The following is a 69,431-nucleotide window of genomic DNA, read 5'->3' as shown; positions in this document are numbered from 1 at the left end:
CATTCAAAACATCATTCTTTCACATCCTTGACATCAACTCTCACGACCTTACTACACTCCAGCAGTTCACTCTGATGCTCTTACCCCAGGCTTTATCAGCAACAACTATTCAAAGATTTAAATTGCAAACTCCCACAATCCAGTTAATTGAGCAGTTTCACGCCCTCACTGTCATTGTGACAGTTTTTCAAACACCATGAAGTCCTTGTGAGTCCTGTGTTTTCCCCTTGTTTATCAGCATCTTAAGATCTTATTCACTTTCTTATTCAGCAGGGACACTCCAGTTAATCAATCACTTAAACCACTCTTCCCCCAGCACCTTCAAGTTCCTCATCTCCTCTTTGATCATCTGCCTGAAGAGACAGCCAGTAAGTGGTACAGCTGAAACTCAATTTAGATTTTTCTCTAAACCTCCTGCCCTTTCCAGTCTTTGATAATGCCTCCTCCTATTCTTGTTAATAAGACTGGAAAAGGAAGCTGGATGGGGAGTAAAAATGTAAGTTTGCCTCTTAAATGGAAGGTGAATTATCTCAAAAATTACATAGTAAATCTGGACTTTATCCTACAATAATTGGTGAGCTATCAGCTGCTTTAGTGTTGTTTGTTTACACTGCAGAAATAGTCTAGATTATGGATAAATCTGAAAAATAGGTTCTATAATAATCTTTTAAAAAGAAGCAAAGAGGGATAAATTTGAGGGAACTTCAAAGGGAACACGGAAATTTCTCCAGGACATACAGAGGTGAGAGAAAGCGAGGCATAGGACACAACACTCTCAACTTACAGAAATCACCGCATATGGGTCTACCTTTTTCTTCTACTTTACTGTAACAAAAAACGGGCTCTCTTTTCTTTTCTATAGCTTATCCCTTCACCTGTAATCTGAATCTCAGCAGCAACTATTCCTTAAGGGATTTAATCCATTAATGTTCTCTCTTCTTTATCTTCAACTTCTCCATCAAGTCCTTCTCATTAGCATTTAAACATACCCAAATCTAATTTAGTCTTTTACACATGTCTCTTTTAATCCACATCCCCTTCATCTTCATAATCAAACTTCTTCAGAGTCTTCTAGATTTCATCTCCTATTATACCTCCTATAATCTAACTTTTGCCACCACAAGTCCACTGAGATAACTCATACCAATTATTATCCTGTTGCAAAACCCAAGAGACATTTGGGGATTCAATTTTCATATCTGTAATTAGGAATAGCAAGTTTACCTACCTCTGCAAGGATTAAAGAAGCTAATGTATGCACCTAACTTATAAGGTGTCATATGTATAATAATGCTATTACATCTTGATATTCTCTCTCTCCTTGGCTCTCATAATCCCACACTTTCTTCATTTTCCTCCTCCCCTTCTGGGCATGCCTTTGAGCCAAGATCTATATCGGTCTGAATCCAATATGGTTTCTACTACATGATATCTACAATTATAATAGAGTACAGCATACTATAGCCTCTTTCCCAAAGGTTTTATGCTGTTCTTGAAGGAATTTGTTTTGTTTTGTTTCCTGGCTGCCTTTTTACATTTTTAGAAAGAGGAAAACAGATGATATGTGCTTCTCTTATGTGAAGGCATTCATTCATTCCAAAATGTCCTGAACTAAAATGGAAACCTATGGTCTAAGGGGATTTCAATTTGCAAATTTATTGATGTGAATTTTTGCCTATAATTAATGCATATTTGCTCAATATAAATTAACCATTCAGCTCATATTAATAATGACTATATTTGTTGAGGACCTACTGTGTATAGGTTCTTGATGAAAATTTTCTCCATTCTTTAAAATAGTCCTGAAAGTTAGGTTTTACTCATATTTTACAGATATAGGGACTCAGAAATTAAGAAATTTGCCTAGATTACAGAGTTGACAAATGGCCTATCAAACCACAAAGCTCATTCTCTTTCTACTATGTGGCACTGACTTTTAATTTCACTTCATTTTCCTAGGAATTGGGAATTCAGAATTATATGAAATCTGTGGGGCCATGCTCTGTGATACCAGACCCTGTGCTCAACAGCAGGCTAGAAGAACAAGACCCCTAAATATACAGCTACTGTAGCTCCCGTATGAGCTACTGTAGTTTTAAGAGGACAAAAGGAAAGGAGGGATTCTTTACTACAGAGCTGTGGTCCCCAACCCTCAGGCCGCGGACCAGTACCAGTCTGTGGCCTGTTAGAAACTGCGCCACACAGCGGGAGGTGAGCAGCAAGTGAGCAAGCCAGCAAAGCTTCATCTGTATTTAGAGCCACTCCCCATCACTCCCATCACTGCCTGAGCTCCACCTCCTGTCAGATCAGCGGTGGCATTAGATTCTCATAGGAGCATGAACCCTACTGTAAATTGCACATCCAAGGGATCTAGGTTGCATTCTCCTTATGAGAATCTAATGCCTGATGATCTGAGGTGGAGCTGAAGTAGTGATGCTAGCACTGGAGAGTGGCTGCAAATACAGATTATCATAAGCAAGGAGGTTTGGCTGCACAAAGACCATAATAAATCAGTTGCTTGAAGGTTCATATCAAAACCCTATCAGTGAGTGGCAAATGACAATTAAGCTGCATCTGGTGGCAGGCTTTATAGTGGCAAGTGAGTTGAGGTACTTCAGTTGTACACTGCATCTGGTGGCAGGCTTTAAGTCAGAATCTAACACTTATATTAGTGTATGCATGGCCCGTACATTATTTTATTTACCACTTTCATCCGTGCCTCTTTCCTGCACTGCACACTTGTCTCAGTAACAGTTTTGGTAAATCCACAGGCTAACCCTAGCAAAAAAAAAAAAAAAAAGCTAACACAAACATCACTGCAAGGCTTCTCTGGAAAGGGGTAAACACCGAATTATGAGACAGCAGAAGACACTAAGATTGCCAACAAAATGCAAGCTGCATTTAAAAGAAAATACCAAGTGTCCTACTTAAATTATGGGTTCATTGCAACAGGTGATTCACATTCCCCAAACCCACTTTGTATAATATGTGGCAACTGGCTATCCAACGAAGCCATGAAACCTTCAAAACTGCTTCACCACATGGAGACCAAGCGCCTTGCATTAAAAGACAAGCCTTTGGAGTTTCTCAAAAGAAAAAACTTGAACACGAAGAACAGAAGCAATTATTGAAGGCCGCCACTTCATCAAATGTGTCTGCACTGAGAGCATCATTCTTAGTGGCTAACTGCGTTGCTAAAGCTAAGAAGCCCTTTACTATTGGTGTAGAATTGATCCTGTCTGCTGCTAAGAACAGTGCCATAATTAAGGTTAATATCATCAGTCATAGGTCATTGCTGATAGTATGTACCATTAAGATGATGTTATGGGAATGTCATCACTGTGATATTCTGCCCCCAAACCCATAATTCTAATCTAACCATAAGGAAAATATCAAAAAACCCAAATTGAGGCACATGCAAAATACTCGACAAGTGCTGTCATCAAAAACAAGGAAAAACTGAGAAATTTTCATGGACCAGAGGAGACTGGGAAGACAAAATGACTAAATGTAAAATGGTATACTGGACAGGATCTAAGAACAGAAAAAGAACACTAAGGAAAAACTAGAGAAATCCAAATTAAGTACAACTTAATTGTCTCAATTGTCTTAGTTGACAAATATACCATAGTAATGCAAGATGTTAAAAACAGGGGAAATTAGGCCAGAGGCATATAAGAACTTTTTGTAATTCTAAAAAACTATTCCAAAATAAAATGCTTATTTTTTTTAAATTGGAGATACGCATACCGTATAACCTAGCAATTACAGTCTTTAGAAAAATGTGTGTATAGGTACACCAGGAGACATGCAAGAACAACTACAGCAGCATTGCTTGTAAAAATAATTCCTAATCTGCAGTAGAACCAATAAATTGTGGTAAATTCATACAATAAAATCCTATACAGTAATGAAAGTATATGATCTGTGGCCACATGGCACTAGGCAAAATCTCACAATCAATCAGTGAAAGAAGCCAAACCCATACAAGATCATGTACTGTATGGCTTCATTTTTAAAAGACCAAAACAGAGAAACCTACACTATACTGTTTATAGATGCATGCCTATTTTCAAATGGGCTATGGGTAAGGAAGTAACTACCATAAAAGTCGGTTTGCTGTTACCTTTGGTGGGGGTTACCCATGAGGCTCTTAAGTGCTGGCAATGAATGTTGTATTCCTTGACCTGGTGATAATTTACATGGGTGATCACTTAGTAATCATCCACTAAGCTGCACATTTATGTTTAATGTGCTCTTCTATAAGATTTATAGTTCACACTAAAATATGGTTTTAAAAAGGTTCTTCTCACCATAAAGGCATGATGCAAATAGATCAAATAGCACTAAAGCAAATTTATTGTGAGTAACCTATTCATAGAGGAAAAATAAAAGCAGATGGCTAACAAGTATTTCAGAAAATGTTCCAACTTAAGCAGATACAAAAACTAATACAAATCAAGAGATATTCCTTCTCAATTATCAAAATGGAAAAAATAAGCTTTAAAAAACAATACCATATGATGATAAGAATGGAGTGAAGCAGATATTTTTAGTATAAATGTTAATTGCTAAAAAATTGAAAAGCTACATGTCCACAACGACTTAGACCTGTAAAATCATGCATGACTTCTCAAGCAGTACCTTCTTCTCTGGGAAATTTTCCAATGAAAAGAATCCCCAATACACAAGGCTTTGTGCATAAGGGCGTTTATTCAGAATAGTAAATAAATGCCAACAAATCAATAATCCAATTGTGATTAAAATAAATGCATCAAAATATAGAACACGTTTGATTTCTCAGTCATTAAAATGACCTCATCATATAGCAGTATGCAATATGTGCAGGATTACAAACAGCAGTAATGTGAGGGCTACAACTAAGAAATTAAAACCTCTACATAAAAAATAAAGAAAATATACCTATATATTAACCACAGTTCTATTTTGAGTTTAGGACAATTTGTGACATTTTTTCAAGGGATATTATGGGGGTACAAACATTTTGGCTACATGTTATGACTTTGCCACACCCAAACCATGATTTGAGGCATGCCCTTTCCCCCCTACAATGCTCACTGCGTCCATTAGTTGTGATTTTACCAACCCCCAACCCCCCAAAAATATTACTACTGTGTGAGCACCTTAGTGTTGATCAGTCAGTGCCAATTTGATGGCGAGTACATGTGGTGCCTATTCTTCCATTCTTGTGATACCTCACTTCGGAGGATGGGCTCGAGCTTAATCAAACACAATCCTTAAATAAGTAGAAAAACAAAAAGGTAAAAAGGCAAATATACATTTGTCAAATTCCAAAGAGATAAAGAAATGAATGCCTGCCAGCTGTACTTGAATTTGGCAAATTATCAATCATTAATAACCTCCATAGAGAGAGAGCAATTTTAGCAGCAATTTTGCTGGAATAGAGGCAGCAAGAGTGATAAAGCCACACTACCTACCACAGGCAGAGGATGTCCGATGCAGGGAGCAAGCATGTGCTATTATTTTTGGAACTTTGCTAGGAAGAGGTGGAGAAACATACACTGGTAGTGTGGAGCACAGGAACTGTAAAGTTTCAGGCGGTTTGTTTCGTTTTCAATCGCGAAAGGGCCTCGGAGGAGGCCCAGGGTGGAGGAAGAGCGGCAGAGCCCAGGTGGCAGGAAAAGACCGACGGAAGGACGAACACCTGCTCCCGGGCAGAGACGAGAGGGGCGTGCCAGAATGCATCAGAATCAAAGTGAGGCTACTCCTACCACCTTAACTCTGGAGAGTTAAGAAGCGAGCACTGCACGGGAGTTGGAAGCCACACTAGTTCTCCACCCGCAGGCTATTCCTTACTTACACACGAGCGAACTCGGGTTCTGGCCTCCGACCCCACCCCCAGGTGACCACACACAAGCGAACTCGGGTTCTGGCCTCCGACCCCACCCCCAGGTGACCACACACTCGCGCTCGGAAAGTCGCCTCTCCTCGCCGGTGCCACGCCCGAAAGTCCGCGGCATTCCCCACCCTGGGGGGCCCGGCAGCTTCTGCTCTTGGGCCTCGTTGGAGGCCAGCATCCCTTTCCTTGGCTGCCACACAGAACGTGGGCACTGGCAGGACTCCCCCAGAATCCAACTTCCTATTTTGTAGCGAGCAAAACACATCTAGAGAAGTGGAGGGTCATGCCATACCTTGGGCCTCGGAGGGCGTGGGAAGTCCCGGCGCTGAAAGGCAGGAGTCAAAGAGGGAAAGGGAAATGTGAAAAGAAAGGATTAACGAGCACTTGCTGTTTGATGAGAAAGGGGGACTCAGGCTTTGGCCCTTAACGCCTCATCTCCCTCCTCCCCTGCTGGCAGAGCAAATCTGCGGGGAGGGCTGCGTGGGCAGCGCTGGTGTGGTTGGACGCCCCCGTCCGGGCCGGCGAGTCTCTCTTCCCATTGGCTGGCAGGGCACGAGGGTGCTGCTCCCACTCTCCTCCCTGTCTACGCCTCAGACTCTCTCTACCACGCATTTCCCCCAGGAGAAGATACATTGTTCAATATAGGATCAGCACACCTGCTGGCATACAGCCTGCCTCCTTCCTTTCCTGATGAACAGTAACATGGGGGCAAGAGAGGGTCGGGGACTTGGAACCTAGCTTCGGATGACCTTTCCCAGACCGGGTGACTCCCAATAAATAGTGTCCCTATATTCATTTATCCAATAATCAGTGCAATTATTGAGCACTTGCTTCATGCCTGACAGTTTTCTGGGCGTTCTCTAGAGTGAAAATACCTAGTTGTGCACCCCCACCCCTACCCCATGAAGCTTGGATTCTATTGAAGGAGCACAGATAATGAATTATAGTGTATCAGGTGTTGATCATTGCTGTGGAGAAAAACAGTAGGGTAAAGGACATGGTGCTGGGGGTGGGAAGTAGGGGAAGGGTCCTATTTCTCTTTGAGTGGAAAAGGAAGAAAGACACTGCTAAGGTGACATTTGCAGAAAGTGAGCATATGAGCCATGCAGGCATCTGGAAGATGGAACATTCCAGGAGGAAGAAATAGCATGCGCAGAGGCCCTCAGGCAAGAGCCTGCTTGACATATTTGAGGAACATTTGAGTCAAATCAACCATTATGGTCACTTTGATGATTTATGGACAGTGCAATTTTATCCAATTCCCATATTACTAGAATTGCTCTTAGGTGAATTCATGGCCTTGGCCCCTGAAGATAGACTTAGAACTTAATAGATTCAGCAGCTTTAGGGATTAGAATTATCTAATTCTCAGATGAGAGATCTCTGGATCAAATGGGTACTCTGTTAGGATGGCTTCCTGTTTTTAAGGATAACCCAATTTGTAAAACCTTTTCTTATTCCCATAGCAACAAGATTTGGGAGATTCTAGAGTTGATCATCACCTCATTGAAGGTAGCATTTCTCAAGCTGGAATCTTCACGGAGAGCTTTAAACTTTACTGGCAAATTAGGAACCAGTATTCATCGGCATTAAGCAAAACTACACTCTAGGCAGCTAACACTAAAGGGTTCAGGGATGTTAGTAAGCAAGATGGATCCAACAACTTCAATCAGTCAGAAATCAGAGGCCTAAATTATAAAGATTTATATATAATTAAAACTACCTCAAAAGAATAACCAAGAGTGTGGAGTAAGGGAAAAGGTAAAATGCTGTCTTTTTAGGCCTTCTTTTTCTTATTTAATAAAATTATAAATAATAAAAATTAAAATGTAATCTTCTTAATGGACAACTACTAACAAAAAGGCATATAAGAAAAATTTTAAAGATATCTCCTTATGCTGGAAGGAGAAACATCATTTTTCTTGATAAAACTAATATAAGGTGCAAGTTGAAAACTGTAACAAAATCTCCTCTTGCTTTGCTGTCCCATAAAGGATATCTGTAAAAATATTCACACTGCTATGATCTTTTTCCATTTTCTGTTTACATAAATTTGTACTTGGAAGTGTTATTTGTTCAGAGGGCTCTTAGAAGATATCTGGACTGTTGAAATTATAGCAGTGCCTTGTGAAAGTGATCTTTAACATCTAAAAGGTCTACAATTCTGAGTGATTGTAATACTTTTTCATTTGTGGCCCTGATAATATTTTAAATGACATTTGTGTTCCTAAAAGGCAAAACTGCTTGGAGGATTTCTTTGTCAAATTGAAAGAACTTAATGCTTCTCTCATCTCCCACAAGCATATAGATAAAATAAAAGTGGTAGAATTCCTTTTTTCCTAAGAGTTTGAGAGACTGGCTTATGGACCTCCAATTTCTTCCTATCTGTACTCACATCAGTCCTTCCCAATGAAAAAAAAAATTCACATCAAACACATCAACTTCTGATATGTATCCTTTCACGTTTTTTTTCCCTCCATGCTGTGTAATTAAACTCACAATCACATATACAGATACACACATTGAGGTATAAAATTTGAATTATATTATTCCATTTTTTGCATCTTTACTTTCTCATCCAATAAATAATTTTACTTGTTTATTGACTATTGACTATTGATGTTCTCTCCATACCCCACTCTATAATCCCATCAAGATGATGGCTCCATAGTAGATAAAATTTCTTATTTATTTAATTCATTTGTTTTATCTCCAGCACCTAGAACAGTAAATGAATAAATCAGTAGCACCCCATGAATATAAGAAGGGATAGAAGTGTAAACAAGCATGACAAGGTGAAGAAAGAACAATTAAGCCAGAATGTCTAATATGGGATGAGGGAGTAGAATAATGGAATATGGAGTTAGAGAAATAGAGGAGAAAATGAGAAATGGAAGGAGAAAGTGATCTTATAGAGCCATGTAGGTCACTGTAAGCAAGTTAGGGAGCCAACTGAGGATTTTGAGCAAAGGAAATAATCACAATTATGTTTTAAGAAAATTATCCTGGATCCTGATGAGATATCCTGGAGTAGGGCAATGGCAGAAGCAAGGAGATCAGTTAAGAGGCTATTATAATAATCCACACAAGAGAAACTGATGGTTAGGGCTAGGCTGGTAGTAGTGGTGGTTGTGAAATTGGTTCTATTCTGGATATTAAAGATAGAACTGCAAGGATTTGCTGACAGAACAGATATGGGATGTAAGAAAAAAGAAAGGAGTCCCGGATATTGGCTTGGAAAACTGGAAGAATGAGATAGAGAAGTAACTTTGGAAGAGTCTCATGAGCACATTTTTAGACATGTTAAATTTGGGATGTCTATTAGACATTAAAGTAGAGATGCCAAGGAAGGATTCTAGAATTAAAATTCAAAGTCTCAGCAGGAGATATAAACTTGGGAGTCACGAGCATATAGATGGAATTTAAAAGCCATGGGAGATCCTTAGGGGAGTGAGAGTAAATAAATAGAAACAACAACTCTCAAAGATTGATCCCTGGGTCACTCTACTGTTTAGAAGTCAGAAAGAGGGAGCGGGGCTGGGAGGGGGGCAGTAAAAGTGTTTTCAAAAGAGCCTGAAAAAGAACATCTAGAGAGGAAAACCTGCAGAGTATGGTATCTAAAAATTCAAGTAAAGAAAGTGTTTCAAGGCAAAAAGAGAGATTAATTGTGCCAAATGCTTGAGATCAATTGGGTCAAATTCAGCTCATAGGACAAGATGAGACTGAAAACTGACCATTTAGCAAGATGAACATTATTAGTAATTTTGAGAAAAGCCGTTTCTGTGGAAGGGTGGGGTGAAAACCTAATTGAAGTAAGTTTAAGAAAGACTGGATGGAGAAAAAAATTGAAGACAATAAATGACTTTTTCAAAAAGTTTGGCTACAAAGGAAGGAGGGAAGTGAGGCAGTAGCTGATGGGGTAGTGGGCCTGATATGGACTGAATGTTTGTGTTCCCCTAAAATTCATATATTGAAACCTAATCCCCAGTGTGATGACATTAGGAGGTAGAGCCTTTGGAAAGTGATTAGGTCATGAGGGCAAAGCTCCCCTGAGTAGGCCCTTATAAATGAGGCCCCAAAACTCCCTGGCCCCTTCTGCCATGTGAGGACTCAGCAAGAAGATGGCCACCTATGAACCAGGAAACAGGTCCTCACCAGACACCAAATCTTGTTGGTGCCTTGATATTAGACTTCCAACCTCCAAAACTGTAAGCAATATATGTCTGTTGTTTATAAGTCACCCAGTTTATGGTATTTTGTTACAGAAGCCCAAACTAAGACAGAGCTCTAGAAAGCCTAGAAAGTTTTGTGTTGTTTCACTATTTTTTTTTTTAAGAAATGACAGCATACTTGATTGTTGATGGGAAAGATCTAAAGAGGGAAAACTTGATATTGTAGGAGAAGGGAGTTGCTGGAGCTAGGTCCCCATGTGGGCAAGAATGGATGGAATCCAGTGACTAAATGGATAGGTTTCTTAGCCAGGAGCACAGACTTTTTATCCGTAGTAAGGGATAGAACAAATCAGCACTGATGCAGGTAAGGTGTGTGAATGCATGGGGGGGGGCTGTAGGGGTGAGGAGGGGAGTGGAAATTCTCTGATTGCTTGTTTTCTCAGGACAATTAAAAACATTCATCACCTGGGGATGAAGATGGCAAAGCTCATAATCAGTTTTTGTAAATGTTCAGTGGACACAAAAAATACATTCTCTATTATAGGGATATAAGGTTTCTATATATACCTCTTAAATCAAGATTATTAATTATACTATTTAATTTCTATATTGCCTTATTGTCTACTAGATCTAATTTTGAGACAAACGTATTGATTTTTTCCATAGAACTGTATTTTTGTGAAGTTCTCAAATTTGTACATTTTTGCTCTATGTATTTAGCACATTTGATACCATTATACTTCTTCATAAATTGTGCTTTTTATCAATGTATAAGGTCAATCTTTTTATTTGGTACTTAAATTAACCTTCAATTAGTTGTTCTTTCTGTTTGCCTGGTATCTTTCTAACCAACTTCCCTGGTGTTTCTTATAAATAGCATATGGCTGAATTTTGTTACTCCACCCAGTCTGACAGTTTCTGCCTTTATCTAGGAAAATTTAGTCCACTGAATTTGCATAAATGACTGATGATTTATTGTATCCTTTATATGTTACTTTAGATTTATTATTTATATGATGACTTTGTTTCATTTTCATAATTTTTTGTGGGGTATCTCTGTTTTTGGTTTATTTGTTGTTTGGAATCTTTTCTTAAATTGTTTCCTCAGATGGGGGAGACCTGAGTGATACAGACTCTGAATTCTTGCAAATCCTCAAATACTTCTTTTGCCAGGATATATTTTGGCTGATGGATTGCAGCCCCCTTATCTTACTAGTCTATACCACTATTGAACAGTTTTCTAGCTTCCAACATTAAAAATGAGAAATCTAGTGTCATTTTTCCTTTCAGATAATTTTCCCTTTTTGCCTGAAAGCTTATGAGTTTTCTCTTTACCCTTATAGTATAGGAATTATACCTTTATATGTCTAGTGAGAGTCTTTACTCATTAATACAGACTGAAATGTAGTGAGTTCTTTAGATCTGCAGATTCAAGCCTTCTTTAAAAATTTCAACCCAGAGCAATTTTCTATTATTTTGTTATTTATTTCTTTCTCCAATTTCATAAACTCTTTATTCTTCTTCTGGAACTTTTGTGTCCTCATGTTAAGTCTCATAGTTCTATCCTTTAATCATATTATCTTTTTTTTCATGATTTCCATCTCTATTTTTGTTACCATCTGTGCTTTCAGGGATTTCTTTACTAAACCACATCAGCTACATTTTGACTCAAAAGTGACCATGTTTTTCCTCTAATTCAATTGCTAGAATGCTTAATTAGGAAGCTATATAGAACTAATTTAATTCAAAAATATCTTTTGTATGCCATACTTCATGCTCTTTGTTATTCATATTGTCCTCTATACTTCAGCAGGAATATTTCTTCAGATGCACATTTTATTTGTTTTTCTCGCAAGAGGACCTTGTTAGCTTTTTTTTTTTTTTTTTTAATTTTCGTCAGTTCATTGAGGTTCAGGTCTAGTTAACAGATATTTTAAGTGGCAGCAGTCCCATACATGGGGGACAACAAAGAGGTCTCTACCTCTGTTGGCCATTGAATAGAAGCATGATGCCTGCCATTTTGCCTTCAGGGGCCCCTGGATAAAATCTTTTTGCTCTCTAGTCTCCTTATAATCTCCCAGACTCAGCACAGGGACAGTCAGTTTACAGTGTCATCTTCTTCTTGGCCTCTTGGGAGTCAAGGAACGCCGGTAAATTTATACAGGTCTCCTAGGAGGTCCACACATCTGAGGTCCAGACTCTTTTCAAGAAATGCCACATTTAAGTTCTCATGCCTGGGCTCTAATGCTGTTCTCCACATTCTTATCCAGACCATATTCCATATTGTCTCTGACTGTTCAAGCCAGGGAGAGGTCCAGGCACAATAAGTTTCAAAATGTTGTCTCCACAGTTGTAAGAAATGTAGGTGCTCATTGTGTGATGGGCCCAGGCAGATAGGGTCTAGGCCACCCACCCCTGCTAAACATTGAACCTTAAGTATATAGTTAACATTTAGAGTGCTTCCTATGTGTCAAAACCCGGTTTAAGCATTTCAACTACAGTAACTCATTTAAGTCTAACAAGCCCGTGAAATAGTCACTATTATTATACTGTTAATATTATTTCTATTAAGCTGACACTAAAAGGTTAAGTAAGTCAAAGTTACATCATTAATAAGTGCTATTGCCGGATTAGAATCCAAGGAGTCCCTTGCTTTTAACAACTACCCTATCAAAGTTTCCTTGCCTAATAAAATGTTTGAATATTACTGATCCGGCCCATGTTTGCGAGAGAGGGCTTAAGGAAGTGAAAGCATTTCCCTAATATAACACACTCAACTCAATAATAGGAAAGCAGGCGTGTGGAACTCTTTCTGCGATCCCAGGACACGAGGAGGGGCTCCTTCCCACGATTTCATCTTATTCCCACTTTGCCTTTCCCTTCTCTGCTTGGAGTCTCTGGAAGAGCCGCCCTAGGACTTGGCAGGAAGGCAGGAGGGAGGAAAGCCTGACTGAACTAGAAACGAAGCGGATCTCGAGCCACAAGAAGTAATTTGAAAAGCCCTCTCCGTGGCTGGACTACTCCAGCTTCGAGTTTAGGGTGATGCTGGCCTGGGCCAGGGCGCTGTACAGCGGGCGCAACCACGCCTCGGCTACCAAAGGCAACCTGACAGCAAGTGTTTCCTCGGGTTCCCGTTTGGGAGTTTGGTCCTGGCAGGCTGTGACGGTCCCAGAGTTCTCCGAAACTGGTCGTTCAGCTCCTCTGAAACCGCAGCCACGCCCCCTTTCGCAGGGCCCTAAAAGCACCTGGAGGAACCTTCCTCCTTTAACCTCGGGGCCTCCACTCCCCATCCTAGGCTCAGAAGCGCCAGAGCGCACAGCCCTCCCGCGCGAGAATGCCAAGAGCTAAAGGCCGTCACGCGACTTGATTCTTCTGGCCAATCAGGAGTCACGTTCTCCTGCGCTCTCGCTTCCCGCCCCGCCCCTCCCGTATCCATGGAAACACAGCGAGTGTCTACTCTGAGGCCTGGAACTTCCGTTTCGTTCTAGCCGGGCTGCGGCCATTGTTTGTGTGGACCGAGTGTTTCGGCTGGTCCCGTCCTTCCTCGGAAGCTGCGTAAGTGGTGTGACTTCTCGGGAGGACCGAGCCAGCGGTGGATAAGGACAGGAAGAGCTGTGGCTGAAGGAACAGTGGCAGAAAAGCTAGGGTCAGGGGCTGAGAAGCGATTCCCGGCTTAGAAATCCAAGACACCCTTGCAGGTGGGTCCTTCACGGATTCCCTTCCACGTTAAGACTGACTAGGGGAAGGGGAGGGGAGGGGAGGGTAGAGGCAGCTTGGGGCGTGGGGTCTGGGTGTCGGCGTTGAGAGATGCTGGCGCGGAGCTCGGGCATCTGGATCAGCCACGGAGGCCGCGCGCGGCTTCGCTGCAAGAAGGAGCGTCCGCGCGTAGATAAGAAGCCTGGAGACTGGGAGATCCCGCTCCCTGGGAACCTTTTCGGTTTGTGTTTCTCAGGTGCTTACCCTCAGGCAGCCCGTGGCGCTCTGAGAGAGCCCCTATCTGTCCCGCTTTGGGGGTACACATGAATGAGTCGTTTTTCTCTCTAGAGAAAGAGGGCTCTTGACTAATTGCTTATAATTTTTTCCCAGGGACCTACCTGTGATCAGCAAGGAAGGACCAGGGTGGCAAAGGCTCATGCCCCCATTTTACAGGTGAGGAAACCGAGGCCCTAGGAGGTCCAGTTTTGTCCTCTCTAAAGCTCAACAAGTGGTTGATGGCAGAGTTGAGACTATGATCAAGACCTGGGAGCCAGCCTTTGATCTGGGATACTTCTGCAAGATTTCAGGTACCTCTTTGATAGTGAATCCAGTATGTCTATTGTAACAAGTAGCGGAGACCGATGGAATTATTTTCTACTTACGTTGATTGAAAAAAATAAGAAAAATACTTTAAGAATAGAAACGATTTATGTGTGCGGCCATTATTTCTATTATTTTTATTATTGTTATTAATGAACTATATAATAAATGTAATTAATAAAATAAAGCCTTGAGGCTCAGAGAGATTGATTACATAGAGAGCGTGTGCATCTCTGGAGGGACTAAACTGTGAAATGAAATTCTGTGTTTTCAAGTCCAAACTAGAGTTGTATCCTCTGAAGTTTCTAGAGGGTGAGAAGTAAGTTCCAAGGTACCAATGTTCATAGCTGTCCTTTTTGATAATTGAAAGGGAATGGGAAGTGTTCTTTTTGACCTCTTTCTAAGAGATTTGGGGGTCATACCCGGTTAGTATATAGAGATTTTAGTGAGTTTGGGAATTTGAAGTCATGCCCAGTTTTTCATTCTTTTCTTCTCCCTTAGCTCAGCCATCTCCGCACTCTACCCTTCCCTAGAAGAAAAGCACAAAGGAGGAAGGAATGTTTGCTGTTTTCCTCATAGTCTGATCCCAGGTTAGTATCATTGTCTTCTCTCATTTATAAAATGTCCCTGAATTCTCCATGGGTAGTGGTGGTGTAAGTAGCAATGAGGATGAACGGTTCAGACTGCATAGAAAATGTTCCTTGTTTACCTGAGAAGCTTCCAAGCCTCCTATGCAGTGTGCCCCTGCCCTCACCTAATTTTTTTTTCCCTACATTTACTTAGTCAGTCAGTCACTCACTCAAGTCTACTATGTAATTCCTACTGTTCTTGGTGCTTTGAGATAAAGAAGTATAAGAATGTCTTAACATTAGGGAATAAACCATATGAGATTAATAATTTCTGAAGTTAGTCACATTAAACAGTGCCAGAATGAGTGGCACTTAACACACAGCAGTAGGAACTTAGATTTGAACAATCATTATGAATACGAAGATACCATTCTAGATAGGAAAATCATCATTTAGTCTAAGGTAGAATTTGAGGGGACAAATAAGGAAACTGGGCTACTTACAGGGAAAAATATAAGTATGAATGTATAAAGTGAAACCACATTATGGAGGGCTATTAATGTTTAATTTGTTATTTATTCTTGTGTACCACTCAGATTGTACCACTCAGAGTCTCCTTCATACAACCAGAGGGAGTCATTATTGATATTTGGGTATATTTATTTATAGTCTTTTATCTAATAATTAAGGTACATACATACTAATCCATATAAACACTAATATGTATGTGTACGTGTACATACACGTGTACAAAATACACATATAGGTGTATGTGTTATGTATATATTTGTACACGTGTATAGAGAGATTAGTATATACATAAAAATTTGAGTCATGACAGATAGGCTCCATGAGGGCAGGGAGTGTTCACAGTATATAGAACCGTACTTTGCATATAGCAACCATTCAGTAAATATTTGTTGAATGTATGAATGGCTGTTTTTGGTATAATTTTTTTATTTAACATATAAATGAGCATTTTTTCAAGCATTTTGTAGGTAGCATAAGTTTTGATGACTATATAGTGTTCCATTCTAGGTATATACCATACTTTATTTACATTTCTTTTATTGGGGAAAATTTAAGTAGTCCATTTAGTAGACAATGAAGAGGAATGTAACGTTTCTTTTTCACTTAATGAGGATAAAGAAAAGGAAATAGGATAACTCACATATTGAGAATATTCCACAGAATAATATTATAATGATTTACATTTTGAAAAAAAGTAAAAGTTATGTAGGCATTAAGTATGTAAGTAACCTTCTGGTATGTTTTCTCATTATAGCATATTGGTCAAAATACAGGCTCTGGACATACTACCTAAGTTTGTGTCATGTCTCTACCACTTCTTAATACTGTGAACTAGATTGAGTTACTTAATCAGTTTCTCATTTTTAAAGTGGGGAAAGAAAACTTACTATGTAGGGCTGTTAAGAAGGTTAAATAAGGTCATACATGTAAAAAAAATGTCACAGTGCTTGACATATAGAAAAAACTCACTAACAGTTGATTGCTGTTATGTTATTATTTAAACTGTAATGCATATCTGATATAACTCTTTTTAGTCACTAAGACATAAGAATTGAGGCAACGAATCAAACTTAAAATTTTTTTTTCCAAATGTCTAGTCAGTTGTCCCAGCATCATTAATTAATAAGCCATCTTTTCCCTACAAATTTGATGGTCACCTTTATTATGTGTAAAATTCACTGTCATACTGGGTCCCTTTCTGAATTCCTAGTCTTTTCCATTGATCTTCTCTATTCCTGTGTCAAATTCATATTATTATAATTACAGGGGCCTTATTAAAGTTTTAATAAGTACATTGGATTAGTCTCATTATTCCTCTTTGAAAATTGCCTTTTTCTCTCAAAAGAATTTGAAAACCAGTTTGTCAGATCTCTCCTAGCACCACATCAAAATCTTGTTAGTATCTTGATTGGATCCTATTGAAAATAGAGATAAATTTAGTTAGAATAAAATTATATTAATTTCTTCTACCTAAGATTGAGCAAGGTCTTCCTATCTTTTCAACCCTATTTTTATCCTTTAGAATTCTAAAACTATATAGTATTTTTGGTAAATTTATTTTTAGGAATTCATATTTTTATGCTATCATAACTGTTATTTTAAAATAATTTGTAATATTATTTATATGTCAAGCTCTTTTTCTATATTATTTAGATTTTATGTAATTAGAACATTTATTACATATGAGTGAATATTTGAAAACTTGTACAATTTAAAATACAACAGCAACATGAACACCTACCATCTAGACCAGCAAATACTTTAGAAAGCCCCATGATGACCCCGCAATTTCATTCCCACCCCTTTCTAGAGGGGCAACCACTATCTTAAATGTTGTGTTTATTGTTCCTTAGCTTTTTTCCCCCCTGTGGTTTTAACTATATACATTTGCAACTCTGAACAAAGTTGTTTAATTTTGCATATTTTTGAACATATATAAATAGAATCAGTATGTATATTCTTCTGTGAATAGCTTCTTTTAGAATGTTAAATTTTTACAATGAATCCATGGTGATTCATGTAGTTCATTTTCACTGCTGTGTACTATTTCATAGTATGAATAATTATGCATTCTACTGTTGTTAGACCTTTTGTATTTTTTCTGTTTTTTTGCTGTTACAGACATTATTATACTCTAAAAGTTCCTATACATATATTCTGGTATATATGTGTAATCTTCTCTAGAGTACAACCCTAGTAGTAGAATTTCTGGGATATGGAATTCCCATATAATTGCTAATAGTTTTCAGCTGATTTTCTTGGATTTCCCAGATCTGCAGTCCTATTTTCTGCAGATAATTTTGTTTAATTGCATTGAAATGTGCTTTCACATCAGTGATTTGAAAATAGTGGATTTAGGCCAGGCGTGGTGGCTCACGTCTGTAATCCTAGCACTCTGGGAGGCCGAGGTGGGCGGATTGTTTGAGCTCAGGAGTTCAAGACCAGCCTGAGCAAGAGCAAGACCTCATCTCTACTAAAAAAAAATAGAAAGAAATTAGCTGGACAACTAAAAATATATAGAAAAAATTAGCTGGGCATGGTGGCGCATGCCTGCAGTCCCAGCTACTCGGGAGGATGAGGCAGTAGGGTTGCTTGAGCCCAGGAGTTTGAGGTTGCTGTGAGCTGGGCTGATGCCACAGCACTCTAGCCCGGGCAACAGAGTAAGACTCTGTCTCAGGAAAAAAAAAAAGAAAATAGTGGATTTGCACTATCCTTGTTAAGTTTCCAGTTTTAATGGGAATGCTTTTAATATCGTGTCATTACTTTTGTTTGCTAAACTGCCTTGTCTGTAGTTATAAATGCAGAATGCATGTTAAATTTTAAGTGTACTTTTTATCATCCATTAAAATAATTGTATGTCTTATTTGATGTTATTATGAAGGCTTAAAGTTAATACCTTTCCTAATTTGAACCTTCCTTTACCTTCTGCAATAAACTACCACTTTACCGTGCTATAATATGCTTTGGTATTATAGCAGATTGAATTTTCCAAAGATGCCTATGCCTACAATTTATTATACTTTTCATGTTCTTCTTAAAATGTGACTGACACTCTTCCCACTGAAAGGGGAGTCTGTTTTCTCTTCTCTCAAATTTGGCTGGAGCTTATGATTGCCTTGGCCAATGGAGTACTATAGAAGTGATACAATGTGACTTTCAAGGTTAAGTCATAAAAAGAATGAAGCTTTTGCTTGCCTTTCTATTTTTTGGAAAATTTGCCATCATGTTGAGAGGTAGCCCAGGTCGTGTAAAAGGACCAAATGAAGAGAAACTGAGATCTCCCATCAAGAGTCAGCACCAACCTGCCAGCCATGTGAGTGAGCCACCGTGGAAGTGAATCCTCCATCCCAGTCAAGCCTTTTGATGACTGCAGATCTAGCCAACAACTCACAGCAATCTCATGAGAGATCCAAACTAGAACTACCTAGCCAAGCTACTCCTGAATTTATGACCCAGAGAAAACATGAGAGATAATAAATAAATATTGTTATTTTAAGCCACTAAATTTTGGAGTAATTGTTTATGTGGTAGTAGATTATGAATACAAGTGTTGCAGAATTTTACTGGCCTTATATTTATTATATTTGTAATGCCTTGAATGATTTTTCAAATTTCTGATGCTTTGAACAGTTTCTGATGCCTTGGAACAATTTAATGGCATCAAATTATCAAATAATCTGTTCTTTGAAAATTTGAAAGAATCCATTTGAGAAAATTTTTGTTCTAGTTATTTTTAAAGGTCACAGTTCTTTGATAACTTGATCATTCTTTTATAATATCTGTTCAATTTTTTTCTCTGAGGGCCATATTTAATGATCTACTAGGAAAATATATGTATTTCCCATTCAGATTTTCAAATTAATTTTTAAGGAGTTGTGGAAAGTGCTCAGCTAACATTCAGTTAAAGTTTTATCTGTTGCCATTTCTCCAATCTCATTTTAATATTTTCTACATGTACTCCTTTTTTCCCCTTTGATTAGGTAGCTGATGATTTATCTATTTTTATTTATTTTTCAAACAGAGTCTTGCTCTGTCACCCTGGGTAGAGTGTGGCAGTGTCATCATAGATCATTGCAGCCTCAAACTCCTGGGCTCAAGCAATCCTCCTGCCTCAGCCTCCTGAGTAGTTGGGACTACAGTTGCACACCATGACACCCAGCTAATTTTTCTATTTTTAGTAGAGATGGGGGTCTAACTCTTGCTCAGGCTGGTTTTGAATTCCTAAGCTCAAGTGATCCTCCCACCTTGGCCTCCCAGAGTGCTAGGATTACAGGTGTGAACCACCATGCCTGGCCTGATTTATCTATTTTATTGTTAATATTTTTCCTCTCAAAGAATTGACTCTTAGATTCATTTGACAATGGTAAACATTTTCAAATTCCAGCATTTTCTTAAGTAACTTTATAGCTTTCCCTTTAACATTTAAGTGTTTAATCCATCTAGCATCCCCATTGCATATGGTATTAAGTTGGAGTCCAGTTTTATTTTTTTCATATAGTTAATCAGTTTTCATAATACCGTTATTAAATAATCCATACTTTTCTCTTTGATTTTGAATGCCTCCTGTATTGTTAATATGTTTTACATAGATAAAGAAGTACATTGGTTAGTCTCTGAGTCCTCTATTCTGTTCTGATATGTCTGTTTTGATTTTACTGTTGTAGTTCGGTGGTATGTCAGTATCTGGTAAACTTCCTGTTTGGTCTACTTGTCTTCAATGGACTTCTTTTTCTCGTCAGTTTTAAGGAAAAATAGTATATTGTGTTCCTCAACAAATTAAGCTGGGAATTGGATTGGGATGTACTGAATTTAAGTTGTCTCATCCAAGAGCATGGAAACATGCTTCTCTTTTTATTCAGATAATCCTTCTGTATTGGAATCTGAAAGTTGTCTTCAAAGAGTTGTTTGTATTCTTGGTTAAGATAGTTTTTTGCTGTTGTGAATGGTATCTTACTTTCTAGTAGTTGATTGCTGGTACAGTTAAACTGGTACTTTATCATATCTGGTAATTTTGCTCAAGTTTCTTAGTTTATGGTTTATCTGTATACTCTTGGTTTTCCTAGGTAGATGACCATAGCTATGCATTTTAAATTTTGCTTCTAATCCTTATGCCTCTTGTTTTTTTTCTTTTCTTGTAGTATTTCCCAGAACCTTAAGTACTACGTTGAAAGCAGCAATGATGATGGTCATTGTTATCTTGTTACCATGATAGAGGGAATAAATATAAAGTTTCTCCATTAAGCTTAAGGTTCTTAATATTTAACTTTTACTGACTTAGTGAGTTTCTTTTTTAGATAGTTTGCTAAAAGTGTTTTTATAAACATATATAGGTGTTAAACTTCCTGAACTTTTTATCACATGATTTTTCTACATCAATTGGGATAATTATGGTTTTCTTCTTTAGTGTATTGATATAGTGAATTATGTTGATAGATTTTTCTCTTGTTGAAACTATCCTTGCATTCCTATAATAAACTATGCCCGATCATGATACATATTTTTATTATATTGCTGAATTGAATTAGCTAGTGGAACAATTTAATAGCATCAAATAATCTATTCTTTGAAAATTTGAAAGAATTCATTTGAGAATTGTTCCAGTTATTTTTAAAGGTCATAGTTCTTTGATAACTCAACCAATTTTTTTAATATCTAATCTGTTCAGTTTTTTTCCTCTTAGGGCCATATTGAATGGTTTTCTAGGAAAATATATATTTCCCATTAGCTAATATTTTATTTAGGATTTTTACATATTATAAAATTAATAAATTTGTATTGTCCTTCTCTGGTCTTGGGATCAGGATTACACTAGCTACATGAAATGAGATGGCAATATTCACTCTCTACTTTTGAAAGCAACTTGATGGTATTAGTAATCAACTCTTAATTGAATGCTTGCTGGAACTCCACTATAAAACTCTATGGGCCTTGGGATTTGGGGGAGAGAGGAAGAACTTTGGCTACCATTTCAGTTTAATACTTACTAGTCTACATTATTTTCTATTAGTATTTGATCTGTTTTGGCATTTTATATTGGTATTTTGTACTTTGCTAGGAATTTGTCCCTTTGTGTAGGTATTTAGGAATATTTGCAAATAGTTCATAACATCCTTGTATTATTTTAAAATCTTATGTCTATAGTTATTTTCCCCTTTTGTCACTCTATTTTGTTTATAAACACTTTTTTTTAATCAAACTTACAGAGGTCTGACATTAAACTTTTAAGAACATCTTTTGGCTGTATGCATTTTCTCAATGATTTTTTTTCTTCTATCTTGGACTTTCAGCTTTATCCTTCTTTTTTGAAGTTTGCTCTGTTTTTTTTAACAAAAGAGTTTCTCTTTTCAAAGTTTCTGGGTTGAATGCTTAATAGTTTATTTTTAGCCTTTTTTGTTTCCTTAGGTACTTCATCTGGATCTCACAAATTTTGTCTTTATTGTAAATTATTTTTATTATTATAATGTTTAAATGTTATATTGTGGCTAAAGGATGTATTCTGTATTATATTGATCCTTTGGAATTTATTGAGATTTCTTTTATGGACTAATGTCTGTTTTGTAACAGTGCTATGTATTCATGAAAATAACACATCCTTTGTGTTTTGGTGTAACAGAGTTCAACACAGAAAAAATATCACATGCTTATTATTTGTAATGTTCAGTCTTTATATTGTTGGTTTTTTGGTTTGCTTGATCTATAATTTTCAAAGATGGGTATATTAATATCTATAAATGATGGTGTATATATTTCTCCTTGTGTTTGTGACAGCAGTTATTTGATATATTTTGAAACTTTATTTCTGGATATAATTTATTTGGATTTTTTTGTATTACTGTTCATATAGAAAATGTACTTTTTTGTCCCTTATGACATATTTGCCATAAATTTTACTCCACTAAAATTAAATTTGGTATTCCAGCTTTCTTTTGGTTCGTATTTGTATGGTATATCTTTTTCTATCCTTTTATTTCTATATGCTTTTCTTTTTAGTGTGTCTCTTCTAAACCACATGTTGATTCTTATTTTTTAATCTAGGAGTCTGTGTCTTTTAATCTGTGAGATTAAATCATTTACATTTATTATAATGTTATATTATTTTTATCTTATTCTTTTTTTCTCTCATTTTCTGTTTTCCTTTGGAGCAGGTTGTCTTCTGTTTTTGTTATTTTGGTTTTTGTAGATTTCATTTTGTTTCTTGTGGTTATGCTTAACTTGAAATCTGCATTAACTTTTAACTTTTATTTATCCCTGTTGACTTCCTAAACTTATTAGTATCTAGGTCATATTTCTAATAAGACATGTACTTTAGCACACTCCCATGTCCTTTTTTCTCTATCCTCCCTCATCATGTTTTATTGTCAGGAGTAGTAGCTCAGATATGTAGGCATAGATATGCTTTCTCTTTTTCCTTTGTTCCTATGTTTTTTTGTTTTATGATAAAAATAAACTTTTCCAAGGTACTTGATCACCTTTCCTTATCATATCTCATGCAACCTTTCCTGGATTTGTTTCTCTTGTTAATTGACTTGTTAGAAAATAGAGAGGTAAGTGTGTATGTCTAAAATATATTAAGGTTAAATATTAAAAGAATAGAAACTATGTATGAAATTGAAATCATAGGTAAAAATGTAGAGATAGGCGGTAATTAAAGCATAAAATTCTGTCAGTCAATCTAAGGACTCAGGAAAGGATGGAAACAGAATTTTTAAAAAAGAAAAAATATTTTATAAATAAGTCTAAATATATCAGTAATCATAATAAATGAACATAGATAAAGCTTACCTTACCTGGAAAAAGACTGGATAAAAAAACAGAATCCTGCTCTATGCTATTATGAGAAACCTCCCTAAGGTAATAGCACACAAAAAGTAAATAATGATTACATAACGATAAAAATCCGTGAAGGAGATAGATTAATCATGAACTGATATGTAGTTAAGAATGTATTTCAAATTGCATATAGCAAAATATGACAGTATTACAAGAAGGATTTAAAGCTCCAAATTCATAGAGAATTATTTTAACTTACCTTTCTTCGAAAGGACCTTTCAGAAAACTTTAATACTTAGAGAGATAACCGTGTTCGTGGATGGGAAGACAAAAGAGATAACAAGTTTATATAATATTTTGGGGGAGCTATTTATATACCAGAAAAGGAGTGGAAAATTATCAAACTCCTTGGAGAAATGATAAATCCTGGTTGGTACAGGAAATGTAACAAGAATGAACCTGAGACATTTGTTGTGCCAGAAAGTGGGTTCTCAAACGCTAAAAAGGATCAAGTCACAAACCCAGCAGCCAACCTTAAGGGAAGAGATTTGGATACTTAAAAGAAAAATTGCTGCAATGTGATTGAAACCCCTCAAATATATAAAAATCAATGAATTTATAAAAATGCTGAAAAGCAAAACAATATAGATCTTATTGGTCATAGCTGGTAGTTGCATTACCACATCTCATAACTCTGAAAATTGATTTTTAAAAAGGTTGGGGAATAACCAAGCATTTATCCTACCTTTTTTGTTTGGACTGCATTTCAGTATAATCAGAAAATTTGTGATGGCAAGTTCTTCATTATAGAAGAATTACAGCTTATATTTGAACAAGGAATGATAGAATTAGAAAACCAATTTGCAATGCTTAATGAAGTAACAGAGGTGTGGTGACTCACACCCCAGGAGGCCAAGGTGGGAGGATTGCTTGAGGCCAGGATTTTGAGACCAGTCTGAGCAACATAGTGAGATCCTAGCTCTACAAAAAATTTAAAAAATAGTCGGGCATAGTACCATGTGCCTGTAGTCCAAGCTACTCAGGAGGCTGAGGCAGGAGGATTGCTTGAGCCCAGGAGTTTGAGGCTGCAGTGAGCTATGATGATGCCATTGCACTCTAGCTGGGGCAACAGAGCGAGACTCTGTCATTCATTCATTCATTCATTCCTAAATAAATAAATAAATTATTATCATTTACTGCTGAAACTTTTAGTGAAAAATTTAAGGAAATATTACAATGGAAGGTTCTTGTCAGAAAAAAAAGAAACTTAGTCTAATCAGGTCTCTGAAGCAATAGAATCAGTTAACAGCAAGGGAGAAAAGAACAACTCAAACACCACAAGGAAGCAATTTAGCCAAATCATTTTTAATCTTTCAAAGTTCATTTTACAAGCAGTGTGCCACTATATTTTAAAATTCAATTTTAGTATCCTTTGTCTACTCAATAGGCTTACTTGTTATTTTTATTCCTTATGTAATTTTTATTGACTTTTTTTCTGTATAGATATATTGTGCTTATTTGTACTTGAATATAGGTGTCCTGCTTTTCTTTTTAACATTTATATTTGTAATATTTTAAAAAGTATTTTCAAGAGAAGTTTTATAGTATTTTTTTACTATACTGAAATTCACATACCTGGCAATTTAACTTCTGGAAATTTATCTTATAGAAATAGTATTACAAGTTGAGAGGTTATGATATATTTAAGAGAATTCTTCACTGCTATATTGTCACAACCAAGAAACTGGAAACAATGTCCATTTGTATAGGAAGTGTTAAATCTTGGATATGAATAAAGTGAAATGCTGTGTAAATTTTACAAAAAAATTAACATATTAGTTATCTATTGCTGCATAAGTTATTCCAATACTTAGCTTAAAACAAAAAACATTATCTCACCCAGTTTCTAGGGGTCAGGAATCTGGGAGCTGTCTAGCTGTCTCAGGGTCTCTCAGGTTGCAGTCAAGCTGTCAGCAGGGACTGCAGTCACCTATCTACAGGCTACACTGGCGTTGGAGGATACGTTTCTAAGATGGTTTATGCACATGGCTCTTGGCAAGAGGCCTGATTTCCCGATGAGGGTGGAAGACCCCAGTTCCTCACCACGGGGCTGCCTAAGTGTTCTCATGACATGGCAGATAGCTTCTCCCAGAGTTAGTGACCCAGGGCGAGAGAGCGAACAAGAGCGTGAGAGAGTAGGGAGAAAGCTGCAGTGCCTTTTACGAACTAGTCTCCAAAGTTACACACCACTACTTCCTTTTCCATTTTTTTTTTCCGTATTATCAAAAATGACTCACGAAGTCTAGCCCACATTTGAAGGATGGGCAATTAGGCGCCACCTCCTGAATGGAATGTTATCAAATAATTTATGGACATATTTTAAAACTACCAGAAATAAGATAGGTCTAATATTACTGAAGTGGGAAGTACACTATACATTAAATGACAAAAAGCAAATTGCAGAATTATGTCTTTGTTAAGAAAAAATATCAGTGATGTATGTATGTGTGTATGCATGGAAGAAGGTCAGAAAGAACAGTGAAAACTGTGGTCGCTATTTCTCAAGTTATTTCAGGAAGTGAAGGCTTTTAATTTTTACTTATAGTACTTCAGTATTTAAAAAATTTATGAACTTATTTTCAGTAACAGAAATTAGACTCTTAATTGCTGGTATGTTTTTCAAAGAAATTCTTAAATCTTTTTAAAAAATAACAATCAAAGCCAAAAGCCACAGGCTGAGGTTTTTTTTTTTTTTTTACTGTACTTTTTACAAAATGAGAAATCATTGATTTCAATTGTTTTCCAGATACATACCAACTTTCTTTCACCATTTTCAATCCTTTAGGCTTCTGAGCATCTCAAATTTCTTTTCTTATTTTATGTATACATTCAAAATAGACATAACATAGTTATTAAAATAAATATTAAATTTGTTTTAAGCATTTAAAAATAAGCCACTACATATTTAAATATACAGCACTGAATGTTCTCATTCTTAAATTCTTAATTGTAAATAATGTCTCATTGTTTAGGTATGCATTTTCATATAGTTTATTTGGAAAATAATATTACACTTTGGTGGTATATTTTGAACCCTTGAATATTTCAGTACATCTTCCCTACATTGGGGCATTCTACATTAACACACTGTGACGCTATATGGAAATCTCAATTTACAACCCTTAGCCAAGTGTTTTTAACTTCTCTCACTTTCACTTAGTAGGTAGGCCTGGATTTAAAAACCTTTACTGAGTAACTGCGTGACCTTGTGCAAGTTACTTAGTCTTCCTGAATGTTAGTTTACTCATTCCTTTAGTGTAGATAATAATACCTTATGGGATTGTTGTGAGAGTAAATGAGACAGCATAGCCAGCCCTGTTCACATAATAAATATTCAGTGATATTTAGCTGCTGGTACGGTGGTGCTGCTGCCACTAACATTTTAGTTTCCTTCCATCTTATCATAAATCCATTAAAATATCTGTTTCCCTTATTCTTAGTTTTCACTCAATATTTTAAATTGAGATTTAGAACTGAGAATGTTATCAAAGAAATAAAATGATGTCACATAACTAATTTATGATCTGTTTTTTCTACTAAAAAATATTTTTAGGCAGTTTGAATACATGTATATATCTCTTCTCCTTTCTAAACTGCATGACAGTAGTAAAAAACTAAAAAGTTATTAACTTGCAAATGGTTACTTGAAGAGCTATCAGCAAATGAGAAATTTCAACAAAAATCTGGAAGACAACAGGAAGAATAGTGTTAAGAGCCACTTAGGGCTAAAGATATTACATCCTAGGATACTCACGCAGGGGAATACAGGCAAGAAAGGAACTGATGAGCCCCATGAACTTCAGAGAGGCTGAGGTTACATCCATACCATTTGAAGCAGTGGGCCAGGCTGAGATGCAGGTAAACACTTATCCCCCCAGACAGGAAATTAGATATTTATTTTTCTGAACTGGCTGAACATTCTGTGAGAATTCTAGCATTTGAGTCACCTTTGTAGCTTGTATGAGAATAAGCAGATATTTACGTAAAATCTTCAACTTTAAAGAGAGAAACCTAAATATGTGTGTGTGTGTGTGTGTGTGTAACTCTGAGGAAGCATAATGCAGATAACATAAGAAAACTTAATACAAACTCTAGGCCGGGTGCAGTGACTCATGCCTGTAATTCTGGCACTCTGGGAGGCCAAAGTCGGAGGGAGGATCACTTGAGATCAGGAGCTCGAGACCAGCCTAAGCAAGAGGGAGACTCCATCTCTACTAAAAATAGAAAAAATTAGCCAGGCATGGTGGTGCGTACCTGTGCTCCCAGCTAATTGGGAGCCTGGGGCAGAAGGATTGCTTGAACCCAGGAGTTTGAGGTTGCAGTGAGCTATGATCACAACACTGCACTTTAGCCAGGGTCACAGAGCAAGACTGTCTCAAAAAACAAAACAAAACAAAAAAACAACTCTAATTAGTATTCCTAAAGTATTAAAGAAGACATTGTGTCAATGGAACTCTTATAATATCCTCAGAAAGATGTTAAAAGCATCTATAAAACTAGAACAGGATGTCAACAAAAAGAACCATGAGAAAATGAAAATAATCTCCTAGAAATTAAAACATGATGGCCGAAATAAAAAATTCAATGGAAGAGTTGGAAGCTAAGTTGAGAAACTCTCCCAGATGGTAAAACAAAAAGACAATGAGACAAATTATAGAAAATGGAAAAAAACATAAGATCATCCACAAGAACTGATGTACTCAGTGTAAGTACAGTGTTCTAGAAGAGAGAAATCAGAGGGGAGAGGAAGTTTGCAAAGAAACAAGAAACGATGGTAGAGCTAATGAGCAGAGGCCTCCAGATTATTTGTTCTGCTGGGCTCACTGAATGCCCAGTAGAACCAATGAAAAAAGTCCCAAACCAAGAGATCAGGACATAAAAGATCCTAAAATCTTTCCAGAGAGGGAACAAAAGATTACCTACAAAGAAATTGAATTTAAAAAAAAAAAATCCATCTTAGCAGCAACACTGAATGCTTACAAACAATGAAGCAATTCTGAGAAAAATTCTTGCACTCTAGAATTCTGTGCATAGCTAATGTAAGGGGTAATGAAGACTTCAGGTATATAGTGACTTAAATGATTGCTGGGAATTTTTTCTTAGTAACCATGCTAGGAGATCTTTTTTAAACTAAATGATATGTGTTGAAGAGAACCTTGCCTGTTTCTCACCTTTGCTTTTTTCATTGGCCCTGGGCTTGATTCATATTCATAGGTTTAAATGAACTCATTTGGGTGTGCTCCTCCAAAATAAGGGAGTAATTCACAAAAGAGGAATAATTATATGATCTTGAAAATGGAGCTCCAAAGAGTAGCCAGCCCAGATCCTGACTGGACCAGGAAGATGACATTTCCAAAATAAAAAGTGGGGGGGTAGGATGGGTGATAAAATAAATTATATAGAGCCTTTTAAAATAATTAAGAATATGAGGATAGTGCATTTATTAAATAGAAATAAAACAGATAATCCTCCAAACTATGCATAGTCATAATCAAGATTACATAAGTTTTTAAAATTTATATATATATATATATATATTTTGTACAAGTGGGGTCTCACTCTATTGCTCAGGCTGATTTCCTCCTGGCCTCAAGTGATCCTCCTGCCTCAGCCTCCTGAAGTGCTAGGATTACAGGTACAAGCCACTGTGCCTGGCCAGAACTTTTTATTGATTTGACTAAAAATTAGTGATAACACCATAGGAGAATAGTTAGTAGAAGTGTAGGCTATAGGATCTAATGCCTCATCTTACAGCAAAAAGTAAGTAGATACTGTCTAAAATAATTAGTCATAAAGCAATAATATAAGCAAAATTGAGCAATATCATTACAGTGGAAAATGGTTCTGGTCTGAAGTATGCAGACCTGAGTCCCAACTATGCTACCTTCTAGCTCTGTGGTCTTGGCAATTTACTTAATCTCTTACAACCATTGTTTACTAATTTATAAAACAGGGATGATACAACAGAGGATTGCTGTGAGGATTAACTGAAATACAGGTGAAGTACTTAGCTCAGTGGTTAGCAGACAAGTGCTACTGTGTTTATGATAGGGATGGTGTTGCCGATACATTAGCTATTTGACTACTATTGTTATGCCTCCCTTTACCTTTCTTGTTTTTTTTTCCCCCTTATTGAAGTTCATTCTTTCTCTATTCAGTTTGCCCCTTATGTTACCTGCTAAAAGTCATTTTTTTTTCTTCTTTTATTGCTAAATGTGTTTTTCTTTGTCCTTCTTCTCACTTAGATTTCTTCTTCCTGGAAAGCCTGATCTTTGAACAGATGGCAATAACATTTGAAGATGTGACTATTATTTTTACTTGGGAGGAGTGGAAATTCCTGGATTCTTCTCAAAAAAGGCTCTACAGGGAGGTCATGTGGGAAAACTACACAAATGTCATGTCAGTAGGTAAAGTTTATCCCATCTTACAGAGAATAGACTTAGTTTCTTCTAGAACCAGTTTTGCTGAGTATATTTTTTTTTTATCTAGGTGTTGTATTGAAATGTTGGAAGAATCTGGATGTTGCATTGAGTAGAGGAAGAAATAGTCTCAAAAATGTGTCTGAAATCAGGTTACAAATAGAATACAAAACAAAACATCTTCCAGGATGCCTAGGCTATATAAGTAATAGATATTTATGATTATTATTTTTAGTTATTTTCAGGATTACCTTTAAGCACCTACCTCCATAGATAGTGGACTTTGTGTGGTACTACATTTCTTTTCTCTTCATACTATTTGTACAAGTTAGCTTTTGTTGTATAGTGATTATGTCAAACTTAGTGGCTTAAAAAAAATTATTATTTTTCATTATCCTATTGGCTGGCTGGCTGGATCTTTTATCATGGAGAGATTTGATTGGGGCTGGATAGATGAGGCTGGTGGGCCTGACTCACATGTCTGGCAGTTGGCTTAATATCTGTGGGGATGATGGGGATGTGTTGGCCATATGTCCCTTTTCAAATGAGCTAACCCAGGCTCATTTACATGGTAGTGATCTTTGAGTTTCAAAAGCATTGAGAGAGAGGGCAAGCACTTTTCAAGTCTCTGCTTGTGTCACTTTTGCTGTTGTCCCAGTGACCAAATAAATTGTACAGCCAAGCCTAGAGACAGAATAGAAAGAAAACACCAAAGGTGTAGATAAAGAAAGTAGCAAGTTAATACAGCCGTTTTTGCTAAACAATCTACCACATTATTCTATAACAGAAAAATAAGAACGATATATTTCATTTTTTTATAATAATATCCACAGTGAAGTAATCTAATTGAATATCAATCATTAATATTATTTCCAGGAAGCAGTTGACCTTACTCTTATTTCTAACAGTACCTGGTAAATAGTAGATGCTCAAGATATGCTTATGGAATGAATAAATAAGCAAATGAATGAATACATTTGTGAATGTACAAAACAAATGAATTTCAGACTCATGGAGCAGCCAGAGTCCTAACCCTCCTTTCCTATCCCCATCCACACATATATTCCTGTCATTCATTCCAGAGGTCATTGATTTAGACACTTGAAAATTTTTAAACACAACCTTTATCTCACCACTGGATTATCTGCTTATTCTTCTAGGAAACTGGAATGAGAGCTGCAAATCCCAAGAAGAAAGATTCAGACATTTACAATATGAAAACTTTTCCTGCTGGCAAGGCTGGAGGAATGCCGACACTCAGATATATGAGAATCAGAACTATGAGGAAACTATTCAAAGGGTAGATTCCAAAGACCTAAAGCAGCAAGACCTTTCCCAGTGTCGAGAATGGTTAATACTCTCCACACAAATACCAGGGTATGGGAACTATGAACTGACTTTTGAAGGCAAAAGTCCCAGGAACTTAAAATATAAAAAGTTTATACCTTGGCAGTCCTTAGAAGCAAAAAACACTCAAGACTATAGTAGAGAAATCTATATGAGTGATTCCCATGGTTTTCAAGGGGGCAGATACCATTTTGGCATATCCAGGAAAAACCTCTCCATTGAAAAGGAACGGAAGCTCTTAGTTCAGCATTCTTGTATCCCGGTGGAGGAAGCCTTTCCAGAGTACATTGGGGAGACATGCCAAAATGACCTCAAAGATTCAGTGGAAGACAAATACTGTGGATGTAATAAATGTAGAGAAATTTATTATTGGAACTCACAGTGTATTCACAAGAGAAAACAGCTTGGAGAAAACCTCTATCAATGTTCCATCAGCACAGCATTCTTCTCTCAGAGATCAGACTTATATAGACATCCAAGAATCTACATAGGTAAGAAGCTGTATGAATGTGATGAAGTTGACAGTAACTTCTGTCAGAGCTCAGCAGTTCACTTTCATCAAAGAGCCCACACGGGGGAGGTACCTTATATCTGTGATGCGTGTGGTAAGAGCTTCAGTCAGATCTCTAGTCTTGATAATCATCAAAGAGTCCACACAGAAGAGAAACTCTATACATCTGAGTGTGATAAGGACCTAAGTAGAAATTCATTACTTCACATTCACCGGAGACTTCACATAGGAGAGAAGCCTTTTAAGTGTGATCAGTGTGGTAAGAGTTTTAGTCGGAGTTCAATACTTCATGTTCATCAAAGAGTCCACACAGGAGAGAAACCATATAAGTGTGATGAGTGTGGTAAGGGCTTCAGTCAGAGCTCAAATCTTCGAATCCATCAGTTAGTACACACAGGAGAGAAGTCCTATAAATGTGATGACTGTGGCAAGGGCTTTACCCAGCGTTCAAATCTTCAAATTCATCAGAGAGTGCATACGGGAGAGAAGCCTTATAAATGTGATGACTGTGGAAAGGACTTTAGTCACAGCTCAGATCTTCGCATTCATCAGAGGGTCCACACAGGGGAGAAACCCTATACTTGTCATGAATGTGGGAAGGGCTTCAGCAAGAGTTCAAAGCTTCACACTCATCAAAGAGTACATACTGGAGAGAAACCCTATAAATGTGAAGAGTGTGGCAAGGGATTCAGTCAGCGTTCACATCTTCTCATTCATCAGAGAGTCCATACAGGAGAAAAACCCTATAAATGTGATGATTGTGGAAAGGGCTTTAGTCACAGCTCTAATCTTCACATTCATCAGAGGGTCCACACAGGAGAGAAGCCTTACCAATGTGCTAAGTGTGGTAAAGGTTTCAGTCATAGCTCAGCTCTTCGAATTCATCAAAGAGTCCATACAGGAGAGAAAGCTTATAAATGCCATGAGGACTATAAGGGATTTGGTCAGAATTCACATCTTCACAATGATCATAGAAGAGAAAGCTTATAAATCTTATTCATTAACAGGTATAATCAAAGCTTAACCTTTAAACCCAATAAATGCTGCTGGTAAGGAAATCCTATATATAAGACAAGTAATCCCACACAACATTTATAGTTTGTTCTAACTCCTACTAAGAATTATTTGCTTCAAGAGGAGATCCTTAGGAGGATTTCTATATGTTTAAAATTAAAGGGTATTTTCTTTATCCACTATAAATATAATACATAGTCATTATAAAATATATTAAAAATTTAAGGAGAAAACTCTTCCTCCTGTTTCATTCTAGTCTTTTTTTCTGTGCATTTTGATATGCATGAAATTATTGTGTGTGTGTGTTCAACTTTTTATTTTCACTGACTTCAAAACATTTATTCAAGTTTGAATTGAAACTGGCTAGCCATCTTTAACACATCTCTTGACTCCCCTGTAAAGTCTCTAGGAAGTCACAGAAAAGAAACACACAAAACTTGAAACTTAAACTATTTGCTCAAATATGGAAGTACTAACTATAAGGCCAGTAGAAGTCAATTGTTTATGAAACAAAAGCCACTTAATAAAAGATAGGAAAACATTGTATGAGCTTGCATTTGAGATATCTGAGTATATCTTAGAGATGTTATCTCTGTCAAACAGAAAACTCAGGGGCCATCCTTCTGTTGCAGGGGTGCTGCATTTTCAGGTGACCACAGTACACTCTCATCCCTTCCCTTTCCCAGTTTTCCACATTTATTCATAGTTTCAGACACAAAGTAACAAGAAGTACAAAATTTAGTTTCTCTGAGATGTGAAAGATGTGAACAAAAATTGATAGTAGTAAATGCTAGAAACAAGATACTCCATTGGTTCAGAATCAGGGATTCAAGCAGTAGAATTTTATTTAGTCTCAGTAGAACAGAGTAGTAATAGAGAAATATCTGCTAGGAACAGAATTGAAGTCAGAGCTGTGTGCAACAGTGAACCCTCAAGCTATTTATGTAAGAAGAGAATTTAGCTATTATAAAAATATAGAAGAGTCAATAGAAATACAGAGTACTAACTATTGATATGCAAATACACTTAGGTAATCCTTGCCAAGAGGAATAAAAAGTGCACTTGTTTAGGGAAATAAGAGAGAATTTCAATATCAACAAAAGGAATATCATCCTCAAGGCTTAGAAATCTATTGCCCTGAAAATTAGCTGCTTAAGGCTCCAGAGGATTTTATTTTTGTTTTTGTTTGTTTTAAATTTCTTAGATGAGATCTGATTTTTTTATTTATTATTTTTTTATTTCAGCATATGGGAGTACAAAAGTTTAGGTTACGTATATTGCCCTTGCCCACCCCACCCCTAGTCAGAGCTTCAAGCCTGTCCATCCCCGAGACAGTGCACATCACACTCATTATGTACGTATACACTCATTCCCTCCCCCCGCCACAACTGCCCGACACCTGATTAATGTTATTCCTAAATGTACTCTTAGGTGATGATCAGTGAAACCAATTTGATGGTGAGTACATGTGGTGCTTATTTTTCCATTCTTGGGATACTTCACTTAGTACAATGGGTTCCAGCTCTATCCAGGAAAATACAAGAGGTGCTATATCACCATTGTTTCTTATAGCTGAGTAGTACTCCATGGTATACATATACCATATTTTATTAATCCACTCATGTATTGATGGGCACTTGGGTTGTTTCCACATCTTTGCAATTGTGAATTGTGCTGCTATAAACATTCAAGTGCAAATGTCTTTTTTATAGAATGTCTTTTGTTCTTTTGGGTAGATGGCCACTAATGGGATTGCTGGATGATTAACTTTTTGGTGAAAAATAAAATTAGGCTTTCATCTCATGATCTAATCAGAATAAAATATACATTGATTAAAACACAAGTTTTCAAGTTGTATTCCATGAACCTCCATAAGGTTTCATGAAGGGTGGTGCCTCACAAAGAACCACAAAAATTTAGCCCCATTTTTATCTGTTTCATATACAAGAATAACATAAGATTTCACTTTTTTTTAAAGGAGGATCCACCCTTTAAATACAAAATGTTTAAAATTCTCTACAGTGGATTGTTATATGGTTGGAAACACACATACACACATGCATTTTTTAAAAGTTAGATGAAAGAACTCAAAAAAGATTACCCAGGAGTTTAACTACATAAAAATTTTAAAACTGTGGGTCAAAAACATGGAAGTCAGATGACAGTAGGAAATATATTTGCCATGATTATAACAATATGAACTTTTATAAATTAAATGGACACCTGGTTAAAAAAAACTGACAAAGGACATAAACAGAAAAGCAATGAAATATCACTTTTAACAAAAATGATAATAGCTGTTTTCAGTGAGCATATGGAGTGACGTATACTTATACCCTACTTATGATAAGAGTAAATTGATACAGATTTTTTGGAAAACCTATTTGGCCAATCATAAGCCTATTGATACTCTTCGCTGCAGTAATTCTACATCTAGGAATATATCCTATTTGAAGGGCCATTATTGAGCCTACCACACTAATAGATGAGTCAGGGATTCCAGTGAGTAACTCAATATAAGAAGGTTAAAGAACCTTTCGTAGAAAAGGTAAAACTGGAGCATTATTTTTAAGGATAAGTATCAGATTAATAGGGAAGTGGTATAAAAATCTAGGTTTCTTTCAGATTTTTACTGTATGTCAAAGCCTGTTTATCATCTGTAGTAGTAGCAGCTGAATAGTTTATAAAGTCTACTTGGGGGAGTCTAAATTCTCATTCCCATATTTCCATTTAATGTAATATTTCAGAACTCTTATCCTTATTCTAGAGCTATGATGTTATTGAAAGAGCCTGTTATCAAGAAGACTGGATATGGCCGGGTGCAGTGGCTCACGCCTGTAATCCTAGCCCTCTGGGAGGCTGAAGTGGGTGGATTGCTCAAGGTCAGGAGTTCGAGACCAGCCTGAGTAAGATCCTGTCTCTACTAAAAATAGAAATAAATTATCTGGACAACTAAAATATATATATATATAGAAAAAATTAGCCGGGCATGGTGGCACATGCCTTTAGTCCCAGCTACTTGGGAGGCTGAGGCAGTAGGATCGCTTCAGCCCAGGAGTTTGAGGTTGCTGTGAGCTAGGCTGATGCCACGGCACTCACTCTAGCCCGGGCAACAAAGTGAGACTCTGTCTCAAAAAAATAAAAAATAAAAAAGAAGGCTGGATATTCTTAGTGCCTATGCTAACTAGAACTATAACCTTAAAAATTTACCTAGCATCTTGAGGCCTGTTTCCTCAATTATAATATGAGAAGTTTAACCTAGATTATTTCAAGTATCCCTTCTATTATTATTAGGTTATTAAGTATGGAATGTCCAATTTCCTTAAGTACTAAGTTTGACAGTTGATATATATGTATGACATTTCACTTTGATACTTTTTTGTGTGTGTGTGAAGGTACAACCTCATTCTTTCAAATGCATGTTTTGGCTTGTGATTATCTTTCAGATTTTTTTAGAGCACTTTGTGAAACAATGGATAAGTTAAAAATTTGTATTATTTTCGGATATGAGTTCCTTTGTGGAATGAATGCAGTGCAGACAGCTCAAAATATCAACAAAGTGTTTGGGAAGGATGTGGCTAATGAATGCACAGTAGGTCGATAGATTGAAAGGTTCCATTGTGGTGATCTTAATCTTGAAAATGAGCCAGGTGGGTGACCTGAGACCAAGGTGGATAATTAGGAGCTGAAGGCTGTAGTGGAAGCGAATTCATCTTAACCTATGTGTGAATTAGCAGCAAGGTTTGACATTATTATTCCAACAATATTGTACCATTTGAAACAAATGAGCAAGGTAAAGAAGCTGGATAGATGGGTACCACACAAATTAAGCAAGCATCAGAAGAGAAATTGTCCTGAAGCTTGCCTTTCTTTGCTGTCACGACATAAAGGTGAACCATTTCTACACTGTATTGTTACATGTGATAAAAAAATGGATTCTTTATGACAATTGCAAGCATTTGGCACAATGGTTGGATAAAGATGAATGCCGAAACATGGTACAAAATTGAATATTCACCAAAAGAAGCTAATGGTGTCTATTTGGTGGTCCAGTATTGGTATTATCCACTACAGCTTCATGAGACCTGGTCAGTTGATTATAGGGGATGCCTACTGCAACCAATTGGACAAAATGATGAGGATGCTTTGATTAAACAGCTGAGGTTGGTCAATAGGGACAGGCCAATCCTCTTGTAAGACCACATCGCAAAGAAACAACACTGCTCAAACTGCAGAGTCTGGACTTGGAAACTCTCTGTCATTCACCGTATTCATCAGACCTTGCACCAACTGACTACCACTTCTTCCAAGCTTTGGACCACTTCTTGCAAGGAAAAATATTCAATTCTCAATGTGGAAAATGCCTTTCACAATTTCATTCCTTCTCACTCTCTAGGCTTCTCCACTGCTGGCATAAGCAAGCTACTATTAAGATAGCAAAACTGTGTTAATAGTTGAGGTACACACTTTGTTTAATTATAACTGCTTCTTGTTTGACATATAATAAACTTTTGATTCGAAATTGGACATTTCATATTTAATGACCCAATAATAATAACATTCTATGACTATAAAAAATTCTATTTAGGCCAGTAGCAGTGGTTTATGCCTGTAATCCCAGTGCTTTGGGAAGCCATGGCAGGAGGATCATTTGAGTCCAGGAGTTGGAGACCAGCCTGGAAAATAGCAAGACCCTATCACTGCAACAAAAAAAAAAAAAAATAGCTGGGTGTGGTGGTGAGTGCCTGTAGTCCCAGCTACTTGGGAAGCTGAGGCAGGAGGATTGCTTGAACCCAGGAGCTGGAGGCTGCAGTGAACTATGGTGGTGTCACTGCACTCTAGCCCAGGCAACAGAGCAAAACCCTGTCTCAAAAAAAAAAAAAAAAAAATGTATTTTAAAAAAATGATTCTGGGGAACAAACTAGGCTAATACTTTTATTAGGTTGAACCATATGAAATTGCTGATATTCAACCATTTTTGCCCTACAAAAACAGTAGGTTTATATGGTTCAACTTAACATACCAGGCTTTGATATATATATATAACTTTATTTTGAGCAGTATAATAATCTGACCTAAGATATGCAAATACATATAACCAAGTAAATTTTTAACAGTAATTGATCCTTGTTAAACAAGAGTGATAATTTCTTTGTTCCTCAATGAAGTTATGTCAATTGCTCCTACAATATTAACAATAAATCATAAATGTATTTAAGCTTCTTAATCAGATATGCCAAAATACTTCCATATTTTGTAAAAGTGTTCTTAGTTGGGACCATATGTGGGTTAGGGGTGGAAAGCTCATAATGATTTTCCTGGGAGTCCCAGTTTTTGCTTTTTGTCCTATAATTATTAATGATGGCCCCTTTCACTTTCCAAAACATCCCACTAAATTCTACGGTTACTCTTTACTTCGACCCAGTAACTATACTGAGGTAGAAGGTGAATAATAGGCTAGAAATACAAGGGGAAATTCTGAGGCACAAAATAAGTTCCTGATATTGAGGGTAAAAGGGAGATTTTATATCCCTTCTTCATGCCTGAAAATAAGTCCTAGTTTGTGTGAAAACATACATGACACATGTGCTATTGTGGCAAAGTAGCCTGCTATATTCTCTATTTCTTTTTTTATTGCAGATATCACTTACTTCCAACAATTTATTTAATAAATAGTGATTGAGTACCTAGTATATATCTGGTCTTGTTGCAGGGTCTAGGGACAAAATAGTAAATACAACAGATATAGATCATTGCCTTTATCAAGCTTACTTCCTGAGGGAGAGGCAGACAATGAACAAATTAAGAAATAAAAAATTATATATATGAGATAATAAGCACTAAGGAGAAAAATAAAACAAGAAATTGGAATTGAAGAGAGTCAGATAGGTAGAAAGGAAGTTTGCACATTTAGATAGAGAGGTCAAGAATGGCCTCACTGAAAGAACATTTCAGGAAAGACCTAAAAGATGTGAGGGAGCAAGTGAGCCACGGAGCTATCCAGGGTGAAGGAATTCTGTGTAGAGGGTACAGCAAGTGCAAAGGCTCTGAGGCTAGAGTGTACCTAGAATGCACTACAGCAAAGTAGGAGGAAAATAAGGAATGAGGTTAAAGGTAATATGGGACTTATAAGTCATTATAAGGGCTTTTACTCTGCGTGAAATGAAAAGTCACTGGTGGGTTTTAAGTGACATGATCTAACTTAAATTTTAACAGGCTTACTCTGAATGCGATGTTAAAAATTGACTGAAGGTAGAGGCTACAGGCAAAGCAGGAATTCAAATTAGGAGATACTCGAACTCCTGAGCTCAAACAATCCACCCGCCTCGGCTTCCCAGAGTGTTAGGATTACAGGCATGAGCCACCGCGCCCGGCCAGCTTGAGGCTCTGACTCGGGGGGATGGGCAGGACATGGACATTGTATATAACCTGAACTTATGTACCCCCATGATGAGCTGAAATAAAAAAAAAAAAAACAAATTAGGAGATACTGCAGTAATCTCTAAAAGAGATAAGGTGTTTAAGGTGTTAACACAGTGTTAACAGTGGAAGTGAGAGAAACAATCAAATTTTGGATACATTTGGAGTGTAATGAATATATCATAAGGTAATTTTAAAACCAGACTTTAGGTAGCATTTTAATAGGTAAAAAGAAGGCCAAAATACTTTACAGACAAGAATGATTTCTTGTGAAAACTTACAGTTGAGCACATAGTGTTTTGGGGACAGTGAAATCAGTCTATCCAGATTAATGTTTTTATGTTGGGATTTGAGCTACTCTTAAATGACTATAGAGTGTTTTCATCTTAATATAAAGCTCAACTTGTACCATGGCAATAGTCACACCCAACCTTGGGTAGTCAAGGGTAGGCTTTCTAGAGAGTGGTTCTAATCTTAGACCCACATAAATTGCAATAACCTGAGAGGGTGGAAAGGAGGGGGTTAAAGTGTTTCAAACAAAATGAGCAAAATGCAAAGTGTTAGGAATAAATACAGCCTAGGCATTCAGAGCTAGGCTGCCTGGGCTTGGATGAGTCTTTAAAATAGGGTATATGTCAACAAACTTAGAATCATTGTCAGTGTGAACTGGAAGTAATTCAGTCTGTCATCAGCAATTCTGGTAAGAAAAGTATCAGTCAGGCAGATCCTGTCAGAAATGCCTATCAAATTGATTGGTTAAATCCTAATAGCTATTGAATATTGTGCTAGCTATGCAGAGGCTGAAAAACTATGTGATCCAGTCCAAAAGGCACCACTATGGTGTGTTTCTGTTCATCTAAGCAGGGCCTAGAATTTAGAATACAGACCACAATGACTACACGTATGGGTGTCTTTCACTGAACATTAAAATTGACAAATGAATTAGAACAACATTCTTTGAAATAGTTTACTTTCAGCACAGTGGCTGAAAGATCTGCAAGACTCACTGGGGTTTGATCCAGGGTCAAATATAGGTTGGAACATTTGCCACGAATGCAAAACACCTGGGACCTGGGATTTAACGTGTTGCTTTAAACACCAGAAAGAGCGACCAATTCTGTTAAGATGGCTAATTAAAGCCTGGAGTTAAATTTGGCCCACTGCTAATAACATAACTTCTCTGGTGCACCACAAAGAAAGGTGTTCAAAGGTCGAGGGTGATCGAATATTGGAATGAATTTATTATTGTTAACGATTTAAGAGATGTCTTGAAAGAGGGTCAAAAGCATCCTTGAAGAGCTGTGTGGTGTCTGTTTTCTGTAGGCTGCAGATGATGGTGAAAACTGCTGCAACGGAAAAGGGCTTCCTATCTTTATGGTTATCGTATAATTCCAGAGTGCCAGAGACAAAGGGCCAATAATTATCCACAGTAAGTTACAGGGGAGGAGATGTAATCAGTGTTTTTATCCAGAGTGAATTGTGGCAATGACAACTTGGTTACAGCTCCTTAAAAATGAAATGGGTGGCCTATTAAGCTACTTACTGATATATTAAATATTTAGGTATAAGGAAGAGACCCTGGGTGAGATGCTTACCTCATCCCTCAGTGATTATTGATGCTGCTGAGTGGGAGAATCTGGTGGCTCTTGTCCCACACTCATTGGTCCTTGCTTGCTCAGGGTGAATTCTGCAGCTACTTACTCCCTCTTTGTAGGACGGATGACTGGTCTTTTTTTCAACTCTTGTTGCTCTTTCCTTGTGTAGATGTTGCATTCTGTGTCACCCTCTGGACCAGCATGCATTCTAGCAGTTTTTTTGAATCCTTAACTCCTATTTCCTCCCACGTCTTTTTAAAGGCTCTCAATACATGTCAAATTCGTCCTTCAGAGTTATTACTTACCTTGCCACTAGTGGCATATTAGTTACATTTCTTGACAGTCCCACTAAAATTGAGAGTTATTATACCTTTTATGTGTTGTCTATCAGCTCAAAATGTGATCTTTTTATTAATGAAAATAGAACTTTTCCCCTCATGTTTATCTTTTGAGAATAGGCAGTTAATTTTTTAGACCAGTTTTCCACAGCATGTTCAGCGTTTCAAAATAAGTATTAATATCAACGCATTATACATCTTCATATATTTAATGCATCTGCATTACATATGTAAATATTGAGTTAAATATTTTTTTCCACAGATTTGAAGTGACAATTTATGATATGCTAAATTCTTATTAACACCTAGGTCTAGTTACAGCCAATCCTCACAGATCCCAATTCCTAGGCTAGCATCACACTGTTACTAGTAGTGCTCCATTGCCTTTTAAAAAATGTTCACAGTTATTTTGTTACTTCTACAAAATAAACTTTATAATCACTTTGTGAAAATCTCCCAACTGAATATTCGATTAGAAATTTTCTTTTATAATGTGGAGGACTCAACATCTCTACAAAAGTCTTCCACTCTGGACATGTCTTTCCACTTATTTTTTGAGGAAAGTGGGTATATATAACATTTTTTAATTCATTTATTAAATCCAAGGGTTTTTCAACTGATTTTATTAGGTTGCCCAAATGGGCAACCTTATCAGCAAATGATTTTCTCCTTTCCAATTTGTTTTCTTTATCTCATTTCAATTAGTATTTTCAGCTAAATAATTGTGGAGCTAATAAGAACCTTCCCTCTCACCATTACCTTTAGGCTGAAGTCTGAACTTTTAAGGTGGCTTACAAGACCTCTCATGATCTCACCTTTGGGTCTTTCTAGCTTTACCTCTATGTGAGGTGAAAGTTACATTTTTTGCCAAAGCCAGTGAACTTTTTCTGAACATGTACTCCTTGTTTTTCATTTATCATCTCTCCTCTCTTAACATTCCCACCCTCTGCCACACACAATCTAGCTAATCTGTACTTTTTCTTCATGTTTCAGCTTAGATTTCTACCTTTGATTGTATACAGTAAAATTCAAATATTTATTAGTGGGCTTATGGAACAAGACTGGGGGAAGATGTTAATTGGCTGTAAATGTTCTGCAAGAATTACATATTAAATGCACTCTAAAAAGGTATTATTTGAAGCTATGTTATAACTTAGTGAACAGAGTAAACAAGTTTTTTTTTAAAGAAAGCTTAGAGATTTAGGAGGAAAAAAATAAGCATTATACTTAGACCCAAATAGTTGCTGAGAGAAAAGACTAAAATAATACTTTTACCTTTCAACCACCCCAGAAAAAAATCACAGCCTATAATGGAACATCTAAAATAAAAAGATTCCATGTATGTATTTAGAGACAGGTGCTGTGACACAATCATAGCTCACTGCAACCTCAAACTCCTAGAATACATTATATTTAACATGTCATAAGTGCTTTGATGAATGAACTACACCTCAAGGATTTTTTACATCCAGAGTGTGTGTTAGGATCTCCTAAGAGTTACCTTATGTTTATCTGAATTTCCATATTAATTACCTATGTGGGGTTTTGTCCTACTACAACTGGTGTTATTACATGAAGGATGAACAAATAATTTTCCACATTAGCTAATCATAGGAATTTACTCCAGTATACCTTTTCTTCATTTGAATAAGGTATGAACTCTGACAAAAAGTCTCCATCATTCATAGGGAATGTCTCCAGTATGAATTTTTTGGGTCAGATTAAGTTATGCTTCTTTGCTCAAGGAAGCATTTGGGATCCTGAGGTAGCTTACAGAAGACACAGTTCTGGTGCACAGAGTATTATACATTAGGACACTTTATTGACCTCATAACATCTGGGATAAATGATGGACCAAAGGCTATGAATATCTCTTCAGCCGAGATTCCAAAGAGTACATTAAGTCCTCACTTAATGTCATCAGCAGGTTCTTTGAAACTTCGACTTTAAGTGAAATGATGTATAATACAATCAGTTTTACCACAGGCTAACTGATCTAAACAATAGTTAAGTTCCTATGCCATATTTCTAGTCACAAAAACATCAAACTTCTAAATAAAGACCCCAAATACTTCTAATATTAAACACTGAAATAAATGTGATCTAAACATATATTCAAGAAAGATGAATAGAAACAAGATGATTTACTCTGTAACAGTCCAGAGTCTTGGGTGGCTGAAGCCTATCTTGGCAGCTCAAGCCACTATTCCATTGCAGGGTACACTCACACTTGCTCAGACTGGGACCACTTAGACACACCAATGAACCTAATGTGCATATCTTTGGGATTTGGGAGAAAACTGGAGCATCCAGAGAAACCATGCACATACGGTGAGAACATGCAAACTCCAGAGGCCCTGGCCAGGAATAGATTTTTTTTTTTCCTCATTAACGTTAGAACAAAACAATGTTGAATGAAAAAACTTATCAGAGGACCTGCTGTACTTTCAAAAATGCATATTTTAAGAATACATATAGATTAAGAACACATCCTTCTCCCACTGCAGCTGACAACACCATCCCAATTCTAGTGCCCATTTGGCACCAGGACAGCCAAGGATATTGTCTGGGGTGGAGTAAATGGCTGTCATTGTGGTCTTTGCTGTTAATTTAGACATTTCAGTCCTTAGAAGTGTTCTCCTATATTCTCATGAGCTCCTGACTTCTTGAGACCTTCTTATAAAGACTGAGAGTTTGAGTTTTATGAAATATCAACTCCAAGTGTATTGCTTATCTCCTCCCTAATATCTACTTCATCAATAAATCAGATGAATATGTTCTAGGTCCCATTTATGATCTAGGAAATGGTGAGGGTAATTGATATCAAAATAATGATAAAGAACTTGTATGGTGATACTATGCTTAACTCCAAACCCTTGTGGCTTCATTTGGGAGCCTCAGACAAACTTCTATCCAGTAATAGGTTTCTATTCAATATTAATTTTGTCATATTACTTAAAGAACAATCTTTGACAAATATTTTATTATATTCATGGGATTCCCTGCAGTATAAATTCATGGATATTGAATGAGTTCTGCACTGTGACTGAAGGTAATCTTGTATTTCTTCCTTTCTCAGAACTTATCGAGTATGAAGTTTTTGATGTTTAACAAGGTTTGAACTCCTGTTGAAGGTTTTCTTACATACTTTACATGTGAATGGTTTCTCTCCTGTATGAATCATTTTATGTCGAATAAGGGAGGAGCTCCGGTTGAAGGATTTTCCACAGTCAATACATTCATAGGAATTATCTTGAGAATAGCATCTTGGATTTTTATTACCGTCTTCACTCATACTAAAGGCTGTTTCACATTTATTACCTTTACATGCCTCTGCTTTAGTATGAAGTTTTTGATGCTGATAAAGGTTTGTACGGCGGTTGAAGAATCTCCCACATTCACTGCATTTGTAGGGTTTCTCTCCTGTGTGAATGATCTGATGTCGAATGAGGGATGAGCTTCTGCTGAAGGCTTTTCCACACTGATAACATTCATAGGAATTCACTGTAGTATGACATTGTCGGTGTTCAATAATAGTTGTACTCAGACTCAAGGCATTCCCATATTCATTATATTCTGAATGTGGCTCACTTACTGAATTAAATCTGAGGGATCCCTTCCTTATAGGAATTCCTTGTTGTATGTCACAAATTGAGTTAATCGAGTTAACATCAACACTTTTCTTGTTTTCACTACATTCAAAGTCTCCCTCCTCAGTGTAGATTGTCGTATGAATGAAAGCTTCTGATGACAAATTTATGTCCTGGTTTTTCTGGTTCCCACATAACCAATCCTGACTTTTCCAGACATCTAAGGAAGAATGTTCACTTTTGGTAAGCCTTGTCATAATCACTCCATGGGATGATTCTTCTCTAGAAACTCTCTGCTCTGGAACTGAATCCTGGTTTTCTGAAACAGTCTTAATGTCTAAAAAGAAATAAAAAAATACCATGAACTATAAGGGAAACTGCTTAATTAGGAAAGGGCAGCTAAGCAATATAAGGGTATATGTATACACCATAGGTCTTAAATACAGAATGAAAATGTTAGATGAGGTTAAAAAAAGACTTAGAAATAAATAGTATAAAAATGTTAAAAAGGGGATTAGGAAATCATAAAATATAAAGAGAGCTATTCAGGAATATTAAGGAGGGTCCAGGTAAAATATCAGTTCATGAACTAGGATGAGGTGGTGGTGTATCATAATTTAAGCTATCACTGGCTCAGTAACTAGTCTGTGAAGTTTCCACCTAATCTTCCTTTCTCTAGCATTTTCTTTTAGCCCAATTATTGCTTATCAATCAACCTTCCTATATATACTGATTTAATCATAACTTTAAGTGCATATCTATATTCCCAGCCCCATACCTTAACCAGCTAAAAGCAAACTTACAATCATAGTGCTATTTTCCATACAGCTGCACTTATTCCCTGTATGTAACAAAGGCAGAAAGAATTATAATATTAAGGTAGGAGGGAAATCATCCTTTTTCTGGGCTCAAAATAACTCCTGATTCTATCAGTAGTGCCTTAATATTTTTCTACTGCACTTGGTAGAACTCAAACCTTTACCTGTTCTGATTAAGGCTGGGTTCTCTTCCTTTCTCCTGTCCTTAGTTTCTGTTTCATTTAATAATGTTCCACTGCCCTTCTCAAAATTCCTTTCTCACTTAGCTTCTATATAAACATACTCAGCATACTATATACTCTAGAAATTTTTAAAAATTAAATTTCACTGACTTCCCTTTCTCCTTTTCTATTGTAACTTCAGATATGCCTAATGATTTTACCCTTCATGCTTTATTGATAGTCAACTTACAACTTCAGCTTTGCACTCACATATATTACTGTTCCTTATTTTCACCACTCTCCAGGACACCTCTGCTTGACTATCCTACTCTCTTCCAACTTAACAAATGAGACACTAAGGTATCATCTTCCATGTTGAAAGAACTTCCTTCAGTGTCTTCATTTTTATTCAATGAGTCATTGTTCTTCTGATATTTATACTAGAGTCCATGAAAAAGCTTGAATAACTATTCCTTTATCTCTTATATATAAGCTGTGCTTAGATACTATTATTTTATATTTTATAAAATTTCCTATCTCTGCCTCACCAGTGTACATTAGGGATGTGGGCCAGATATCCTGTCCCTTTCATTCATAGGTCTTCCTATGAGAAGCACCTCTTCCAAACCTGGACCTAATTTAGATGATAAGATCCTGGACTTCAAGCTTGATGCCATAATGGGATGAGACTTTTAGGGTCTTAGGAGAAAGTAAATATACTTTACGAGGGGGAAGAACACACATAACTTATGACCAGAGGACAGATTATAATAAATCAAAATGGTTACACATTTTTTGCCCCTCTCCCTATACAGAAGTAGAGTTTGTTTTTCTTCCTCTTGAACCTGGGCTGATTCTGTGACTGCTTAGCTAACAGTATGTGGTAGAAGCGATACCATACCACTTCTGGGTCTACCCTTTAAGAGACTGACAGCTTCTGATACCTCTCAAGGTATTTCCTCTTAGAACCTCACCGCCATGCTCTGAGAAGCCCAAGCCTGTGGTGCTCTAGGATCCACATTACCAGCTAAGTTCCCTGGGACAGCCAGCATTAATTTCCAACCATGTGGTGTGCCACCTTGGACATTCCATCCCATTTGTGCCCCTGGAACACTGCAGCCCCACCTAACATCATATGGAACATAAGAACTCCTCAATCGACTCATAAAATTTGAGAATTAAATAGTACCTGGAGGTAGGCACTATTGTTAACTCTGTTACAGATAAGGAAACTGGCAGAAAGGCTACCCCAGGTCACACAGCTTTAAGTTAAGTATCTTTGGTCCTAATCCATGATACTAGTTTGTCACATTAGAAAAAGAACCTGTGAATAAAGGCAATGATGCTTTTTTTCCTCCATCAAAGTTTAGGTAGTTTTGTTGTCACCTCTCCAACTAACAATTCGAGGACTGTGTTGCCCACTGTGTATTTAACAAACAGAAGGTTTTTACAAATGCCTCATATCTTCTGCTTCTTACCCAAAACAGTTCTCCTGGGGATTTCTTCCTCCATTATCCATATTTTATTTTTATTCTCCAACTCAGGGATCTCAACTGGTTTGGTAAGTAAATGCACTGCTCATGGGGAAAATAAAAATCACAACAACAAACAAACATGACACCTCAGACATTTTTATAGGGAAGAGAATTCCATCCCAACCCAGTAGTCTAAGCTGCTGAAGGACAAGGCCAGAAGAGCACCACGAAAGGACTCTCAACCACATAGAGTATGTAAATCTTCTATTGTATGTCCAAAAGATATTATGAAACCTGAACCCAGACCCCAAAATGAACTTAACCACTTCAGCAGTCCTACAGCTTTTAACAGTAGGAGACTACTAATGGACAGATTAGGTAAATACATAGAAGCCACCTTTATGCAATGAATTCAGGTTCCTATAGTTCTCCAGCATCACATCCCTGTACAGGTTCTTTGCAGCAGGGTCTAGTTGCCCCCACTCTTCCTCGCTGAATTCCACAACCACATCCTTGAATGTCACTGGTTCCTAAAACATTAAGTTCCTTTTTTATCAAAAATCACTCCCGAAGATATTACCAGAAGAGAAATGAATTTGGAAAGAATAAGGTAGGAGCCAGAATATACAAGAAATTGACAGGACAATGTTTGGGGTTCTAAGTGATGAAATCAAATTATATTAAGGGACAATCAACTTGGTACTATACATACACTCTGAGGGCTACAAACGAAAAGTGAATTGCAGTCATTATTCTAGATTAGCTTACACTTTGGTTAAGGAGAAGAAGAACTGCACAATTGAAGTAACTGTTCAACAAAAAATGACTATAGAGTACAAAGAATTTACACAATAGTAGTTCAGAACAGAAAAAGTTTATGGTAGATTTCAGGGACATTCTCATCCTTTGGACATATTTCCCTGGTTTTCCTCTGTCTTTGGTCTTTTCTTTTTAGTATCCTTTGAGGTTTCTTCTGCTGGTGCCTAGCAAATGACATTGCTCAGGATTCTACCCTTGGGCCCCCTTCACTTTTAATTTTAAACATTCTGGAGTAGGTTCTATTTCTATAGCTTCAATTATTGTCTATATTCTTGAGGGGACAAATACAGAAAGAGTACATGAGGCTAAGAGAAAATATTAATACTTTCCAAAGACGGTATTACCAACTAAAATAGATCCAATGACCTCTGAGAGAATAAGAATGTCATGTCCTTCGATGGAACTATGTTTACAAAAGTTCAAAGATCAAAAAAGTAAATGCAAGTCATACTAAAAAAGAGCATCCATTTCAAGTAAAGAGTGGAATCCTAACTCACGTGGAGTCTGCCTGTTAGTAAGTCAGCTTCCATTTTCTCCTCCTGGATGCTCCCGTTTTGGAGGACAGAATCCTTGCAGGGTGTATCTGAGGAAGTTGAAGGAAAACACCAAGGATATAAGTTTTGTCCTGGAGCAACTTTTAATGATTATAGCAGTTGTTTTAACAAGTTATTCATAGAAGTTATCTGTAAAACTTTGAAAAAATAACAACCTCAGGCCCTACCAGCAATTAGGCTCTCTAAGGGTAGGGCCTAGATCTTATATTAATATTTTAAAAACACTCTAAAAGTGATTCTGATATTCTATCAGGGGTTGAGATCTCTTAAATCAGAGAAAGGGCCAAAATAATATTTTCAGACTTCATCTGTGGTTGTAGTAGATTCCAAAAAATAACTTTAATCCTGTCACAATTAAAGCCTAATTACTGTTTAGCCATTGCAAGTTATAATTCTATTTGGAGCTAAGAATATCTTATCCAACCAATCCCTTCTTCAAACACACAAGGGAGAATTCTATTCAAGGTTGCTTTCCTCTAAGTTGCTCTGTGTATACTATGTAAGTAAGTAATCTGGCCATCTTGAACTACTGATTCTTTCAGGACATAAAATTCTGAGAGGCAACCAATTTTCTTCTCCAGCCCATTGGTGAGAAGTTTAACCAAGGGCCACTTTAGAAGTTTCTCCAAGATTAATGAGCTATGCCAGTGATTCTCAAATGCCAGACTATGGACCAATACTGGTCTGTGAGGAAGTTTTCATTGATTCAGGGTAAAATGAGAAAAAAATCCAGAAATAATGTAATAAGTTTGTTATAATATCACATTTATTCAATTTAAAGGACTATATTTTGAGGTTAAAATGCCTTTTGTGTAATGTGATAATTAATGATTTAAAAAATGTTCTTCCTCGAAAAAACGGGGGGGGGGGGGGGCAGGGGGCAAAACTACATCACCCTACTCCCATTTTTTTAAACTTTTAATGACCTTTGAAACCCCTCAAAATCTGAGAACCATGCAGTTACATAAAAATAAGCATTAATCCTCCATCATTAATGTACAATTGGATTCAAAAACAAATGAAACAACTGCATGGGGGATTTCTTAAAACACATCCAAATTTCTCAGCAACATGGCATCTGAATCCTGCAAAGATTATGGTCTGCTAACTTTAAATAGACCTGTAACACCCTGAGGAACCTCAATCTGCTCAGTCCTTAGGATAGTCAATATGACATTATTCCTTATTCTTGTCATTTTTGGAAACGTGAGCTATCTTAGAAAGTTGCAAATACCTCCAATCAGCTATTCTCTTACTTACTGCTCTTTCTGAATACCCTTCCCTTCCCTTACTACTTCCCTGCTGAACTTCGTGAAACTTTATGACTGTGTTCTGTGAAACTCTCATTCCATTCAAAGAAAAATCCACATACATTCTCAAGTTCTTTTTATAATATTCCTTCTCTCCATCTCCCCCTCCTCGCCTTTTTTTTAAAACAGAGTCTCCCTCTGTGGCCCCAGGTAGAATGCAGTGGCCTCATCACAGCTCACAGCAACCTCAAACTTCTGGGCTCAAGCGATCCTCCCGCCTCAGCCTCCCAGGTAGCTGGGACTACAAGGCACGCACCACCACACAGCTAAGTTTTCTGTTTTCTGTAGAGACAAGGTCTAGCTCTTGCTCAAGCTGGTCTCCAACTCCTGACCTCAAGCAATCCTCCTGCCTCCCATATTGGCCACGAAAACTGCCTCTTTGTACCTTCCAAGTACTATGATCTTGGAAGTTGTTCTGATATACTTGTACCTCCCTATTCCTACTTCCTCATAATAATTTCTCTCATGCAAAAGAAGATTTTTAGAGGTTCATGCTATTTAGCTATACCATCTTGATGTAACATTAAGCTATGATAAATTCATTCTTCAACACATTTACCGAATAATCTGTAATCACTATTACATTCCCACTTCCCACTTTTTTTTTTTTTGACCCATGTAGTGGGCAAAAAAATAACCCCCAATGATGTCCACACCCTAATCCTCAGAAACATGGCAAAAAGGACTCTATAGATATGACTGAAGTCCAAGACCTTAACATGAGATCAACCTGAATTATCTAGGTTGTCCCAATCTAATCACATGAATACTGAAAAGTAGAGAACCTTTCCAGCTGAAGTCAGTGGTGGGGGCTAGGGTAGGTGCGCATACTGTGACAGCAGAATAAAGTGTAACAGACATGGCAGTATATGAAAAGGACCTGGCCCACTGTTGCCAGCTTTGAAGATGGGGGAAGAGGACCATAAGTCCCAGAAAGGAACACATTACTACCATTACCCTAATTTCAGCCTAGGGAGACCCAAGTTGGACCTCTGATCTACAGACTTGTACAATAATACATTCATACAGTTTTAAGCCACTATGTTTACGGTAATTTGTTAGAAAGCAAACATAATCCATTACAAATAAGCACCCCTTCAACTCCTCTGAAACTGCTTAAACTAAGTCTTCAAATTCCTTCACAAACAATTTCAATAGATTACTTTCAATACGCATCTTAATAGGACCTTTTTGTGGCACTGCTATTGAACACTCCCCCCTTGAAGATTTCTTCTCTTAGCTCAGACACCAATCTTTACTGATTCTTTGACTTCTAGATTATTCCTTTCTAGCCTGCTTACCTGGCTTCTCTTTTGCTCAGCTCATCATTTATATTTTCTTAGATAAGAACTAAATATAACCACAATACCAACATAATCAGTGTCCCCAGTCAATAATTCCTTATCAAATATCCAATTGCCTTATGTCTTATAAGGTCTACACGTTCACATGATTCTAAACTCTTGGCCATACCCCTCCCTGCTCCCTTAGAAACTGTCTCATAGTTTCCCACAGTTTGAATTTTATGAATGGCATTATTGTGGTCTAGTTTAATGTGTTCCTCTATCCTCTACATTTCTTGTAGTTGGTAGTTAGATACTAAACAGCTCTTAAATATTGATGCTCTTTTAGGATTTGTACATTTCCTACTTCTGCTCATACCTATAAGCTTCCAAATCTTCTCTTACTGAACACTAAAGCCATATTGTTAATTTTGTATTGGTTTATTCATTGTGGAAGTCCCAAGGGACCTCAGATTCAACATTCCATATAATTAATGTATTCTGCCCCCAACCACAAAATTTGCTACTTATATTCCATTCATGCAAGCCAGTACATGTCAGTTCACATTAAAACTTATCCTACTCATACCTTATCAAGTCAATAATTCCTTTCAGTTCAAATCCTGTTTTCCTAAAGCTCATTCTCTAATACCTAATCTATTTCAACAATTTCCTAACTGGTTTTCCTATTTTCAGAATCCTCAGGTCTCTCCTTATATATAAAAAAGGTCCAGATAGTAAATATTTTAGGCTTTGCAGGCAATATAGTCTCTGCTACAACTACTCAACTCTGGTTGTAGCATGAAAGCAATCATAAACAAAATGTAAATAAATGGATGTGGCTATGTTCCAACATACCTTTTATTTCCAAAAGCATTTGGCCTGCGGGCCATGTTTTGCCAACTCCTATTCTACGTTGATGCCAACATAATATTTTTAAAAGGCAAATCAAACTATGTTACTCCCCTACTCAATCTGTGAGATCTAATTCTCTATTTCTATTACCTACAGAATAAATTTCAGGCTTCCTAATAGAGTAATATAAAGTCCTTCACTATCTAGCACTTGACATTCTCTGGTTTCAGAAAAAGATAACTTCTCTTCAGACAGGAATGATCAACTATTCTACCTCTGATTTTCTATGCTCTCACCTTCATCTTTAAGCATTTCAATTACATCTTCTATGAGGCTCACCACATCTTTGCTATTCTTTGGATGTTGTAAATTCACCCAAGTCCGGACTTCTTCAGGGAGGATTGCCAGGAATTGTTCTAGCACCAACAGTTCTAGGATCTGCTTCTTTGTATGAATCTCTGGTCTTAGCCACTGAAGACAGAGCTCCCAGAGTTGGCTCAGGGCTTCATAGGGCCCAGACACTTCCAAATACTGGAAATATCTGAACTTTTGACGAGATGCCTCGGAGTCATATGTCTCCACCATGGAGATGGTTTCCTGCTGCCAAGACATATCTGCTCTCAGAACCTCATTTTGTTCATGTAGAGCCAGGTTTTGAGGTTTGGAGATAGCCATCAACTTGTTCAGAAGCTGCATCTTCTTAAGTAGAACTCTCACTGTAGTCTAAATGTGTCTTACTAGAGGGTTCCAATAATTCTCAGGCTTGAGCTAAGCACCTGTGTACCATACACAGTGTAACTTGAGACAAGTTCTATCACAGTATGGAGAAAAGTTCCAGGAACTTCAGACACAAAACCAATATTCAGCTACCTGAGAGACTGAAAAAAGAAGAAATATAACGCATAGGTAATAAAAATCTATTAGCATAGTGTTAAAAGATAAAATAGTATAAACAATATTATTAAAATTGCCTAAGAAAAATGAATATGAATTTATTCTATTTTTGTGTTTTTATCTTGGAAGAGAAAAATGTTTTCTCTTCCCCCCAAAAGACAGAGAAACAAACACAAATAGACATTCCAAAACAAATGATAAAGGAAATAGTCCTTTGATTTAAAAAACTTCGTACTTTAATTGCAATTAGATTTCTTCTGTATCAGTTAACAAGCCACTTTTGCTTTAAAACTAAAACAAATCTTCACACAGGATATTCAGGTTATTAAGGCTTTAGACTAGATATGCCTGAAAAACATTTTCCCCAGTTGTCATTAAAATACCAATAAATTTCTATAAAATGAATAAAACTGGCAATATCACTAGAAATTAAGGTAAGAGACAATTATTAAAAATATATTAGAATACCCATGAACTATTTCATTATTAGGCATAAATCAAAAAGTAAATTCCCAGACTACAATTAAAGTTTCCATTTGTTAGGATTTACTATTGGCCAGTATGCAATGCCCACCAGGGGATCTTAGGCACAACTAAACACTTAAGACTCACAGATTACTATAGGTCATATTTGGCATGAGTTTACTCAGAAGGCAAAAGCACAGCATGGTAGCAGAGGAGCAATAGGCGTTTTTCTTCAGTGAGAGTCTTTGCAGAGTATAGCTCAAGTACAGGGATAGGAGACACATATAGGTGGTGCAGGAATCACCCTGACCGAAAAGCCTTCCCATAAGAGTCAATATCTCTTGTGATAACTGAGCATAGCTTGTAGGGTTGGCCCAAAGAGCCTGACAAATTACAGGAGTCACTACATTCAGGGAAGTCCAGATACAGTCTGCTATGTGATTTATAGTTCTCCCAATCTAGACCCAATTTGCTATTCAGGGGTCATTATGGGGGTTCGCAATGCCCCGATATAACTGAGTTCCTGGGCAGTGTGAGCTGCAAGAGATGGCAGAGACAAAGACATGGGTACAAAAAGTAAGGTGAAAGGGTGTGGGGAAGATCAGGGGACCACCAGCATTCCCGTGAGCCAGGTGGCACTGACTGAAATCTAGCACCCATTTTTATTCTTTTTCATGCTATAGATTACAATGATTTCACGTGGAAAGCTCATGGGTTACAATGTGTAGAAGTTTCAGGTCTCCCCTAATAGTCACAAGATGTCTTAGTTAATTACTCTTTTATCTATAGAAGCGGGAACACATAGCTCATTACTAAGCACAGCTACGCCTATACAGATAGTATCTCTGAACTCAGCAGCTGTGGCCCATTTACCGAGGAACAAAGAGATTAGTACTTCTCATTGGGAGGTTAGCTCCCCATTTACTGAGGCATTCTACTGAGAAAGGGGAGGGAAGGAACTCAACCTGATGTTTAAGAGTTGGAGCCTGGGATCCCTTACCCAGGCTGACATTTTGCAATCTTCCTTTATAGCCGTGGGTAGCTTTCATGGCAAGCTGCTCTGTGGCTTTTTAGGCATGAGGTCCCTCAGGCTTTAAGGTGGGAGTCTGCTTTGCTGTACTCCCAGATCGCTGGAATGTCCCCCAACTAGGCAGTTAACTTCTGCTCTTATCTCCGGCTCCTGCTCAGGCAGCATTCCTTCACCTCCTCTCCTCCCACAGCCTCAGAAATGGGGTCCCTAAACCTCGGTGGTCTTATCTCCATCAGGTCATTTTTATTATAAGCCTCTAGGCCAGTGGTTCTCAACCAGGAGAGATTTTTGCCACTAGGGGAAATCTGTCAATGTTAGGAGACAGTTTTGTTGTCACAGCCGGGGGTTGTTACTGGCATCTAGCATGTGGAGACTAAGAATGCTGCTAAATACCCTACACAGGATAGCCCCCTACAGTAAAGAATTATCCATTTCCCAAATGTCAATAATTCCAAGGTTGAGAAACTCTGCGACAGGCAATATATAGCGGATAAGAATACACACTTTGGAGTCATAACAACATGAGTTTAAATCCCAGCTGTAATATTAATAGTTACTACATGTATAAACCTGAGCAAATTATTTTAACCCAAATTTGAATTCTCAACTGTAAAATGGATATGACAATATCTCATTGAATTACAGAGATTGAAAGAGTTCTCACCTTACTTCTTGGCATATAGTAAGCACTCAATCATATGCACACATGTATGTCAGGGTATGTTAGATCTTATATATTGACCATAACTTTGTGTGACCCTGTCTACTGGCAATACCTATGTGAACAGATCATTCAACATTCAAATAAGGATTAGTGAACAGAGTGGGGACCTATGAAAAGACAGTTTAGTAAAAGGAGAAAAAAGCACAATTCTTAAAAGTTGGGGCAAAAGAACATTTTAGAATATGACTTTGTTTATAAAAGTTTGGAAATGGGTGGAATCTGTAAGACTAAAGGCAAAGAAAATGTACAATAGCACTGTACTCTAGTTGATAAAATGATTCCCCATGAGAGTACAGGTTAACAATTCCGATACTGCTATAAATGTATACTAGAATTGAACAAATAAATAGAAGGCAGATAGTGAGAGGTAGGTTTCTCAATATTTAAGTAGGAGTTTACAGATAACCAAGGGAAATTTTAGGCTAAAATGATCCATGTAGTAATGGACTAGAGTTGGAGACATAATTATGAACTTGTGTTTAGCTTAATTTATACGAATATGGTTACATACAGAAATATTTACAGATGTGCATATACACAGATTTGTATAAACACTTATTTCCTTGCTCTGTCAGCTGATCAGATCAAGAAGTAAGAACACCTCAGCAGCAATAGAACACCCAGCTCCCACATCTTGGTTTCTAATATCATTCTCCAGTAAGAAGAAGGAGGACTTCTTGGAGAAATGGCTGATTCTAAGACTGGTCTTATACAAGCATGGGGCATTTTATAGTGCCAGAAGCAAAGAAGTGCTTAAAAATAAAACAAAACCAAAACACTTATTGGGGCATGTCAAAGGCATACAGAGCTCCCTACGGCCAAAAGCTGGAACAATATGAGCAACAAAATAAAGTAATATTAAAGTATAACTCAAACTATAAATACCCATGAGCCATACTGATATAAATGATAGCTTACTGAATAAATAAATGAGGGAGAAGAGACAAATCTCCTATGCAGAAGAATTCCAAATAATTTATACAGATACTCAGCTGTCCAGGAGGTAGAGCATAACTCCCCATCCCTTGAATATGGGTTCAGCATAGGGATTTCCTTAGAAAGAGTATAGTATGGGACAGGAAAATATAGTAAATTAACAGTGGAAAAACCTGACAAACACACTATCTCAGCTAGGTGATCAAGATTACATCAACAGTGATAAGTCATGTTGATAGTACGTACTCGTGAGACAATGTGGTGAAAATGCCATTTTACTTCTACCATCTTCCTGCTCCAAACCCACAACCCCAATCTAATCACAAGAAAAACATCAGACAAATTCCAACAGATGGGCCTTCTAAAGTACTTGACCAATTCTCCCTCAAAACTGTCATTACCAACAAAAACAGGGAATATCTGAGAAACTATCACAACCAAGAGAAGCCTAAGGAGACATGGCAACTAAAAGTAATGTGGTACCCTGGATGGGAATCCTGATCAGTAAAAGAGACATCAGGTAAAAACTAAAGAAATCTGAATAAAGTATGAACTTTAGTTAATGTAATAATATTTCATTAACTGTAACAAATGTACTAGACTAATATAAAATGTTACTAATAGGAGAAATGAGTGTGCGGTATTATAGACACTCTCTGTTGTACTATCTTCAATTTTCCTGTAACTTTATTCAACTTATTTAGAAATTTTTTATTTTTATTTGGCCCTGTGAATGCAAGCTCCTAAAGGGATTCCTCACAGCAAATGTAAAGCCACAGAGGCTGCTGCCTTCTGGCTTGAAAGATCCCATCCAGGTTGCCATAGCCAGGAGAGGGGAAGAACAGTGGTACCCTTCCTGGGTCTCACTGGATAGGAAATTGCTTCCAGCTGTCATGAAACAAGTCCTTCCTGCAATGAATCGCTCTTGGGTACTCCCTGACATCTCCTCAGACCCTGAAAAAAGTCCATCTTTCTCCCTATTTGCAACTGCTGGGGCCTACAATTAATTAAACAGATGGAAACCTGCCACACCTGTTGACATTCTTGACCCTCTTGATCTGGCCTTGTCAGCTCTACCTGTGGTTTATGCAATTAATTGGTTTTTTTTTTTCAGGTCACCAACAACTTCCAGACAGATCATTCTCTACCTGCTCTAAAAATATACCATGCAGACCTCACCCCATGAGGATACACAAACAAAAAAGCTACAAAGAGGTGGCACCTAGCCCAGTGAAGTTTTCCCTAGATGAAAGGCCTACTTGGAGGGTTTGTGGTCCCATTCAGCACAGAAAATAAATTGGAACCACCTCTAAACACAAACCCAATTAAAACAAACACACACCAAACAAGCACAATGGAAAAAAAAAATCAGCAAACAAGAAAGATCTCTTAAATTTAAAATATGACTGGTGGAAAAGTCCTGAAGAGATGTCATTGGGTCCCAGCAAAAGAATGAACTATGTATGGGCACAGACACTTTTTAAATTAACACAAATGGAGAAAGGGAAAAAAAGCTCACAGGCCATCTGTCAAAAACAAAACAAAGCAAATCAAAAAAACAAGCAAGCATTAAAAAAAAAGAGTAGAAATAATAACAAGTGTATCCATTGTAACAATAAATATATTGGGTAAAAATTTAAACTCAACTACATAAACAGGAGACATCCAAAAGGAAAGAACTTCAAAGTTGAAAATAAAAGGATGATTAAACAAAACAACAGGCAAATATAAACAAGAAATATACAGGGGTATACTGAATTAAAATTATAATGAATTAAAAGCACAAATGCATTAAATTAGACAAAGGACATTAAATAAGTGAATAACTCAAATAATTGTAATTAAATGTATCAAATATACTTGAAACGTTTTTAACAAAATTCTCAGAAAGCAAGAAATGAAATCAATGATACAATAGAAATGGGATATTAGGCAACTTTGTAAGACGTTAATAAAGCAAATTAAAATTAAATAATAGTATGGTGCATATAAATGATCAATCTAATAGGTATATAAACCAGATAGAATGTAGTTTCTATTCAAGTAGCTATAGGAATGTTTACAAAAGCTGCTATTAGGCTACTAAAAAGAAAATCCTCAGTAAATAAAAAAGTAAACAAGAATAGTGGATACCAACCACATTTACTATCAGAATGCAAAACTAGAAATTAACACCAAACATAGAAAAAACAATTCCAACTACTTTGAAATTTAAATTTTGCTTCTAAAGAATAACCAGACAAAAGAGAATCAAAAGCACAACTGCAAAATACCTAAAAACAATAAAAATATTGCATATCATAATCTACAGAGCACAGCTCAAGCTCTACTGCTATGCAATGTCAAAGCCTCACACATAACTAAAGAATGAGATGAACATTCAACTCACGAAGTGAAAAAAAGCAACAAAATATACCGGGGACGATTTATAGGTTAAAAACATAAATTAATGAAGTATTCAGTGTAAATAATTACAGAGCTAGGAAAGGTATAGATGCTCAGGATGATATGCTTGCACTTAAGATTGCCGAGGAGGAACAGTTTTGAACATTCAAGGTCCAAGGACTGGTATGACTACAATTAGCTTAAGCGGTAGGTGATGCAAAACCAAAAACAGTGAATTAAGTTTAAACTCCATAGCCTTGAACAGACGCCTCTGAGGATGAGGGCGGTACTCAGCACAGAGTTAAGACAATGAGCCAGGGTAAGGGAGAGATCAGGACCTCGCAATTGAGCATTAATTAATTAGATTAATATAACCAGGTGGCAAAGGCTCTAAGGATTCTTTGGCCTCAAGGAACTCGAACAGCGGCTAATTATGGGAAAAGGGTAGTATCTGTCTATGAAGAAGGTTGTCTTTAATCGAATAGGTCAAAGTCAGCAGCTTCTAAAAAGAGCATGGAGATTAGCTCAGATAAAAAGGAACAGAAAGCAATTTGCAAATGAGTGTCTGAAATAAGTGAGATACCTGGAAGTTTTAATGGTTTTTTTCGGGCAGGGCGAGGGTGGTGGCCAGGAATGATAGAGAAAGCATGGCAAGATGGAATTAATTAAAAGAAAACCCCATTTTCTTTCCCAGTTTATTGATCCAATCATACCTGGTATTTTCTTAAGACCATCAATGCCAGACATTCCAACAACAGCTGATCGTGATATATTAAGCAAGTTACGCACCTGGAGACCGCCCTCGCTACAGAATAGAAGAGGGGACGAGAGCGAAGTTAAAACCCAGGTTTAGCACAACCCGACCTAGAGCCCCGCCGTCTTGTTTCCCACTCCTAGCCGTCTACCTCCGCTCTCTCGCACATCTAGCTTCCTTCCGCAATCCACGTTCCCATGCCTCTTCGTCAGCTCGCGCCCTCCAGGTTCTCGGGCAGGGACCGGGTTGGAATAACTGCAAACAAGCTGAGGGGAGCCGCACGTTCCGCGCGGACGCCCTCAAACGTGACTTCCAATTCCACACACCCGCGTCCCCACCGCCCACTGACCCAGGTGATACCTGCAAGCACGACTCCTATCCAGGGCTTTGTTCAGTCACGCCCGCCCTGGTGCCAATTCCAACAGGAGCCGCGGAAATCGCAGTCCTGGCGATTGTGAAGAGGGCTGGCGTCGGTAACTACGCAACAACTAAAAACCCCAACCTTAGCGGCCGTGGCACTAGCCGGGGTCTCCTAAATTGCCGCGGCGCACTCACGCGCACGAGCACGAGCCCTATATGAACCCCCAGAAGCCCCCGCGACCCCGGTCTGTAAAGTAGACCCGGGCTTTCCCCAGCTCCGCCCGTTCCTCAGGCCCCGCCTCTTTCCCCAGGCCCCGCCTCTTTCCCCAGGCCCCGCCTCTTTCCCCAGGCCCTGCCTCTTTCCCCAGGGCTACTCAACCCGTAGACTGCAACCTTGGAGCTCTGAGCAGACCCTCACCTCACTTCCTGTGGCTTGGGGGCAAAAAAGCATCAAGCTTCCAGCTCTTCCCACGTCTCATCCAGGAAAACTGGCCAAAACCTTCCTTACTTTCTGCCCTCCGCCCACCGCAGCCCTGGGACATTTGCCTGGAATCAAAAAACAATGACATAATTTCGACAAGATATCGTCTCGTATATTGCATGGTCTTCATTGACTTATTGGTTCACTGATTCATTCATTCAGTTTTGCGTAGAGGTAAAAGATCTTGCAGATTATGAGTTCAATTTTGGTTTGTTGGGTATGTGATACTTTGTGACTTTCAAGAGGTTTGTCATTTAAATATTTGGATATAGGCGTCTAGAATTTAGAGATATCTGGAGCTAGACTTGTAAAGTTTACGTCAATCTGGATAGATGATAATTGATGCTATGAGTTGGAATGAGATTGCACAGAGAGAGAGAATAGAGTAAAAGGAGATATGCTGGATTGCCCTAGTAACACGGACATCATTGGTAGGGTCAGGAAAATGGGCTTACAAAATAGAGAGAGGAGGATCAGCCTTAAGAGGTAGGAGGAAATCTGGTGGGTGTGAAGGCACAGAAGGAAGGGAAGTGTGTGTCACAAAGGAGAGAATGCTCAGTGGTATTAATCACATTATAATATGATTAGTGCTTGAATAGAGGCACGTAGGCAGTGCTGTAAGAACACAGAGAAAGAAACCAAACTAGTTAAGTCAGGAAAAGCCTCCCAGAGAGAGATTTACATTCTAGACCAGGAGTTAACTAAGGGAAAACAAGATAGCGACTATATTTTTCCTTTTTTTTTTGGCCAATCTACTTTGTTCTTCCTATCAATCATAAACAAATTATAGATGTCATCTCATTTACTCATCACTACAACTGAGATGATTATCATCCCAAAATTTATTAAAACGAAGACAGCAATATTAGGCTTCAAGCTCCTAGCTCTTCATACTTTTTCCACTTCCGCCCACTCAGATGTTTCAAGATTCAGATGGCCTTTCGTAAGATATGACAGAATTGTGGAATGATATTTTCTAAAATTGGTGTATGCCATGAATCGTTTGTGAGGGGACTGATCTTTATAAAAGTCATATTTAACTAGCTAAGCAAAATAAAAATTTTAACTTGCAAGTGTTGCCAGCAAACAGGCTCAAGCATGGTATACAGCCAATTAAGAGCCAGGGAAGGCCGGACACGGTGGCTCACGCCTGTAATCCTAGCACTCTGGGAGGCCGAGGCGGGTGGATCGCTCGAGGTTAGGAGTTCGAGACCAGCCTGAGCAAGAGCAAGACCCCATCTCTACTAAAAATAGAAAGAAATTATCTGTACAACTAAAATATATATAGAAAAAATTAGCCGGGCATGGTGGCACATGCCTGTAGTCCCAGCTACTCGGGAGGCTGAGGCAGTAGGATCACTTAAGCCCAGGAGTTTGAGGTTGCTGTGAGCTAGGCTGACACCACGGCACACACTCTAGCCAGGACAACAAAGTGACACTCTGTCTCAAAAAAAAAAAAAAAAAACCAGGCAGGAAAATGGAAAAGGTACAAAGTAGGAGGGAGAATGACAGCCTTCCTCTCATAGACATGGTATTTCTGACCAGGTGTCTTCAAAGGTCCACTGAAGGCTGCACACTGCTCACTAATTGAACAAGGGTTATTTTCAGGTTGCAGTCACTTCACTGCCAGTCCAGCTATTTTTTAGTGGCACTACTTTATAAGGTTTCTGTCAATATTTTTGTCTTTGTGCTGCTGTAACAAAGTACCTGAGACCAGGTCATTTATAAACAACAGAAATTTATTTCTCACATTTCTGGAGGCTGGGAAGTTTAAAATTGAGGTGCTGGCAGGTTCAGTTGTCTGGTGAGGGCTACTCTACCCTTTCAACATGGTGCCTTATTGCTGCATTCTCTGGAGGGGAGGAATGCTGGGTCCTCCCATGGCAGAAGGCAAAGCAGAGGGGTAAGAGAGCCCATGGCTACAGGAAGGCAAAGGATCCTGAAGTCATGTGGGACTAGATCCTTAACATGTATAGAATTGTTTGCTACAAACTCCATTCCCTTCTGTCATCATAAAATCCAGCTCCTCTAGATTAGAATCTATCAGTATCTGAAGATAGAGCATACCTAATTTGAACATCCCAAATCCTAAATGCACCAAAATCCAAAACTTTGACATGATGCCCCAAGAGGAAAATTCCACACCTAACTTCATGTGACAGATTGTAGTCAAGACACAGGCAAACAACACACAGTTTGTTCGGAGTTCCCACATATTCTGCTGATGCTGCTGTATTGCTTATTTACCCTAAACCATTTTTCACTATATTAATGTATTAATCTATTTTTACTGTTAAGTATTTATGTGTGAATAAATATATGAAAATGACTGTTTATTAGTAGCATATAAATTCAGAGTCAGGAAGGATGGTGATGCCAAACAACCACAGATTGTATACCTGGGTGACTGAGATAGTGACACCTTTGCTCTAGGATGGATCAATGTACACAAACTTTGTTTTAAGCACAACATTATTTAAAATATTGTATAAAATTACCTTCAGGCTATGTGATAAGGTATATATAAAACATAAATGAGTGTTATGCTTAAAGTTGGGTTCCATCCCCAAGTTATCTATTTCATTATGAATATGAAAATATTCCAATATCCAAAAATATCCAAAATTCAAAACACTTCTGGTCCCAAGCTTTTTGAATAAGGGATACTCAACCTATATTTAGGAAAAGATAGAAAACATAACCTGACTTAAGCCAACAGTTTTCCTTAGACATTTATTCATTCATTCAGCAAATTTTTATTGATAAGCTATTAAAATATGTGGCAGATAGTGTACTAGGCATTAGAAATATACTAATAAACACAACCAAAATAGGACAGCCTTATCACCCACAGAAGCATTTCCTATGCAAAGCTGTTGTATTTCATTACTCAATATTTTGCATTTTACACATCCTCAGAATATTGTATGCATTATGAATTGCACTGATAAATCTGAAATTTGTAGGTAGTCAAGACATTAATAAGGATGACTTGGTTTTGTAGGTTATGTGTAATGAACATTTGTCAGTTTTGAGCTTCTAATCATCTGAATACTTTTTCTGTGCGTATAGTCTTATGTGAGTCTTGGAGGGAGCTAGAGACTGTCCCTTTCCACAGAGGCTGAATACACCCCAAATTCACTTTCTTTGTCTCTTGCAGCTAGGGCACAGCATGTAACTTGAACTCAGTTACATAAACCCAGTCTAGACTTTGAGTTACAAGCTAGTGACGTGAAAAACAAGGATGCAGTTTAGTTTTTTAAAAACATAGATTTTATTTTTTTTTTACTTCTACATGCTTCAGAGTTTATTGCCTAAAAACAATATTTTCTTACATAGAAAATTACCAAAATCAGGGACTTATGTTGATACATTATTATCAAAACTACATATTTTATGCAAATTTCTCTAATTGTCCCATTAATATCCATTTTTTTTATTTCAGCTCATTATGGGGGTACAAAAGTTCGGGTTATATATATTGCCCATACCTCCCCATCCCCCCAAGTCTGAGCTTCAAGCGTGTCCATTCCCTAGACAGTGCTCATCGCACTCATCACGTAGGTATGCACCCATCCTGTCCCCCATTCCCCCCAGTCAGAACTTCAAGCGTGTCCATTCCCCAGACAGTGCACATTGCACTCATCAAGTAGGTATACACCCATCCCTTCCCCCTAGCCCCCACCTCTGTCCGATACCCAATTGGTGTTATTCCCAAATGTGCACTTAGGTGATGATCAGGGAAACCAGTGTGCTGGTGAGTACATGTGGTGCTTATTTTTCCATTTTTGGGATACTTCACTTAATAGAATGGGTTCCAACTCTCTCCAGGAGAACCAAAGAGATGCCATATCACCATTATTTCTTATAGCTGAGTAATACTCCATGGTATGCGTATACCACATTTTGCTAATCCATTCATGAATTGATGGGCATTTGGGCTGTTTCCACATCTTTGCAATTGTGAATTGTGCTGCTATAAACATTCAGGTGCAGGTGTCTTTTTATAGAATGACTTTTGCTCTTCTGGGTAGATACCCAATAATGGGATTGCTGGATCGAATGGTAGGTCTACTTGAATCTGTTTAAGGTATCTCCATATTGTTTTCCATAGGGGTTGCACTAGTTTACAGTCCCACCAGCAGTGTATGAGTGTTCCTGTGTCTCCACATCCATGCCAACATGTATTGTTTTGGGACTTTTTGATAAAGGCCATTCTCACTGGAGTTAAGTGATATCTCATTGTGGTTTTGATTTGCATTTCCCTGATGATTAGAGATGTTGAACATTTTTTCATATGTTTGTTAGCCATTTTTATATCTTCTTTTGAAAAATTTCTATTCATGTCCTTTGCCCACTTTTTGATAGGGTTGTTCGATTTTTTCTTTCTGATTTTCCTGAGTTCTAAATAGATTCTTGTTATCAGTCCTTTATCTGATATGTAGTATGTGAAAAATTTTTCCCATTCTGTAGGTTGTCTGTTTACTCTCATGACTGTTTCTTTGGCTGTGCAGAAGCTTTTTAATTTGATCATGTCCCATTTATTTATTTTTGTTGTTGCCGTGATTGCCTTAGGGGTCTTCTTCATAAATTCTTTGCCTAGGCCAATGTCTGTAAGAGTCTTTCCTACATTTTCTTCTAGAATTCTAATAGCTTTCCACCTAAGGTTTAAGTCTGTTATCCACCGTGATTTGATTTTTATGAGAGGTGAAAGCTGTGGATCCTGTTTTAGTGTTCTACATGTGGCTATCCAGTTTTCCCAGCACCATTTATTAAATAAGGAATCTTTTCCCCAGAGTATGTTTTTGTCTGCTTTGTCAAAGATTAGATGGCTATATGAGGATGGTTTTATATTTGGATTTTCTGTTCTGTTCCACTGGTCTGTGTCCCTGCCCTTGTGCCAATACCAAGCAGTTTTAATAATCACAGCTTTGTAGTATAGTTTGAAGTCTGGCAAATTAATACCTCACATTTTGTTTTTGTTGCTTAAAATTGCTTTTGCTAAACGGGGTCTTCTCAAGTTCCATACAAAGCGTAAAATTATTTTTTCTATATCTATGAAAAATGATATTGGTAATTTAATAGGGATTGCATTGAATCTGTAGATAACTTTGGGCAGTATAGTCATTTTAACAATGTTGCTTCTTCCGATCCACGAGCATGGTATGGTTTTCCACCTATTTACATGCTCTGCGATTTCCTTCCTCAGTGTTTCATAGTTCTCCCTATAGAGGTCCTTTACCTCCTTAGTTAAATATATTCCTAGGTATTTTATTTTCTTTGTTGCTATTTTGAATGGTATTGAGTCCTTAATTTGGTTCTCCGTTTGACTGTTATTGGCATATATGAATGCCTCTGATTTGTGTGTATTGATTTTGTGTCCTGAGACTTTACTGAATTCATTGATCAATTCCAGGAGTCTCTTGGTTGAATCCTTGGGGTTTTCTAGATATAACATCATATCATCAGCAAAGAGTGAGAGTTTGATCTCTTCTTTCCCTATTTGAACTCCCTTGATTCTGCTCTCTTGCCTGATAGCTCTCTCAAGGACTTCCAATACTATGTTGAAAAGTAACGAGGAGAGTGGGCAGCCTTGTCTGGTTCCAGTTCTGAGTGGGAATGCTTTCAATTTTTCCCCATTCAGTATGATGTTGGCTGTGGGTTTGTCATATATGGCTTGTATCATTTTTAGATAGGCCCCGTCTATGCCTATTTTGTTAAGTGTTCTTATCATAAAAGAGTGTTGAATTTTGTCAAATACTTTTTCTGCATCTGTTGAGAGGATCATATGATCTTTATTTTTTCTTCTATTTATGTGGTGAATTACATTTATAGATTTGCATATGTTAAACCATCCCTGCATCTCTGGAATGAAGCCCACTTGGTTGTGATGGATTATTTTTTTGATAAGCACTTGGATTCTATTTGCTAGGATTTTATTGAGAATTTTTGCATCTATATTCATAAGGGATATTGGTCTGTAGTTTTCTTTTTTTGTTGCATCCTTTCCTGGTTTTGGTATCAAAATTATGTTGGTTTGGTAAAATGTGTTGGGGAGAATTCCATCCTTCTCGATATTGGAGAATAGTTCATGTAGGATGGGCACCAGTGCTTCTTTGTAGGTATGGTAAAATTCAGTTATGAACCCATCTGGTCCAGGGCTTTTCTTTTTGGGAAGGTTTTTTATTGCTGTTTCGATTTCAGATCTAGATATTGGTCTATTCAGGAATTCTATTTCTTCCTGGTTGAGCCTGGGAAGGCTGTGTGTTTCTAAAAATTTGTCCATTTCCTCCACATTTTCCAATTTGTGTGCATAAAGATTTGTGTAGAATTCATAGATGATATCATGTATCTCTGTGGCATCGGTCGTGATTTCTCCTTTCATGTTCCTGTTGGAGGTTATTAGAGTTTTTTTCTTTTCTGCTCTTGGTTAGTCTAGCCAGAGGTGTGTCAATTTTGTTTATTTTTTCAAAGAACCAACTTTTTGTTTTATTAATCTCCCTTATGGTTTGTTTGTTGTCCTTTTCATTTAGTTCTGATTTGATCTTAATAATTTCTCTCCTTCTGCTGGGTTTGGGGTCGGTCTGTTCTTCCTTCTCCAGCTCTTTGAGTCTATTCATTAGATTGTCTATTTTTAAGTTTTCTGTCTTTTTGATATAGGCATTTATGGAAATAAATTTTCCTCTCAGGACTGCTTTAGCTGTGTCCCACAGATTTTGATAAGTTGTGTCTCCTTTGTCATTTAATTCAAAGAATCTTTTGATTTCCGTCTTGATTTCTTCATTAATAAAATAATCATTCAGGAGAAGGTTGTTTAGCTTCCATGACTTTGAGTAGGAATGAGAATTTCTGTTAGGGTTCATTATTACTTTTATTCTGCTGTGATCTGAGGAGATGCAGGGTATAATTTCTATTTTTTTTAATTTTTTAAGACATGCTTTATGTCCTAGGATATGGTCAATCTTGGAGGATGTCCCATGAGCTGATGAGAAGAAAGTATATTCAGTGGATTTTGGGTAGAATGTCCTGTAGATGTCAGTCAGGCCCATTTGTTCTAGCATTCTATTTAAGTCCATTATTTCTTTGTTAATTTTTTATTTGGAGGATCTGTCCTGTACTGTCAGCGGCATGTTAAAGTCTCTGACTATTAAAGTGTTGTTATCTATCATTTTGTTCAGATCAAGTAGGGTTTGCTTTATGAATCTGGGTGCACCTAAGTTGGGTGCATATATATTAAGTATAGTTATGTCTTCTTGTTGAATTGTACCCTTCACCAGTATATAGTAACCATCTTTGTCTTTCATTACTTTTGTTGATTTAAAAACTAAGTTATCGGAGATTAAAACCACCACGCCAGCTTTCTTTTGGCTTCCATTTGCTTGAAATATTGATTTCCACCCTTTTATTTTCAGTCTAAATGCATCCTTGCAGGTTAGATGAGTTTCCTGAAGACAGCAGATACTTGGCTTGTATTTTTTTAACCATTGGGCAAGTCTATGTCTCTTGAGTGGGGAATTCAATCCATTCACATTTAATAAGAGAACTGATAAGTGAGACTGATTTCTGTTCCTCATGTTGGGCTGAATTTTATTATTCTGTTTTCTCTCTTGAGCCATTGTGATAACTGAGTTTTTATCTTCTCTTGAGTAGTTTTATATTCATGGGTCTTGTGCTGGTCTATGTGTAACTCTGTTTTGAGTACTTCTTGGAGAGCTGGTCTTGTCTTGGTGAATTCTCTGAGTTTTTGTTTATCTGAGAATGTCTTAATTTCACCTTCATATATAAAGCTGAGCTTAGCTGGGTATAAGGTTCTAGGCTAGGCATTATTTTGTTTCAGAAGAGTGAGAATGGGGCCCTAGTCTCTTCTTGCTTGTAAGGTTTCAGTTGAGAAATCTGGCATGATTTGGATGGATTTTCCTTTGTATGTTACTTGTTTCTTTCTCCTTACAGCTCAAAGAAGGGCCTCTTTAGTGGATATTTTGGTCAGTCTGATAACTGCATGATGTGGTGTCTTCCTATTTGGTATGAATCTCCCAGAAATTCTTTGAGCTTCTTGAACCTGTATATCTAAAGCTTTGGCAAGGCCTGGGAAATTTTCCTCAATTATGTCTTCAAATAGCTTATCCAACCCTTGCTTATTGTCTTCTTCACCCTCAGGAATGCCGATAACTCTCACGTTAGGCTTCTTCACATAATCCCACATTTCTTGTAGACTCTGGTCTTTTCTCTTATTTCTTTGCTCCATCTCTGTGACTGACTTATTTAATTGGAAAGTATTATCTTCGATCTCTGAGATTCTTTCTTCTGTTTGATCTACCCTGATCTTGAGACTTTCCACTGTGTTTTGTAGCTCCCTGAAAAAATTCTTCATTTCCAGGAGTTCAGATTGATTTTTCTTCAATATTTCAATTTCTTTAGTGAATTTTTCTTCCAAGTCCTGGATCTTTTTCGTGGTTTCTTTGTGTTGGTTATCCATTTTTTCTTGCATAATATTCAGCTTATTTATGATCCATGTTTGAAATTCTTCCTGTGACATGTTGCTATTTTGAATCTGGTTTGTGTCAATTGGTAGAGAACTAGTAATCCTCTTTGAGGGCAAGATTTCAGCTTAATTCTTTATACTCCCAGAGTTCTTTCACTGATCCCTTCCCATCTGGTCAATCGCTAGGTCCCTTCTTTCAGCTTTAGTCTGTATAGAGGCACGCCATGCGTGCTGATCTTGGGCTGTGCAGCAGCCCAGGTTAGCTGCCTCCTCTGTCGCTAGGGGGAGCCCTTCACGTGTTGTTCAGGATTTTGCTACCTCAGCTGGGGGGCTGCTCCTATTGGGTCCAGCCCCAGAGAATTAATTTGACCCGAAACCAGTTTGAGAGTCAAGTCAGTGGGCTGTTCTAATTGCAGACGGAAAGCGACTTTTTCCTTGCCTCTTCCTCTCCTGAGGTGGTTTCTGCCTCTTTCTGCGCGAAAAACAGTGGCTGGAGGAGGGGGCGGTGCCCTCGTTAGCCCAGTGCCCCTGCTGCTGCAGCTCCCAGGGGCGATGGTCCGCCCTGCCCCAGTGTCCGCAAGGTCCATGCTCCACTCCCTTGCAACTGGAGAAGCGCTCAGTGTTCACGCAAACGCAGAGCTCCTAGTGGGGGGGCCACGGACTAGGACTAGGGGAGGGAGCCGCCCAGGGAGCCGCCCGGTTCCCAGTCGCTCCGCAGTAGCTAGGCTGTGGACCTGACAATGGCGGCTGCCCGCCTGCAGATTGCTGGCGCTGGGGGCGAATGTTCAGGGTCCGGCAGGGGCTGGAGGAGCCGGGGATTGAGGGAGTCCAGCCGCCCACGTAAAGGAGACAGTTCAGCATCCCCCAGGTGTCTTTTGCTGCAGCCCAGCGCAAACCCTCTCCTGCCAGTTGCAGTCCACCCACAGGGCTCCGGGGTCCAAAATGCCTCCCGCTATTGTCTCCTGTCCACAAAGCCCCGCGTCTCCCGCGGTGATTCCGCACAGGCTTCAGGCAGATCCCTAATTGAGTGGGTGTGGAGGTCAGTGGGGGAACAGGCTGCTTTCCTGCGGTGCTGAACCCCCCTCACTTGCTGATGAGGTGGGTACAGCCATCCCACGCTCCCCTCTCTATT

The 69,431-nt window shown here is 37.6% G+C and overlaps 2 protein-coding genes across 2 annotated transcripts; one reads left to right on the top strand and one right to left on the bottom strand.

The window, feature by feature from the left end:
• Window positions 1-13,555: 13,555 nt before the first annotated feature.
• ZNF214 (zinc finger protein 214) lies at window positions 13,556-32,814 on the top strand. The gene is made up of 5 exons (XM_045557413.1): window positions 13,556-13,751; window positions 14,140-14,202; window positions 14,851-14,939; window positions 29,525-29,686; window positions 30,859-32,814. The coding sequence occupies exons 2-5, from the start codon at window positions 14,186-14,188 to the stop codon at window positions 32,544-32,546; spliced, it is 1,956 nt and encodes a 651-aa protein (XP_045413369.1). The 5' UTR covers window positions 13,556-13,751; window positions 14,140-14,185; the 3' UTR covers window positions 32,547-32,814.
• An 11,191-nt stretch (window positions 32,815-44,005) lies between these two features.
• On the bottom strand, window positions 44,006-52,484 carry ZNF215 (zinc finger protein 215). Its single transcript, XM_045557412.1, has 5 exons — window positions 52,085-52,484; window positions 48,284-48,369; window positions 47,365-47,497; window positions 46,971-47,066; window positions 44,006-44,811 (listed from the first exon to the last, which is right to left on the bottom strand). Exons 1-5 carry the CDS (start codon window positions 52,482-52,484, stop codon window positions 44,006-44,008), a joined length of 1,521 nt encoding a protein of 506 aa, XP_045413368.1.
• Between the last annotated feature and the right edge of the window lie 16,947 nt (window positions 52,485-69,431).

This window comes from Lemur catta, chromosome 7 (assembly GCF_020740605.2).
Source record: "Lemur catta isolate mLemCat1 chromosome 7, mLemCat1.pri, whole genome shotgun sequence".
In the NCBI taxonomy this organism is placed as follows: domain Eukaryota; kingdom Metazoa; phylum Chordata; class Mammalia; order Primates; family Lemuridae; genus Lemur; species Lemur catta.
Note: the sequence above shows the minus strand (reverse complement) of the source record. Positions and strands in the feature narration are given on the sequence as shown.

Bases quoted from the DNA above. Each gene is read 5' to 3' on its own strand.
- ZNF214 (XM_045557413.1), top strand. The intron at 14,940-29,524 runs GTTAGTATCATT...CTTCTCACTTAG, and splicing joins TCCTCATAGTCTGATCCCAG to ATTTCTTCTTCCTGGAAAGC. The intron at 29,687-30,858 runs GTAAAGTTTATC...TTATTCTTCTAG, and splicing joins CACAAATGTCATGTCAGTAG to GAAACTGGAATGAGAGCTGC.
- ZNF215 (XM_045557412.1), bottom strand. From the start codon at position 52,484: ATGCAGCTTCTGAACAAGTTGATGGCTATCTCCAAACCTCAAAACCTG. The intron at 47,067-47,364 runs GTGGCTTCTATG...CCCCATGAGCAG, and splicing joins CCTGAATTCATTGCATAAAG to TGCATTTACTTACCAAACCA. The intron at 44,812-46,970 runs GTAAGAAGCAGA...ATTCAGTTCCAG, and splicing joins CCCCAGGAGAACTGTTTTGG to AGCAGAGAGTTTCTAGAGAA.